Source organism: Ailuropoda melanoleuca, chromosome 2, assembly GCF_002007445.2.
Source record: "Ailuropoda melanoleuca isolate Jingjing chromosome 2, ASM200744v2, whole genome shotgun sequence".
NCBI lineage: Eukaryota > Metazoa > Chordata > Mammalia > Carnivora > Ursidae > Ailuropoda > Ailuropoda melanoleuca.
The window spans coordinates 56,016,534-56,085,498 of record NC_048219.1 but is presented as its reverse complement, the minus strand read 5'-3'; the positions used below and the strand labels follow the sequence as shown (position 1 = coordinate 56,085,498).

The window sequence follows — 68,965 nt, the reverse complement described above, 5'->3', positions numbered from 1 at the left end:
AATCAAAGCCTAATTTTGCCACCATAAAGGGTTATAGAGNCTGTGAATCAAAGCCTGATTTTGCCACCATAAAGGGTTATAGAGGCCCTGAACTTAGCCGTGTTCATAGAACGGGTCTTACACAGCTGGAATGCATTTGCTACTCTCTGGCCTAATGGATAAGACCTGGACTTTGGGTTCAGCCTCATAAATCCAGGTCCTGGCCCTGCTCCTTACCACCTGTGACCTTGGGCAAATTGCTTAAGCTGTCTGAGTCTCACTTCCTTATCTATAAAATTCAGATAACATTAGGAGCTGTTTCACAACCTGAGGTAATCCAGGAGAAGTTCTTGACTAATAATAAATGCTCCATAAATTGTAGTTGGTTTTTTTTTTTATTGTTGTTGCTGTTAATGTTATTGTTATCATGAACTTTGTTAAGAATATAAACCTCAACTGTAATAATATTTCCATGGCCAGATCTTATCCAAATTCTGATTATCTGCTTGGTATCATCATTTTAAAGAATTAACGGACAAAAAAAGTATCATAACAGATGAGAATCGTGGTGAAGGGTGAGGTGAGTGGATGTGGTGGAGGCATCCACTCTTTGCTGATGTGTGGTTCTCCTGTTTCATGGGAATAGGGGAGACTGTACTTCCCAGCCTTTTTGCAGTTAACGCAAGACATCATGACTAGTTCTCGTCAAGGGACCGTGAGTCCAAGTGCTGCATATGACATCTGGTGCAAGGGATTTCCGAGCAGATGTGCATTCTCCCTCATCTCTCTCTTCCTGAAGCCACTGGCTGAGCCAATAGCATCGTACAATGATGGAGCCCCCATCGACCTGGGTCCTTGAATGACTATACGGAGCAGGTCCACTTCTCACCCTCAGCCTATGACTAACTCACATTGGACATGTGGAATAAGAAAGAAACCTTGCTGTGTTGACATTGAATATGCTATCACATTACCTATTTTGTTCTAATATAATGAGTCATGACCAAGTTGCCATAATATCTGGACTACTTAAACCTTTGCATTGAAAGGTCAGAGTGCCCACCATCTGCCAACCGTGATGATCCTTGCTGGAAATTTCCATGATTAAAATACCTAAAGGTGATTTAAAACATAGAAATTTATATTATTTCATTAACAAAAGCATGCCAATGAAATTTCCAGGAGTGATTAATATAGAGGTTCTATGATTAGAGCCCCTAATAGTACAGAGAAAAGCTCTTATCATTTTTTGCTGAGTGTATTAAGATGATTTTTTAAAAAAGATTATTTGTTTGACTGAGAGAGAGTGGGGGCTGGGGGGGCAGAGGAGAGAGACAAGAGGACTCCCCACAAAGCACAGAGCTTGATCCCACTACCCTGAGATCACGACCCCCCCCAGAATCAAGAGTTGGCTGCCCAACCAACCAACTGAGCTACCCAGGCACCCCAAGATGGTTTTTTTAATAGTCTTTTTTAAAAAGATTTTATTTATTTATTTGAAAGAGAGAGAGAGAGAGCACAAGCAGGGGGAGTGGCAGGCTTCCCCGCTGAGCAAGGAGCCTGATGTGGGGCTCAATCCCAGGACCCTGGGATCATGACCTGAGCTGAAGGGAGCTGCTTAACCGACTGAGCCACCCAGGCCCCCGCCACCAGGTGATTTTTTAGTGTATATTTATTGCATAGTTGTTAAGAATGCCCTAACTCTAACTGACTCTAAAGTCAGGCTGCCTAGATTTGAATCTTGACTTCACTTCTTATTTTGAGCAAGTTCCTTAATTTCTCTGACCCACAGTTTCCTCTTGTACCTCACTTATACAGTTGTTATAAGGATTAAATGAGTTAATATATATAAAGTTCTTAGAATGTACATGACACATAGTAAGTCTTATGTAAGTGTTAGCTATCATTATACTGATGATTATTTCTAATAATTCTGATGATTTCTGAAATTAGAAATTATGCCATACAATCTTGTCATAAGACTAGACTGATAAGTCATTGGCACAGAATAGAGACCCCAGAAATAGATTCAAAGCAGGACTGCTATCCACTTGGTTTGCATGTTGTCCCTGCAGCAGTAATTTATAGACAGTATCTGTTCTGGCTAATTTGGACTATACCCTTGGTCCCAGCCCATGGAAATTCAGTACATACAAAATGTGGTGCCTACAGGCATCTAGGTCGCTCTGTCGGTTGAGTGTCTGACTCTTGATTTCCGCTCAGGTCATGATCTTGGGGTCCTGGGATCCAGCCCCACAACAGACTCCATTCTCAGCAGGGAGTCTGCTTGGGATTCTCCCTCTCCCTCTGCCCCTCCCCAAATCAAGCTCTCTCTCTCTCTCTCTTAGTGTCTCTCTCTGTCTCTTTAATTTATTAATTAGAGAGAGAGAGGGAGAGAGAACAGGCAGGGAGAGGGGGAGTGGCAGAAGGACAAGGAGACTCCCTGCTGAGTGCAGAGCTGGACCTGGGACTCAATCCCAGGACCCTGAGATCTTGACCTGAGCTGAAGTCAGATGCCTAATTGAGCCACCCAGGCACCGCAATAAATAATTCTTTTTAAAAATGTGGTGCTTTTGGAGCGCCTGGGTGGCCCAGTGGTTAAGCGTCTGCCTTCGGCTCAGGGCGTGATCCCGGCATTATGGGATCAAGCCCCACGTCAGGCTCNACCTGGGTGGCCCAGTGGTTAAGCGTCTGCCTTCGGCTCAGGGCGTGATCCCGGCATTATGGGATCGAGCCCCACGTCAGGCTCCTCCGCTATGAGCCTGCTTCTTCCTCTCCCACTCCCCCTGCTTGTGTTCCCTCTCTCGCTGGCTGTCTCTATCTCTGTCAAATAAATAAATAAAATCTTTAAAAAAAATTTTAAAAAATGTGGTGCTTTGATTCAATGGTTAAAGATGATTTATTCACATATATTGCTGACAAACACCTTGCTAAACATGTGGTAAATAAAGCGAGACAGTTACCTTATATTATATAGACATAAATTTCAGGTAGATTTGAGTTTTAAATGTAAAAAAATAAAAATAAATAACAATGGAAATTTAGCCCTAAATGTTGGGAAGACTTCTAGCAGGATATCCAGAAGCTGTAAAATAAAGATAGATAACTACTCAAATATGGAAAAAAAAAAAAAAAGCATGAAAAAATTGAAATTTTTTTTTAAAAAAATTTTAAAATATAAGAAAATACAGTGTGGAAAAAATACCACAAATTCAATGGACAATGATAGATTGGGCAAACAATTTCCAACATATGCACAAAATGAAGGGTTAAGGGTTAAGCATTTTACTATACAAAAAGTTAAAAAAAAAAAAAAGAGTAACCTAACAGAAAAAGGACAAAGAATGTAAATAGACAATTCATATAAGATCAAATCCAAGATTTGTGTTTGCCACTAAACACAGAAAAAGATGCCAAGATGCCTGCCTCACAAGGAATCAGGGTATTGCAAATTAAAGCAACAACAAGATATCCCTTTACAGGCACCAGATTAGCAAAAAGAAAAAAAAAAAAAAACTAACAGCTACTGCTTTCAGAAATACGTGGAAAGGGTCACTCTCACACAATGTCACTCTCACACATTGTCAGTGAAAGTGTGAATTACTACAGTATTTTAGAAAGCAGAATTAAAAGTATAAAATATAAAGTGTAAAATATATGTAAAATAAGTATAAAATGTGTATATAGATATATGTCTATATCTATATATGTATATAGATATACCCTCTTCCTAGCAATCTCACTCCTAGGAGGAATTTTCCCATTTAAATAAGAGCACCGGTACAAAAGGATATACGTACAAGGATGCATCCTTGCTTGCCATTGGCAAAAAATCTTAAAAATGAGGCATTAGGTAGAAAAATTATGAATTAAATTATGGTTCATCCACACAATGAAAAAATTACACAGTCATCAAAAAGAGTGAGTTTGGGACTATACCAGTTTTCTCGAAGGGATCTCCATGATACCATTTAGATGAGACAGATGAAATGCAGAGAAGTGTCAATTGTACACACGCACACACACACACAGACACAGACATACACACAGCATGTATATATCTGATGATATGAGTATGGGGGAAGAAAAGCACATATCCATAACATATTTTATTTTGATTCCCGAAGATGAAAAAGCAANGATGAAATGCAGAGAAGTGTCAATTGTACACACGCACACACACACACACAGACATACACACAGCATGTATATATCTGATTATATGAGTATGGGGGAAGAAAAGCACATATCCATAACATATTTTATTTTGATTCCCGAAGATGAAAAAGCAATTAACGAAGCAATATTTTTAAAAAATGTTTTGGGGCACCTGGGTGGCTCAGGGGATTGAGCCTCCGACTCCAGGTTTGGGCTCAGGTTATGATCTCAGAGTTGGCGCTGAGTAGGGAGTCAGCTTGAAGATTCTCTCCCTCTACCCCTTCCCTCATGAGCGCTCTCTCTCTCTCTAAAATAAATCTTTTTAAAAAATGTTTTAAGTGCTGTGGTGCCTAGGTGACTTAGTCGGTTGAGTGTCTGCCTTGGGCTAGGGTCGGGATCTCTGGGTCCTGGGATCCGGTCTGAGCTGGGCTCCCTGCTCAGCGGGGAGTCTGCTTCTCCACCTCCCTCTGCCCCTCCCCCCACAAATAAATAAATAAAATCTTTTTAAAAAAGTTTAAATTCCACAATAAGAATAACACACATGACATTCCATTTACATAAATTTGTATGTAGACATAGAGATACGTGAAAGGATGGGCACCAAAATGTTAACTAACAGTGGTTATCTCAGGCAGAGCAATGAGATTTCGGGGCATTTTAATTTTTTTCCTTATATGTTCATATATTTTTTTTACAATTTTCAAAATGATTATTTTATATAATCAGAAAAACATAAAACTTTTCATTGTAGGAACAATAAATGAATGAAGATCTCAACAAACTTTTAGGTAAGTAGGTATTAATTTTGGGAGGAACTTAAAATGTCGTCATTTTACCTAGACTTAGCTAATATTGAGTAATTCATAGTTTATTTAAATTTGAATTAAAAAGTAAATTTGACTTAAAACAATAAAAATATGTAAGTACCTTCTAAAGATTTTTTTCTAGCTTTCTACCTTAAATAATAAAATGTAGCAAAAACCTCAGTTCACTTAGCTTGAGATTTTGTTATTGGGAGAGAAACTGTTCGCTGTAATTCAAAAGAATAACATTAGTTAAAAGATGTATTTTCTTTTCATGCTTTCAGTACAATCTTTCTTCAACGGCCCACATCCTTATGTCGTCATATTTACCTCCTATTGGAGACCTGCTACTTAGTGGTTTTATTTTCCTGCCCTGGTTCTTTAAATTTGATTGTATTTTGTGGTTAACCAAATTACTGCAACAAACTTACTGCTTAGCACTTTGTTATGACCTCAACACAAAGAAGTCATAGTATTTTCAGTTATTATCTTGTGAGTCCATTCATATATATGTATAACTTCTTTTAAACAAGTCAAAAGCCATTTATAAAAGTTAAATCATAACCCTGAAAAGAACTCTACCCCTTATGCAAAAGTGACATAATAGGGAAAAGACAGTCAACAGTGAAAGCACTCTCAGAACAAACCCGTGAGTGGTTAGATGCAGTGAGATAGGGCACTGTTTCAAATAGCTCAACTAGACACGTATACCACATTTTTTTCTTTTCTGGCTCCCTTGGGCTTCTACATTCCAGCCCTCTTACCATTGTCTACCCACTCAATCTTTCCTTTCTTTAAAAAGTCTTCATGGTTTCTTGAATATTATGTTCTAGTAACTTCTTTCACAAGGAGAGGCTTATTGGTATCTGGTTTTAATAAATGTATTCTCTCTTCAGTGACCATGGTTTTGAAAAGACCCAGCAGAATTTCTGGAACATTCTCTGGTCCTTGAGAGGGACATAGGAGTATGGAACCCTGGTCAGGTCAGTGCTGGACCGCTCTATTCCTACTCCGGTGGGAAGCCTCACTTTACCATGTAGGGCAGTCCCTTTCTCCCTGACCTACCCCCATTCATATTTATTTCATATGAGAAAACTCATACTAAAATAAAAAAATGAGATCTGCAATACTTAGACAATAGGGAAGTTGTGAAACTTCAACCATGTTTTTAGGGCACTTTCCAACCCTTTGCTGAAAGAGCTGCAGAAAAGCAGTGTTAGTCTTGTTTCTGTGGCTATTGTGACTCATTGGCTTCAGTGATGCAACAGGTAAACAACACGCAAGATAAGGTCGAGGTTTGCCTGTGACTTAAAGAAGCAAGGAATTGTCATCTCTCGCTCCTTCACAAAAGTCCTGTCCCAGGGCTCTCTGTAAGGACTGGGTATCAACACTTTCTCAAATCAGAAAGTCTGTTCTGATGTTTTGGAACATTCCAGCTGCTCCCTGTAGTTTCCTTATTGACATGGGCTATCAGGCTTTCCCAGAGGGTCTTATCTGCAAGCCGCAGCAGTGGTTGAGGGAGCTGCCGAACAGGTTCAGTGGGATTGCACAGCTGCCTGGGAGCTGGAGGCCAGGCTGGGTGAGCTCCCTGCTTTCTCCTTCCAAGGCCTGCAGGCTTTGACCTGTAAATAGGCGCCTAAACAGGGTCTAATCTGTCACACAAATATGCCCTCGCCAAAGTGGTCATGCCCCTTATTACCTGGCTTAGCAACAATCCCAAGACATATTTAGAGAAGGGCTTGCATAAATTGCTATACTTGAAGCTATGCCTGGTATTTCTATAAAATCCTCAAGAGATAGTATAATGAATCCAATTTTATTTATAGCAGCCAATGGGAACAAGTCCCTTCCTATGACCCCAGCTCTTAGGAGCAGCCCTAAAATAACAAACCAACACTGTGCCCTCGATGGATGTCCTTTAAGCAGAGCTCACGTATTCTGTTCTTGGGGATTGTGTTTTACTCACTCGAGATGGTTTTTTTTACTAACTCTGCCCACCATGATAGGATCTTAATGCTTAGATTAAAAAACATATTTTAGTTTTTAGGGTTGGTTTTTTTTTTCTTTTGATAATTCAGAGAACTGTTTTTAATTTGTGAGAAAAATGCTCTAAAATTGGAATGATCGTTGATATTCATGGTTGGAAAGTCAACTCTCATGACCCTAAGATCACGACATGAGCCAAAACCAACAGTTGGACACTTAACTGAGTGCGCCGCCCAGGAAAAGCCAGTCTTTTTGAAGATAGTATTTAGAGGTTTTTATTCAAGTTGGAAGACTTTACATTTGCTCTCATTATTAGCTTCGTGATAGAGGGAGGTGGCAAATACTATCAGGTTTTCAGATTTTAAAAAAGTTGTTACAATTTTTAAAATTTTTATTATTTTTTTTATTAAGTAATCTCTGTAACCAATGTAGGCCTGAATTCATGACCCCAGGATCAAGAGAGTGGCATGTTCTATGGACTGAGCCAGCCAGATGCCCTAAAAAGTTGCTACAATTTTAACATTAAATGAACAACTTTGAAGCAGTTTATTTTATAACAACCTGAATCAATAGATACCCTGTTTATTTATCCAGCAACAAGTAACTACAAGATTTACAAAAGACACCACATTATGGACACTATAGATTTCTTAGAGTGGTGTCCCAATTTTAGAAATCCTTTTTTTCTCTGTCTCAGTCTGATTGATTTTTATTTTTTTTAACTGTTCTTTTTTTTTTTTTAAGTTTTTATTCATTTAAGTAATCTCTACACCCAACGTGGGGCTCAAACTCATGACACCGAGATCAAGAGTTGCATGCCCTTCTGACTGAGCCAGCCAGACGCTCCCTGATTTATGTTTCTATGTGAAGACCACTGCCTTTTGCCTCAATCCTTTTCCATTTTTCCTTCCTTTCATTGATACATACATCCACCAACTATTGAGCTGAAGAAGTATTTGAGCTGAAACTTGAAGAATAATTTGAGTTCTAAGCTTGGTCCCTGTCCCCCATGGATCTTACATCTTGGAGGGATAGAAAGTAAACGAGTAAAATACATCAGTAAATAATGATAATTAGAGTCTGTGATATCTGTTATGTCCGGACACATTTGAGCGGAGACCTGAAGGACTGAGCATGAGCCATGCACTCGCTGCAAAGAGGAATTCTTGTGCAAAGTCTGGTGAGGAAGTGCTTTGCAGGTGTGAGAAACAGAAAGGTGACCAGCAGGGATGGAGGGTGAGTGGGAGAGCAGCGCTGTGAGATGAAGATGGAAAGGCAAGCCCAAGCCACATCATGCAGGCCGCTGGAGGCTGAGGAAAGAAGTTTGGAATGTATTCTATGAGCAATAAGCAGTAAGACCTTGAAGGGCTCAAGCAGGGGAGAGTCAGGTGAATATGGATGGAAGAAGTGTTCAGGGTCAAGGGATAGTCACACTATCTGCAGATATGAAAAAAGTGTGGTAAGATTGTTAAAATTCAGGAAAGAGCCCCACATTTCTTGTAGGGAAATGAATATGATGACTAAAGCAGTTTTCTGCACCAACACTCTGTCATTCGTCAAATATGAAAAGCCTCTTAAGTTCAAAGCCCTGGAACGTTGCACTCTGCCAATGAAACCAATCCCGTATTTTTGAAATTGATTTATCGTGCGCAGAGAACATATTAAACGAACCAAGAGACCAACTTTGATCCATTGCTTATCTTTCAAACGAGAACAGTAGGCAATCAGAAGTTATTAGTGATCCTTCTACTTTTTATTGGTTCAGTAATGTCTGCATCTCTAAAGGGTGCAGGAGATAATTTACGGTGAAAGTGTCCTTTTCTGTGTGTCAAAATTGCATTACCAAGATGGAATTTTATATTTCTAGGACATTTAAGTGCTCAGAGAGAAATCCATTACATTTTTCTAAAAACCTTCCATTTATTTATGAGTTCGATTTCAGCCTTGTGCTTACTTACTCGTCACGCTGATGCTGATGAACACCGGTCTGCATCTTCCCAGAGGGAGATGTCTAGTGGGTTCTTCAGCGATTGCCTTTTTAGTTATAGCCCATCGTCCTAATTCCTCTTTGCCTTTCTGTCTTGGCCTATAACTGACTCATTCACCCATTTTCTCAGATCTTTTAGCATACTAACAACCCTGTATTTCTCCAAGAGCAGCTTTGGAATGTTTACAAAGAGAATTAGTTTATAGTTTGGCTCATTCTTTTGTTAACATAATGCTATGGAATGAAATCTTTGCTTCCCTTCAGCCTTGACAGGTCTTGGCAGTAACTGTTACTTACTTCGTTGTGATTTCCATTTGGGGGAAAAGCATTCACTTTTCTTTTCATACACAGCCTTGCCTCAGACATTCCTCTCGCCAGGATGGTACGCCTCTTCTTCTTTTTTGCCCGGGAGCGAACCCTGTATTCTTCTTGAAGCCGACCTTATGCTGTTCTCAAGCACATTCTTTACTTTCCCACCTCTATGCCTTTCCTCATGCACTAGTAGGGATGCCTTTCTCCTCATTTCTGTGGGCCGGCAAATGCTTCCCTCCTCCTTCACCAAGCCTTTTCAGAATGCTTTAATCAAAAATCCTTGTTTGATTTCTCTTTGGACATTTTTCCCAAGACCATGCAATGACTGTTCAGATTTCCTGAAGACAACAACTAAAAGCCAAGAAATCATTTGATAAATAGTTAAGCAGTGATTAGAGGGGGGGGACATGTGACACATAGCCACATACATACATAGTCTGACACAGTCAATCTGCCACCAAGGTGTCAGACAGTTCCCCCCTGGACAGCGGTCATCCTGAGCACTTAGAGCGGACTAGCTCGATAGACTCCCAGCAGTTAGTAACCAGGTCAGCCCTGCTGAGAGGAAAACGTCCACTTCATCCTACCAGGTAATCTCAAGGAAGGAAGGAGGAGCAACAAAAACAGCATATATCAAGGTAAATGTAACAGACTAATCTTTTCCTCTTAAGGTTTTCAAAATATATTTGATGGTTGAAAGTAGAAATTACAACATTTTCTGAGGGAGTTTCAAGGTGGATATAAGAGGTAAGACAATTACAATATAACAAGACAGAGCAAGAGGACCTACGTGTTGGTAGATTTCTACATTCCACTTGAAGTGGTAAAACACTCATTGTAAGTGGACTGTGAAAAGGAAGCATGAATATAGTTTTTCTAGAGAAACTAACAACAAAAGAACTATACAAACACATAGAGTTAAAATCACCATACAGAAGTTAAAATGGAATACTAAAATGTGCTCAGAAACCTGAAATAGAGGAGAAAATGGAAAACAGAGTAACAGTGGGAACACACAGAAAAATAACCAAATGGTAGAACTAAATCCAAACATGTAAGAAATTTTGTTAGATGTAAACGGAGTGTACCCCTTAAATTTCTTTTTTTTTTGAATCCCCTAAATTTCCTTCTGGTATTATTTTTCTTCTGCCTGAATAACTTCTGCACGAGAGAAAGAGAGAGAGAGAGAGAGAGAGAGCGTGTGTGCGAGTGCTCGAGCCGGGGGAGGGGGGACAGAGGCAGAGGGAGAAAGAGAATCCCAAGTAGGCTCCACACCCCACTGAATCCAATCTGAACCGCTCTAAGGGTCAGGCATTCAACCAACTGAGCCACCCAAGGAGCTCTCTGAACAACTTCCTTTAAAAATTATTTTTGAGCTGGTCTACTGGCAATTAATTCTCTTAGTTTTCCTTCATCTGAAAATGTTTTTATTTCACCTTTATTCTTGAAGGACACCCAGGTGGATACATATTCTGAGTTAATAGTCTTTCAACACCTGAAAAATGCCATACCACTTTCTTCTGACCTCCATGGCTCTGATGACAAATCTGCAGTCATGTGAATAATTGTCCAGCTAAAGGTAATACATCATTTTCCTCCGGCTAATTTTAAGGTTTCTTCATAGTTTTCAGTCAGTTGATTATGATGTCTGGGCCTAAATTTCTTTGGCTTTATCCTGTTTAGAGTTAGCTAAATTTCTTAAATGTCTCTGTTTTATCAAATTTGGGAAGTTTCCAGTCATTACATCTTCAAATACTTTTTTCGGCACCACACTCCCCTCCTTCTGGGACTCTGATGATATGAATGTTGGGTTAATGTTATTAACCTACAGAACGCTGAAGCTCTGTTCATTTTTCCAAAAATATTTTTTCTCTGTTCAGATTGGAAATTTTCTATTGACATGTCTTCATGTCCATTGATTCTTTTTCTGTTATCTCTATTCTTTGGATCCCATTCAATGATATTTTTTGTTTGGTCACTGTCTTTTTCTATTCTGATATTTCCATTTGACTTCTTTACTGAGACTTTGTATTTTTCCCTTTGTTTAAAGAGTGCTTGCAATTGTTTGCTGAAGCATTTATATACCAGCTGTTTTAAAGTTTTTGTCCAGTAATTCCAACATCTGTGTCACTCTGGTACTGATGGCTATTCATTGTCTTTTTCCATGCAAACTAAGATTTTCCTGGTTCCTTGTATCCTAAGTAGTTTTGAATTATACTATCCTGGACCTATTGAATATTATGTCAAATTCTAGTTCTAAATGGTTGTTTAAACTCAATAAAGAATGTTGAGTTTTTGGGGCACCTGGGTAGCTCAGTTGGTTAAGCGTCTGCCTCAGGTCATGATCTGACAGTCCTGGGATTGGGTCCCACATTGTTCTCCTTGCTCAGCGAGGAGACTTCTTCTCCCTCTACCCTCCCCTTCTCGTAATCTCTAACTCTCTCTCTCAAATAAATAAAAATCTTTTTAAAAATGTTGATTTTTTGGGGCGCCTGGGTGGCACAGCAGTTGGGCGTGTGCCTTCGGCTCAGGGCGTGATCCCGCCGTTGTGGGATCGAGCCCCACGTCAGGGTCCTCCTCTATGAGCCTGCTTCTCCCTCTCCCACTCCCCCTGCTTGTGTTCTCTCTCTCGCTGGCTGTCTCTATCTCTGTCAAATAAATAAATAAAAAATCTTTTTAAAAAAATGTTGATTTTTTAAAAGATTTACTTATTTTGGAGAGAGAGAGTGTGTGTGCATGCATGCTGAGGGGCAGAGAGAGAGGGAGAAGGAGAGAAGACGACTCCCCTCTGAGTGCAGAACTGATGCGGGGCTTGATGACCCATGAAATCATGATCTGAGCTGAAATCAAGAGACACTTAACCAACTGAGCCACACAGGCGCCCCAATATTTTTTTTTTTTTTTTTAAACAATCGGTCTGGCTAGGTTAAGGGTGCAGGTTTCAGCCCACCTTATGTGGGCTGTGGTGCCAAGATCAGCTCAGCTCTTCTAGCCTTCCAGCACAGTTCAGATCTGTCCCACATATGGGTTGTCTCACGGTCACTTTGGGATCTCCGCGGTGGTGTACCCGTTAGTCCAGTTCTCAGTGTCTTCAGTACGCTGATTAAGATCGGATCCACACACGCATGAAGCTCAGTGGTGAGCCCAGCACACTGACAAATTCTGCCTCGATCCACACAGGCTGCTACAGCAGGCATACCGTAGACTGAGAGACTGGGTGCTTATACCACAACGCTTATTTTTCACAGTTTCTTTATCATAGTTCCGGAGCCTGGGAAGTCCAAGATCAAGGCACCAACAGTTTGGTGGCTCCTAAAGAACCATTCCTGGTCCATAGACGGCCACCTTCTGTGTGCCCTCAAGCGGAAGCGGTAAGGGAGACGGCTGCCGTCTCTTTTACAAGGGCACTCATCCCATTCATGTGGGCTCCGGCCTCCCGACCTAATCACTTCTCAAAAGCCCCTCTCCTAACGCCATCATAATGAGGAGTATATTTCAACATGTGAATTGTGCATCTAGTCTATGGCACAGGCTCTCAGGCCCCTTTTATTTCCTGGGCACTGTCCGTTTTGGTCGTCGGGCCCCCAGACTGAGGCTTCAGGGACCTCGCTCTATTGCACACTACCGTTACTGTGCTTGCATTCGGGGCCAAGCACCAAAAGGATGGAGAGAGAGAAACATGCAATGGCCGTCTGGCCCACCCTCTTTGAGGCCTCAGCACCGCCCATTCAGGCAGGTCTTTTAGACCTCTCCGCCACTGCAGCAGGTGTGCTTGGGCGGTGGAGCGCAAGAGAACAGAGGGGGAAAAGTCCTAGGGATTTTGCACGTTCTCTGAGAATTAGGAGTTCCCTTCCACCTGCATGAGAGACTATAGGGCTTCTCCTGAAACTCTCCCTTTTGGGGCCCCAGGGCCATTTCCAAATGTGAAGCTGCATTGCATGCAGGTCAAGGAATCCTGGCCTGGTTTGGTGGTCCTTTGAACTCTGGTCTTCCCGGTCCATTGGCTGCTGTTTAGTTTTCAGAGTCCTTAAAGGGGTGCTGCACGCATTCTGTCCATGTTCTATAACTAAGAGAGAGAGTGAACATTTTATCCACAACCCTAGTTTGACTTTTTGCTTTGCAGCTTTTTTACTGTACTAGTCACAACTGCATTCTAAGGAGAACTATCTAGATCTGTGGGAATATGTTCAGTTTTCATTAATAAATTTTATCTGAGAAAGAATTCTTTTGTTTCTCTCTGTCTGTAGTATGTAGACCAAATAGAACTGTGATTCATGTGTTAAATATGCATTTATTTAATTTACTCCTGGGTAAACAGAGACATAAAACTTATTATACCTTCAGGCAGTCTTGACATATGCATTGAACTTTGCTTAGGAGCTTTGTTCCCTTTTTATTTGAACAATCTTTGGATGTGTAATTATGAGGTTGCCGACTGGTGTGCATAGTTAAAAAAAAAAGTTTTCAGATAAGTGAACTTCTGCATTTAAAGAAAAACATTTTTTTCCCCCAATGTAATTTCACAGAGATCCTGGTAGAAATTACATTCCTTATTGGGTCGTTTAAAATTCTTGTTGTAAAATAACTTTTTATTTTTTCCCTCCTCAGACATGTTAGATCAAATACACTAGCAAGTACCATGTCGATGTTTATAATAAGACACCACGCTCTGAGATAATTGTTCTGCATGACCAGAATATTATTTTAATACTTCTAATGAGGTTGTTGAAATACTGAAAAGCATGGTTTCCCAGCAGTAACTATCCTTCACGTGAAAACGTGGATATGTATGTTTGGGTGTGGGAAAGTAGATACAGGAGTTCCTTTTCTTAGTTATCTTCGCTTTTCTATATTTTCCAAGTTATTTATGAGTTTAAAGAAAGAATCACTGTCATCAGATTTAAAAAATGCTTTTAAAAGTGAAAGGACTTGGGTGGCTCAGTCGTTTAAGCCTCCGACTCTTGGTTTCGGCTCAGGGCATGATCTCAAGGTTGTGGGATCAAGCCTCGTGTCTGGCTCCACACTCAGCATGGAGTCTGCTTGTCCTCCCTCTGCTCTCCCCCACACCCTGCTCTTAGGTGCTCTTTCTCTCTCCCCCCTCAAATAAATAAATAAATAAACAAACAAACAAATAAACAAATAAATAAAATCTTTAAAAAAAATTAAAGTGAAGAGATCTGTATTAGCAATTTGGAAGACTGAGCTTAGATCGTCCCCAGGCCTGAGTCACCATGATTCAATGGCTTCCTCCCTCTGGGTCTCAGCTACTCATCTGAATGTGGTTATAACCCTCTCTGTTCTCTCTTCTCCTAAGACTTTTGGTGAGCATCAGACTAGGAGGTAAAGTAAAAGCACCTCACTGTTCATAAAACCCATGAGGCTCATGCTGATACTGAGACTGTAATGATGAAAAATAAAGCAAGAAAAGGGAGTTTCATCATCACCATAGACATTGGCCCATTGGGTCATGGGGCTGACAACAGATTATTTAAAATAATGGTCTGAAGCTTCCTGTCCTTCTGGAATGTTTGTGTCGTATTCCCTGAAGGTGAGAGGTCAAAAGCTGGCAACTAGTACATGTATTTGGGTGGCCCACCCAGAGTTAGCCTCCATAGTATTTTTTAAAATGTGAAACTCACTTTCATAGTCAACGGGGTTAAAAGAAAGACGGGGAGACAAGGATGAGGTAGTGGCTCTTTGTCATTCTTCATTCCTTGAGCTGAGAAAGCAGTTGTTGCCTCTTACTGGTCAGGCATGGTTCTTTGTTGCTATACCCGGACTGGTCCACTCATTGCCAGGACCTGCCTAATCCCGGTGGGCTCTGAGTTTGGATCCTGCTGTTGATGTGTGATGTCAAGTTGTCTCTACATGAGGCTCTTTTTTTTTTTTTAAGATTTTATTTATTTATTTGAGAGAGACAGAATGAGAGATAGCATGAGCAAGTGGAGTTGCAGAGGGAGAGGGAGAAACAGGCTCCCTGCCAAGCAAGGAGCCTGATGCGGGACTCCATCCCAGGACCCTGGGATCATGACCTGAACCAGAGGCAGAGGCTTAACCAACTGAGCAACCCAGGCGCCCCAAAACTCTTTCATTCTAAAAGAACCTACTTGTTTTAGCTGCTCACGCTGCTGTGACAAAATACAATAGGCTAGGTGATTTAACCAACAGAGATTAATTTTCCTACAATTCTTGAGGCTGCAAGTCCGAGTTCAGGGTGCCAGAATGGTCAGTTTCTGGAAGGGTTCTCTCCTTGGCTTGTGGAGGACTGCCTGCTCATTGTGTGCTCATCCTATAGACTGGATGTTTGCCCCTAATTCATATGTTAAATCTTAATGCCCAGGGTATTTAGATGGTATTTGGAGGTGGGGCCTCGGGAAGGTGATTAGATCCTGAAGGTGGAATGGAATTAGCGCTCTTACAAAAGAGACTCCAGAGAGCTTCCTTGCCCCTTCCAGCATGTGAGGACATAGAGAAAAGCCAGCCCTATAGGAGCCAGCAAGTGGGCTCTCACCAGACACCAAATCTGTTGGTGCCTTAATCTTGGACTCCCCAGCCTCTAGAACGGGGAGAAATAAATGTGCGTTGTTTATAAGCTGCCCAGTCTATGGTGTTTCTGTGACAGCAGCCCAAATGGACTAAGACAGCTCACATGGACTTTCCTTGGTCTGTCTGCCAGACAGGAATCAAGCTGTCTGTTGTCTCTTCTAATACAGACACAAAACTCATCAGACCAGGGCCCCTCCCTCGCAACCTAATTACCTTCCAAAGGCCCTACCTCCAGATACCACCACATTGAGGGGCCAACATATAAAATTTGGGAAGACACAACTCTTCAGTCCATGACACCCCCTGAAATCTTGGGATCCACCATTTCTACAGGGAATGGACATTTCTGTCCTTGCATATCCTGTGCTCCCCTTTCTTGTATGTGTCATAACTGATATGTTACCACAATTTCAATTAGAAACTGAAAAAAAATTGAGATTTTTCTTAAAAAAACCATGTAGGTATTAATAGTGACATGTGCTGTTATGAAAATCAGCTTGGGAGAAAAATAACTGGTTTTATACAATAAAAAGAACCTAGCATACTTTCTGGATTACCTGAAACAGTTAATAAAATAAGTGCTTACCTGAAGTTTCCTCTTTACATACAACTGAATAATCAGAAGATGATTTTTAATCAGGAGAGACATTATTAGGCAATTTCCGATTTGTTTTTCCCCCAAATTGGTTCCCTGCTATTCCAAAAGTTTAAGTAATATGTAGCTCCTTACTTTGTGCCTTAGAGAAAATCCTCTAGTAAAAGAATACAAAAGGCTAAATATGTGTTTACTTGCTTATCTCTTTTGGAGTAATTATGGTTTTTCTTAGTAGCTTCTTGCCTTTAAGTAATGCTCTTCCGTTTTGTTTACACGAAAGAACTATGAGTTTCCAGTAGGAGATGAAAGGAAGTTATTTCTAAACACTGAAAACGTTTTTGTTTTTGTTTTCTTGGTGGTAGTGAGAGCCTAAGGTGGTTTATTTAATTTTTAAGTCTGGATTTGAACCCATTTGGTAACTGATAGAGAAAAGTACACTTTAAGTAAGAAAGTTTTTATTCATATTTATTTGTTGAACATGTAGAATTGAAAGCTCTATTGAAAAACTAGGATTCAGTACGTGAAAACATTTCTGACGGCGAACACCCAATGAAACGCATTTCAAGCTATTCTTATTTGCATCTACGATCTTCTCTTAATGTTTCCCTTTAAACATTTTCTTTTGAACGGACATTTTCCATGAATATTAGCTGGGAGTATAGTTAAACTTAAAAGGGCAGGGAAATACTGCTCCTTTGTTTAAAGAACAGAGATAGAATTTGATTTTACCATAAAATGCGCCATTTTACGTGTGCACATCCGTGGTTTCTAATATATTTACAAGGTTGTGCAAACATTACTGCCATCTAATTCAAGAACATTCTCATCATCCTAACAAGAAACTCACACTCTTTAGCAATCATTCCTCATTCCCCCTTTCTCCCAGCCCCTGGCAACCACTAATCTACTTTCTGTCTCTATTGATTTGCTTATTCTGGACGGTTCATAGAAATGGAAACTACAATATGTGGTCTTTTGTGGCTGACTTCTTTCACTTGGCATAATGTATTCAAGGTTCATCTATGTTACCTTTTTCATCCTCTTAAAGATACCTCATGGAACAATAGCAATCAGTTTTCCCATGAAGGAGATGGAAACATACGTTAACTTGCTCTTGGGCATGAAAATCACATAATCACTCAACGAATATATATAAATATATATGGAACATCTCCACATGCCAGAAATATTTTACAAAGTGGGGTTGTGGCATTTAGGGGTGGTGGTGGTGGTGTCACATAAATCAATAGATAGCTAATGTAATATTAGATAGAAATAAGTACAATGAAGAAAAATAAAGCAAAATGAATGGATAGGAAGCATCAGGGGTATTGTTTTAGGTAAAGTGGTCAGGAAAGGGCCCTCTGAGCAGGTCACATTTGAGGTGAGACTTGAATGGAGGGAGGAAGTCACACAGAAGGGACAGCAAATGCAAAGGCTCAGAGACAGGAGTGTGTCTGGTGTATTGGAGGAACAAGGAAGGCAGTGTGACCGGAGGGCAATGAGAGGAGGAAGGTGAGCAGCTAAGTAGGAGGGCGGAGAGGGGACCTCGGGTAGGCACGGGCACAGCAGCTCCTCTGTCATAAGGGGACCTGAGGTGGAATATCCGAGTGCGAATGATGGCAGCTGGAAGATCTGGTGGTGGGAGGATGAGGCAGTTCTCTCTTGAATGTTTCTGTTACTTCAGTGTCACAAAAAAGGAAAGTGGTAGCTGACAGTGAGGAGGGGATAGTGGTGTCAAAAAGTTGAGAAAGAGAGAGAATGAATGGACTAAGAATATTTAGTGGGGTCATTTGGCAGCACTGAGGGACCCCTGGAAGGTTGTAATGTGTTTTTCTCCAGCCACTCAAGTCATCCAAGTGTCAGCATGAAGTTTGTGGGAAAGTTAGTTGTCACCAGGGTTGAAGTTTCACCAAGTGTGGAGGACAGTGGGAGAGAGGACAAGAGAGTTGAGGATATATGCAAGGAGGTGATGGTACAGGGACCATGCATGCAGTCTAAGCTGGGAGAAGAAAGGACAGAACCTGAGGAGTGATTGACTGGAGGGATGGTGGGATCAAAATATTGTTGGAGACTGAGTGCTGGAGGGAGTGAGCTAGGAAATAGGAGGTGGCATCTGGAGAGTTTGCAGATATTGCTTATGACAGACTCTACTGTATGACTCAGACTGGGTGGCTGAGGTGGGTGGAGGACAAGATTATTAGAAAAGTTAAAAAAAATAGGTCAGGTTATTGGGTCCTGTTTGTAAATAACAAAATCACCAATAATGATGACAAGAAAAATGGCAGAGAGATAGTGAGGCGGGTGCTAGAATGAAGGAAGGGGAAGCTGGCAGATGATGACAAAAAGCAGAGGCAGCAGGTGGTATAGTTTAATGCCATCTGTTTCAAGAGAGATGTGGATTTTCAGGAAGAAGGAGGATAATGATCTGGAATTGACAACGATGAACAAGAGCTTGCTCACCACGATCAGTGGTTTTTGAGTATATGACTGATCAGCATTAGGATGTGAACTAGTTCTATCTGATTTCAAATAATTTCTATAACCACTTCAGATTTGGATTAGAATGACAGTCCTTAGACCTAGATTTCAATATTCTCTTGCTATCTCTGCAGTGTAAACCACTTGGCCACCCTCAAAATTATGTTGCTTTACATAGTTGCCAAGATCCATTTTGAAAGTTGGATTCCTATTTTTTAAAAAAGTCCCTATCGTGCAATTGGTTAGTAGGTTGCAGAAACTAAATGCTCTGGCCTGTACTTTACCATAGTCTGGATTTTATAATTGCATCCCCCTGGTGTTAAATGCTCCTCTGTTCTCTGCAATTCCTGAAAACTGGTAATCAGATCTTGAGGCTGATCAAACTCAGGCTCATTTCTGGTAAAAATACCCCATAGGTGGTGTTATGTACTTGACTAGAGGCCGTGTAAGTTGGGCTGTCTCTCTTGGTGATGTGAGTAGCCACTTGATTCTTGCAGAGCTCTGTTATTAGATCCAGCTTTTCATCAGAATGAAGGATGTCGGTATTTTACCAGTTCTTTTTATTAGATTAATAGCTTTGGGGGGAAAAAAACACAAACTATTTCCCTCCATCAACTGTGAGTTACCCTGAGATACAAATCACTTAGGAGGAACAGGCTATACCCTCTGCTCACTTCTAAAAGAGGCTTATCTGAGAGCCCCTGTGTTTTTAAGGATGCATATATTTTGCCTTTAAAGTATTTAATTGTAGTTTGTCCTACTTTTAAAATTAAACTACCTTTACAGGATGCAGTTGCACATTGTGGCTTAATATTTGCAGTTTAAGGGGAATATATGACAGGATTTAGTTCTAACACCTTTGAAGAGGACTGCACAGAAAAGCATTCAAATCTTCAACAAGCAGCTTTCCAATGATCTGCTGCATTCACAAAAGCTCATAAAATATTAAACTCTTATGAAAGGTGACCAACTAAATAATTTATGAAAACAAAGTTTCAAGTCAGTGCAAGTACAGTTACAGCAAATGGATATTCTATTTTTCTCTACAGGGAAATGTCCCAGGGCTGGAGGCTATAGTGGCTTTGGAATCAGATAGACGAGGTTTGAATTCTCCTTCGCTTATTACGGTGACTTGGAGGAACTTACTCTACAGATCCTAAATATACCATAAGAAAGTGTGAAATCATGCATATTCTAAAACATTATACATTTCTAAAACATTAGAAAATACATATGTTTTGGCAAAAGCCTCCTTTTTATTCCTTTGGTTCAAGGTAGGGGATGAGGTAAGGAACATGACTAATTGCTAGATGTTGTTAATTATGGAAAAAAATTAACAGTAAAAGATGTTGTATTGAGGACATGCCATCTTTTGTTCTCAGGGCGGTAGCAGCGTGGTCAGTTTTGGGCTGAAACACTTTTTACTCCATGCTGATGTAACAGCATCTGGTCCGCACCACGCAGGTGTGCACCAGTGGATCCCTACAAGACAGCTTAGAGAGGGAACTGGGCAAATGCCAGAGTTAGGTTTGTCTTTGGTTCCACTAAGACTCTAATGGAAGACTGAACAGCAGTGAGACAGAAATGCACTCTAAATTGCTTAGAAAATAACCATAACGTACCTAGACATTTGCTTTGTATTACTGTTAAACTTAGCCCTCTGTCTCAACCTGCCTTGCTTCCCACCCCTTCTCCCAGACTGAGTCAGTACTACTCCATCCCTAGTTTGGCTCCCTGCCTTACTGGAGTCCTATTATCCCATAGTTGTTTCATCTCTTGTGACTGTGCCGACATAGTTGTTAATTCAGAGGGCATCAAAATGATTTCCAAGTCAGTGAGAAACAAGTACAAACACTGGAAAATGTATCCCCACCCCTTAAATTTTCATTCGAATCTGTTGATTAGAATTATATGAAAATTGAGATAACTGAGGGAATGGGGTAAAACTGTTAAAACACAAAAAGGATTTTACAAAGTATTACTTCTGTTCATATCTTTTCACAGTCTTATTATATGTGTAATGTAAATTCTGTGGGTACTGTCTTTGTAGAGTTACATTTTTATAAACTTTTTATTGAAGTGTAATACCCATATAGTGGGATTTGCATTTTTAAGGTTATTATTTAGTGTCATATAGCCTTGACTGCCTTATTAATTTGTTGTGACCCTTTAAAACACTTCTTAAAAATTGTGAATTTATGCGATAGAATATTTTCAGCTTCAAAGTGGCATTAAGTTCAGTTGTGTTCAGACTTAGTTCTGAGTAATGTGGAGAACAATGTGTAGTATTTGATATTGGCCAATGTACTTATAACTCTTGAAATCAACAAGCTGACAAGCTGAATTAAAGAAGTAGTTCAACCTAGACCTTCAAGGTTATATTTTTACATTCACTTTTACACATATATGCAATTTATGGTATACTTAACAACTGTTAACTTAGAAAGAATGAACAGATTTTGCAACCAAGAGTTGGAATGGAAATAATTTCTGAGATAGAGATCAAATTGTGTTTATAGACACCATTATTGGCAGATTTACTATCAGTCATTTCCTGTGGGATATTTCACTGGGACATAATTGTATGCCTTGATTATTCATTAAATAGCCTTTGCTCCATGGAATAAAAATACTATAGGACTATAATAGTAATGCATGCAAATTATAGTTTAACATTTCACAGTATTTTCCACATAAGGATTAAGATTATTTAACAAACAAACAAAAGTATTTCTTATTCGTAACTAAAAGAATTTTAAAACAACACTAATACAATATGGTCTAGTGAAGAGTTAGGCAATAGACTGGAAATTAAAGCTGTTTGTTTCTTCTAAATTAAAACTAATATTCAAAAATATTTATTCATCACGTATATATATAAGATGCTATACTTATACTCTGTAGAGAATACAGAAGTTAATTATAGACAGTCTCTGCCCTTAAGGAATTTATGAATTTTCTTGTAGGATAGATAAGGCATGCTTTGTAGAAAACAAAAACCAATAAATATACTATGAATGGATATGAATAAAGTACTCCTAGAGTTTGGAAGAATGAGAGATCATGTCCATCTGGAATATCAGAGATGACTTCTGAGAGAAGGCAGATGGGTGGAGTCTTAAAAGGATGGATAAGATTTTTGCAAATAGAGATGCAGGTAAAATTATTCCAGGAGGCAGGGACTAGATGCTAAAGAAAGTAGTAAATGGCAAAGCACATTTAGAGATCGGAGTCTTTAACTGGTGGGGAAAAAAGAAACTTACATAAATATATTTGGAAATTGGATAAATTAGGACAAGATTCTTTCTTTCTTCTTTCTTTCTCTCTCTCCCTTTCTTTTCTTTCTTCCTTCTTTCCCTTCCTTCCTTTGTACCTTCTGCCCAACGTGGGGCATGTGGGGCTCGAACCTACCACCCCAAGGTCAAGAGTTGCATGCTTTACTGACTGGGCCAGCCAGGTGCCCCAGGATTAAATTCTTTTATTTAGTTATGCAAACATTCATTTATTCAACAAATATTTCTTTAATTTTTATTATGTGCGAGTACTGCGCTGGGAGTTAGGAGTACATTCATGAGCTACTCAGACAAAGGCCCTTTCTAAAAGTAAACATTTGAAAAAATGTAACTGGGGGCATCTGGATGGCTCAGTCAGTGAAGTGTCTGACTTGGGATGGAGTCCTGCGGGGCATGGGGCTCCGGGCTCAGTGGGAAGTCGGCTTCTCCTTCTCCCTCGCCCCCTCCCCCCGTGCTCTAATAAATACAATCTTTAAAAAAACGTAACTGAAATCAGAGATGACAGCAACGATGATTCTTACCAATCAGGGATAGGCCCATTCACCTGTGACAACTCAAGGTTCTTTGCAACTGTTACAAAGAATACGGGATTTAATGTTTTTGAGAGAATTGGCATTTCCAAATAACACTGTTTCCCAATTTCAACGCAATTGTTTCTCAACCAAGTTTTCATTAAAGTGAAGTGTTAGCGAGATGATTGGGGGGGGCACTATTTCTGCGGCTCCACTTTGCAAGTTTTGGTTGATAATCAGAATTTTGTGTTAGCACGCATTAAGAAAAGAAAAATACGCTTAGAGGGACAAGGGGGTGATTTTTTGGGCAAAAGGATTCTTCCTAACTGAAAAGTAATCGCTGCAAATTTCCTTTAAAAAGCTAGCTCCCCGTGCCAGTAAGATAACTCGGAACGTTTCTAGAACAAATTGCACTAAGTGAGAGACACCTGTACTCATACTGTGTCCGTCAAAACGGTCTTTGTTTTCTCTCAAGCTAGGACTTGCATTAGACACGCTTTGTGCAATGGTGGCAATGGGAAGGGGGTGAAGGAGACCGGGTGGCAGCCAGGAGGGCACTTTCCCTTCTCCAAAACTTTGCAGCCTTCCAGCCGAGACACCTTCCCGCTCATTCTTTTTTCTGCTTCAACTCTCACTGTCCACCTCTCGCCCGCTCCCCACGCCTCACCACGCTCAGGGCGCTCCCTCTCGCCCTCCTCCCTTCCCTGCCCTCCGCCTCGCAGCGCGCCCACCCGGGGAACGCAGCTGGGTCGCCCGCAAACTGCGCGCCCCGTCGCGGCCCGAGGCTCCGGGACATGCGCTTTGCGGCGCCGCCGCCCTCCCCCACCCCTTCCCGCGGCAGAGTTATGCCAAGTATGTGAGGAGCCCGCGAGGGCCAGCGCCGGTCATGGGGAGCCGCCGCCACCGCGAGCGCAGATTTTTCCCGAACTGGGCTCCGTCCTCTTCCCGCAGCAGGGGCGAGCCTGGTTGTTGAGGAGGGGGGGATGGCGGACCCTCTGAGGAGGACGCTGTCCAGGCTCCGGGGGAGGCGGAGTCCCCGCGCCGCCGGGGGGCTCCGGCTCCGGGCTGCGGCTGCAGCTACCGTGGCGGCCTCCGCGGTTGCCGAGGGAGACGCTGGCGGTGCCCTAGACGCCTACCCCTGCGAGCACGCCCGCGGAGCCCGGCCGACCCTGGAGCAGCCCCCGCCGTCGCCGCAGGCGTGGGGTCCCGAGGCGCGGGTCGCGGGAGGGCGCCCGGAGCAGTGGGGAACGCTCGGGCCTCGCCAGCGCGGCGGGAAGGAGGCCCTCTCCTCGGGTCGCGGGCTCACTCGCGCCTGTCTGCACGCCCCGCCGGGCTCCGAAGGCAGCGGAGAGGAGGAGGACGACCAGGAGGACGACGCCGACTACTACGAGAACCTGCCCGGCGGCTCCCAGTCGGCGCCCAAGCCTGAGGGGGCGGAGGCGGAGCGGTGGCCCCCGCCTCCCCCGGGGGCGGAGGGCGGCCGCCTGGAGACAGGCAGGCTGCAGACCCAGTTGCGAGAGGCCTATTATCTGCTGATCCAAGCCATGCACGACCTGCCCCCTGACTCGGGCGCGCGGCAGGGAGACAGGGGTTGGGCGGGTCGCGGCTGCCTTGTGCGAGCCCGGGCTCTGGGCCAGCCGCCTTCCCCCTGCGGCGCTGCGGACCGCCGAGCCCGCCCTCAGGACTGGCAGCGGGGAGGCGGTGGCCGCCCTTGGCAGCAGGTGTCCCCGCCCCGGTCGCCTCCGAGGGAGTCGGGGGAAGGCCGCCCACGGACTCGTCGGATGCGGCTGTCCTGCAGCAGAAGCCTCGAGAGCCTCCGGGTGGGTGCCAAGCCTCCTCCCTTCCAGCGGTGGCCGAGCGACAGCTGGATCAGGTGCGCCGCGCGCGGAGCCCTGGACGAACCGCCGCCACGTGGAGGCGGGATGGACGGCTGGGGCGGAGGCAGCGCCCCAGCCGCGGCGCCCTCCGGCCTCCTGACTCCCGGCTCCAGGGACCCCGGCCGCTCCTCGGGAAGCCCTTTCAGGGATCCTGCGGGGTCCGCTGTGGTACACAGTGGCAAAGGAGACGGCCAGGAGGGGCTGCCCTTCCTCAGGCCTCCCGCGGTGACAGTCAAGAAGCTGCAGAAGTGGATGTACAAAGGACGACTGCTGTCCTTGGGAATGAAGGGTCGCTCCCGGGGGACACCCCCCAAAGTCACGGGAGCGCAGGCATCCTCTCCAAATCTGGGCCCTTTGAAAATGCGTGAGGGCCAAGTCCTCTCCGTGCCTCCAGACCAAAGAATTACGCTAACAGGTAGGTTACTTTGCAATCAAAATGCTAACACTTTGCGTCTTGATGTTTACCAAGGAGGCTTCTGTCTTATGAGCGAAGAATAAGGTATGTTTTTTCAGACAGGTCCGTGCCGGTGCCAAAGTAAGTGTCATGTAAGTGGCAGCTGACTGCGCCGGGTTACTTAGTATAATGCGTTCACTCGTTTTGCCTTTTTCTTTTCTTTCTGTCCCCCCCCCTTTTTTTTTATAAAGACAGTGGCATGAGGAACTTGGGGGTTTTGTTTTTTCTTCTCTAAGAACCAGTGTGCCTACTCTCAGCACAACAGTGAGTAAAGGTTAAGTTCACCACACGCTTTTAGTGTAGAGTTGGGCGGTGCTGCCTTGATTTTTATTCTTTGTGGCTCTAGGCAAATCCATAGACTTTGTGGAGTTTGTGAATTTGAATTTGATCCAAGGTAGACTTTACGGGCTTCATAAACTGTCATTTTACTCATTACACGTTTTTCTTTTTTTCCCTCTCTCCCAGGGGCGCGTGCACACAACATAGACACACACAACCAAAACCCCAAAACAGACCAAACCAAAAAAACTACCAACTAAAATTTCTTTTCAGTCACATAGGATTTCACATACTTCTCCTCTCCACCTTTCCTCCCTCCTCCCTCCCACAAAAAACTAACAAAGTGAGTAATCTTTTTATTGTGGAAAATCAAGGGCACTAGTATTTTAATCAAAATAAGATGTCTCATGTACTTCTAAGAAAGTGCAGACTTTTAAAGTCATTTGTAAACTTAACTATATTTGCCCTTATAAATAGGATTTTGCTCCCAATTTTGTATGTACATGATTTTTAATTTTCACTGAAGGTTTAGAGTACCAATTCTAGAAATCTTTTAATTATGTTGTAAATAGTAAAAATTCTTTCCTGAAAGAATTATAATACCTTCAAACTGAATCCAAAACAACATGATCCTTTGAACTACAATCTTAAATACAAAGACTTCTAGTGAACGTAAGGACTTAGGTGTCATTAATTGTTTAAAAAATATTAGATGGTGAAATGTAAAGCGTAACCAGAGTACTTGGCATTTTCTCTGGTAAGAATTACAAATCCTCTGGGACCAAACATTAACTTTGTTTAACCAATAAATACAAAACAGTGGGGAGAATCAAAGTTCACAAAACGTCTAATCACACGGTGAACACAAATCAAATGATTCATTTAAAGCTTATACAAACTTGGAAAGTTTTTGAACCTGTAAATCTCTAATCCATACCTGTCAATTTTTTTCCTCAAATTTATTCCATTTCACTGAATAAAAGTATAACAGGATGTAAATTTTTTTGTAAAGAGAGGTGTACTTTATGTTAAATTCATATTAAAATATGCATTTGCAGGGTTAGAGTATTTGTAATCATTATATTTGATTGCCACTAAATCTTTACCTCCCATGATCTTGGTTCAGATAACTCTTTGTAAGATCGTTAAATTTCAGCCATAACAAAAATCTGCATTAAACTTTAGTCAAATATTTTTTACCCTTTTGTTGCAAAGGTTAAGCATTTACCATCTTATGCCTTTTAAGGCCCTCAGTTATAGAGTAAATAAACATTCAAGGATTTTAAAAGTAATAATAAATGTAGTAATGCTTAAGAATGCATTCATTGATCTTTTTTCATTGAGAAGCTAATTAAATGGAAGTAACTTTAAAAGAAATTAAAATGAAACATTAGAATTACTATGTGATAGTATTTTAGGTATTTTACAACAAATCTAAGCAAAAGCTTGGGTAATTTCTGGTTTAAACAACTTTCTCAGATGTTATTTAATGTTATTTAATCAGATGTCATTTCCTTTCAGATCTTTTAGGAAAGATAAAAATAATTTGTGTAACGTTTACATATCTAGTGTAGATCTGGAGAGTTAATCTTTTTTTAAAAACTTTTTCATGAAGGGTTAGTTTAACTTATTAAAACAATTCTGTATACTTTATGTGATTCTCGTATTACCCCCTCCCCCCCTAGTTATGACTCTTGTCATTTAACAACAAAAGCAAAAGAAACGGGTTAAGTAATTTGCCCATGGTCACTCAAAAATGGTTTGTATATACTAGTATATGGATTCAAACCATTACACAGATTCAGACTCAAGTCTCTATGACTCCAAAACCTGTATTTATTTAAGGTCAAACAGATGCTGAAGTTCTTTAGAGGTCTGATCCAACAAATTCTATTATGTTGCTTGGATTGAGGAGATGAATGGAATTTCAGCAAGGTTTAGAAGGGTAGGTAACTACCTCAAAGTTGCAAGGATGAAGGAGTTCTCATAGGTTTTAAGACAATTTTTTAATCAATATATGTATTTAAACCTTTACCTTTAAATAACTTTAGTTCAGATTGATGTTTCTTGGATTCTGCTTTTTTCTTTTTTTTTTTTTACACATCTTTTCCAGATTCTGCTTTACAATCATGTTTTCTAAAAATTAATCGGGCAGTCCAAATGATGCAGTACACTGTAGATTGTATAAAGATGTTAAATAGACTAAAAGGTTGATATCACACTTTTCTATACAGCATTATTTGTGAGGATACTTTGTTTCAAAAAAAGTTACAAAATTTATAATATAGAATAAATATATAATGGGATAGAGATACCTAATCTACCTAATATTTAGGTATTTTGGAAATATTTGAGACTGTGTTAACAAATGGAAGCCAAAATGATTTTCTATTTTGATTTCTGGTTCCTACTGAGAACCCCTAAAACTTTAGATAGTATAACAGTGCCAGTGATTTGGTGCATTGGGTATGTAGTGCTCGCAGATTGGCCAATTTGTTCTTAATTGAGATGATTATTTAAGAAATCTAAAGTCATTACACATGGTAAATATTGTCAAGTTTCTGCAAGCCTTAAGATTAAGAAGGAATTTTAATCTATTTGCCAACTATAGTTCATTAAAAGTCTTTATAAATAAGTTTAATCAGCATATGGTACCCAGAAATAAATTCAAAAGCACTAGGTTGAGCTATTTCAGCCTTTAATTGCTTTAAAATTTTTTTTAAAAAAGATTTTATTTCTTCATTTAAGACAGAGAGAGAGAGAGAGAGAGCATGAGCAGGGGGAGGGGCTGAGGGAGAGGGAGAAGCAGGCTTCCTGCTGACCCAGGAGCCTAATGTGGGGCTCAATCCCAGGACCCTGGGATCATGACCTCAGCCGAAGGCAGGCGCTTAACTATATGAGCCACTCAGGAGCCCCTAAAAATAGCCTATTTTTACTCACTTTTGCTGCTACACTATCTGTGAAGGAAAAATTTAGGGCATGTAACTGGTTAATATTTTGTCTAAAAATTTTAGGCATTTTTTAAAAATAGTATTAATTAACGGGTATAATCTCATGTAATATACCTTAAAGTGAAGCTGATGTTTATAATGTGGAGTCCCATCTGTTTCTTCTCTTTTCTTAAGTATTTGTAGCTCTGATTTCTTAGCTTTATGAGTTACATGATCTTTATGGATTTTTTTCCAACAAATTCTTTTATGCATTAGCCCTCTTCACGATTAGCAGCAATATGCATATAATTTTTGATTGTCTTCTAGTTTTATTTTTATTTGTTTTATTTAGTTTTAAAAAATATTTTATTTACTTATTTGACAGAGAGAGAGAGTGAAAGAGAGAGAGCGCGCGTGCATGTGCGCACACGCTTGCACAAGCAGAGGGAGGGGCAGAGGGAGAGGGAAAAGCAGCTCCCGGTTGAGCAGGGAGCCCAATGTGGAGCTTGATCCCAGGACCCATGACCCGAGCCGGAGGCAGAGGCTTAACCGACTGAGTCACCCAGGCACCCCTGTCTTCTAGTTTTAAATCCCCCTCTGAGAAATTCTGCCATTGTGGCCCTAGAAGCAAGTCCAGTCGCTTTTTTTTTTTTTTTTTTTTTGGAGGGGGNGGTGCCATAGAACATTGGAGTTGCTGGTGGCAGGAAAACTCTGAGACTTACAAATTCAGCAGAAAATAGTGTGTTGATTTGAAAGTCCTACATTTCTAAGTGGAGTTTATTTTTTGAGAATTGCCAAGGCTATTTTCTAGGCCATTGCCACTCAAAGTGTGGTTACGGAGCAGTGCTTTTTAGACTTAAAGTACATATGAATTCCCTGGAAATCTTGTTAAAATGCAGATTCATAGGTGTGAGATGGGACCTAAGATTCTGCATTTTAACAAACTACCAGTGTAGATGCTACTGTTTGGTACATACTTTGAGTAGTTAGGTTCTAGAGTTCCCAGTGCCCCCATCACCTATCTTGATACATTTGTTAAAGTTTTGAAAAAGCATTTTACTTTATTCTGATACCTTATTCTTAAACTAATCCCTTTTTAGAACAAAGCAATTGAGCTCTTTCTGCTTCAGTTTTATTATGTATACATTTATACTTACTACTTGCATGTGACAAGTTTCAGCAGTTCTTTCTATATTGGTTTCATCTTGCACCAGTAAATGTGAGACTTTGGAATCTGCCAGAGAGGAGGCCATATAGTAGACTGGTTAACAGAATAGGGCCTCTGGGTTTCTGAACAGACCCCACCACTTACCTTACCACGCTTGTGACCTTGAACAGGTTACTTAACACTGCATAGCCTCAGTGCTCAGGTTGCTGTGAGGATGAAAAAAGATAATCCACTTGGTACCACGCTTGATGCTTAGTTAGGTGTTGGTTGGTTAGCTGTACCAAGAGAAAGGCAAGCAGGCTTTGTGAGAGTACTTCCTTGCCCAGATCATTAGGATTCTGGATGGGGAGTGAAATGGTCAGAAGTTGAGGAGTGCTGCCTTGAAGAGCACTAGGAATTGAGGCAGAATGCACCCCTTGTGGGACACTTATTTATTCTGCTCGTCTTTTCTTTCGTGCATCTTTGTCTTGCTCCCCCCTTTACTTTTGTGGGACTGAAAACAGTCTCAGGGTTTTCTTCTCTACTGTCCCCAAAGCTAGCACACAGCTTTTTTCTTAAGGGTTTTTATTGCTAGTCACAAGGGAGGAAACATAGAAGATAGAAAAATAACTTTCTTCCTTTTCACTGTACCCATCTCCCCATTTAGATTTATCTGGAAAAGAGAAAGGCATGCATATAAATACAGTCATGCATAAACCTAAGGTTTAAATTTACTCTAGTCATTTCTTCTGGGGTCCCGGGTTTGACTCTAAGCAGGGCTGTTTGTATTTATTTAAACTCTAATACAATATTTGTAAGAATACTTTTATTTAGGATTTTTTAAAGAGAAGTAAGCAAAGGGAACAGAGTTTATTTCTGCAGTAGTACTTTTTTTAAATGATGAAAAGACGTCTGTTTATAGGTACATTTTCATTGAGGGTTGAAATACACAATTTCTCAGAAACTTTGCTGATGATTTTGAGCTGGGACTCTAGTTAAATGTTTAGTGATAAGTCATTTAAATTTATTATGAAGTAATTGAGAACACAAAATTGGCTTGAGTAGTTCACTACTATGTAGAGTATTTTTCTGCATGAAAAACTTAATTTCCACTTCTGCATTCTCCTACGGATTTTCAAAGTAAAATGACTTTAATTAGTCATTTAATTAATTACACCACAACATGTATAATTATAAGGGAATAAAGACTTTTTGGCCATGCAACTTTGCATACTTATTTTGATATTTTTTTTTTACTTGTATCTTCTTTCAGTGTGTGTGTATGTGTGTGTGTGTGTGTGCACGCGTGTGTGTATGTTTATGTATGGATATAGCTGTAGGTAAAGATAACAGAAGCTAAAGGTAATTTAAACTTATGCCAGTAGGATTTAACATTAATTTTCACATAAAAGGGAATAAATGGAAGATTACAAATAGCTTTCCATTTCTATGTAATTAACATTCATATGTGTCCCTTTAATGAAGATAAAAATGAAATGTTTTAAGTTCTTTATAAATAATTGCTCAAGTAAAATTTAGTGCCTGCAGGCATTGCTTATATTCAGTTTTAATAAGTGAATAAATTTGACCTTTATCAGAAATCACAATGATGTACCTATTTATCTCTAAAATAGCAATAGCAGCAATAGCAATCAGACTATTTGGTTTCAAGTTTTTGTAGTTTGTAGTTTCATGAAAAGTAGTTGCATTGTATCTCATGTAATTATTCCTTTTAATATTATACATTAAATACTCATGTCAATAGATGTATCAATTTGCATAAATATAGAATGCTAGTAGCTTTGTTTTTGTCGTTGTTCCTTGGAATGCAGTACAAGTAGAAGCATGTTTATTTCATTTTAAAAGTCAAAAACTGTAGGACTCAAAATAATTTATCCAACTATATAAAATTTTGGATCTTTTGAGAGACACCTGAGAAAAAGATAAAATAAGATGGGACTCCTAGCCATTGTGAATTGTATAATTTTATACTTTCAGCTTCAAATTTATAATTGTGTAAAAACTACAAATACTGTCTCGTGAATGTCTGAAACACTATTAAATAATACGGGATTTGGGCTTAACTGTGAAATGGATTTAGTTTTTAGTACACTTGGAAAAAGACGTGGCCATTAAAAACCCAGAAGCCCCAGTGATTCCTGAGAGTATGTGTTGATTTCAGTTTTTAATTTCTTTAATTTTACAGGAGACAGAACCAAGAAAGACTTTTGAATCTTCATGTTTTTCATTAATTAAACTGAATCAATTCAAGATGTTTATTAAAGATCTGACACGTGTTTGCATGTTAAATCTTGGAGGGTGGAGGTGTGTATCTCTTAGTAGTAGCCCAGGTGTCCTGCTACAAACTTTGGGGTCAGAAGAGTTTATTTTGGGTGCTGCCTCTTCGTTTATGAACTAGGTGATCTTCGTCAAGTTACTTGATTTTTCTGAGTAGTACTATATAGTTTTCAAAATATTTTCAACATCATCTCACTTAATTCTTACCAGCAGCCACCCTATAAGGTTAACTGGGTTGGTATTATCACCATGCTCAGAAAGGGCTGCCTATTTCCCTGCTTTTGGTGGGTAGCATGGTATAGGAGAGACAGGTTAAAGAGTGTGAATTTTAGGGTTGGACTGGCTTAAATTTGAATACTACAGCAAGCACCTTAACCATATTCCTCATTTCTTCTGGCTTATGGAAATAATCATACCTGTCTTAGCATTTTTATGGAGGCTAAACGAGGTTAAGGGCTTTCTACTGTTTTCTCTCTCATTGCTGATATACAATAGGCACTCAATAAATAAATAAATGCATAGTAGGCTTGCATTGGAGCGTCCTTCCCTTTTGAGTCCTAGTCTATTCCTGCCTCTGGAACTAGTTGAACTTGAAAACCAGTTTGTGTTTGAGGGTTTCTTTTTTTATTATTAATTTTTTAAAATTAATTGCTTGGGTAAAATTAAGGATTAAAAAAAGATAAGTTTACATTTTTTAAGGGATTTTTGTTCAGTAGAGGGAGGTTACTGAAAGCCTTCATTATGCATGAACCTAATTTTTTGGTTGTTATTAAGCTCTTCATAGTTTAATGTGTTTTTCTCACTCTGTTATTAGGGTATTATATTTTATTTGCTGTAATAGTAAGATGAACCAACCATATATATACTTAAAGTAGCGCAGACTATAATTCCATAATTTATAAACCTGACATGATCTTACAGTTTTAGAAATGTGGTTTGGTCTGTTTTTCTATGTCTAGTGAATTAGTATTATGGTATATATTTAGCTTATTGACTGTCATTGAAGCCTGCCTTATGCAGTTCTTTGGATGTGTTCCTCTTTATATGGAATTAATGTTATGTATCATTTTTAGAGTCTTATCTCATTATATTAACACAAACACATATCAGCTATTTGATGGCCCTCATTGGACTATGAATTCCTTAAGGGTAGGCACTATTTTGTTCATTCTTATGTTCTTGCTCCTTAAGTTTGTGCCCCGTCAGTAATAAGAACTGGTTGTATATACTGCAAGATAAGATACCTGGTTTTAATCTAGAGCCTTCTTAAGGGATTTTTGTTTTTATTTTTCCCCTAGATATTTAGAACTTAAATCCTGCACAAGGTGCTATTGCATAACTATTTGATTAGGATATAGATGTTACACTGAAATTTCAGTAATGAGGAAAGCATTTACTAATAAGTAAGCCACACTTATTTTTAAAGATTTACTCAAAGTTAATCTTTGTTTGAGAAAGTAGAAATATTACTTATGTTTTCTAAAGATTTCTGGTCCTTGTAGTAGTGAATTGGAAATTATTAAAAATATTAATTAAAGGCATACTGTGTACAAGGCATTGTATGTAAGCTTTTTATAAAGTATGTTTTCCTTAGGTAACTTTTGTTAGCCCTATCATGTCAATAAAGGCAATCTCAGAGTCATTTATACTAGTAGTCCAAATAATAGAAATTATTTTTAGGTGAAAAAGCCAAAATTTTTCTTGTTTCATTTTAGTCTCCAAATGTAATACTACTTTTCTTTCTATCTTTTTAAAAATAATATATTTTTAAAGATTTTATTTATTTATTTGACAGAGAGAGACAGCAAGAGAGGGAACACAAGCAGGGGGAGTGGGAGAGGGAGAAGCAGGCTTCCCGTTGAGCAGGGAGCCCGACTCAGGACTCGATCCCAGAACCCTGGGATCATGACCTGAGCCAAAGGCAGACGCTTAATGACTGAGCCACCTAGGCGCCCCTAAAAATAATATTTTAATAACTGATTTCAAGTGACCTGTCTTTCCTGGTATGCTAGGCATTACATCATTACATTTCTACTTTCTTTTTTTCCTTTGAAACAGATTTATTTGAAAATGTCTATGGGTCTTCAGTGAAGAGAAGAGAACTTGAAGACCTGAAGGATAATATTGGATTCAGAGGTCATAAGCCACTTAATAGCATCACTGTGTCAAAGAAACGCAATTGGCTATATCAGAGTACTCTGCGATCTTTTAATTTGGAAGAAGAAAATAAGAAATGCCAAGACATAAGTCACTTATCCATCTCACCCAAACAGCAGCTATCACGACCTTTCTTCAAGTCATCTGAAGGATACTGTACATACATGGTGTGTGATGCTACAAATTCTTCATTATCAAGGAACTGTTTAGACTTTAATGAGGAGAATGATGCAGATGATGAAGGAGAAATATGGTACAACCCCATTCCTGAGGATGACGACTTTGACCCTCCTGTTCTGAAGTTTCCTGCTGTTAGCTTGAGAGTATTATCTGGTAGTGACCTAATGAAAGCAGAGCAGTACACTGAAGACTTGCTGTGCTCTTCAGAACTCAGAGCCACACAGTCCAATGAAACGAATCCTGTAGAGTCCATCCATTCCCCAGAGCTCGTGCAGCAGTTCAAGCAAAGGCTTGGACACAAGACACAAGAAGGTATCATGGTAGAGGACAGTCTCATGTTGAAACCTCCTTTTGCAGGTAAAGATGATCATATGTTTGCCTGTTCTTTTTCCATTTTTCAATTCTTTGACAGCTAAAACTAAATATAGATGTTTATTATAGCTATGTACTTTTTCTTACAGAGTGAGGGTATTTTCATAAAAATAAAACTCAAAAATGTTTACAAACCTTTTTATATAAATGGTGGTTTAATTATTCCTATCACAGACTTGGTTTTGTAAGGGGTGAAGATGCTGGGGTAGTCCTACACCAACTCTTACAATGTCTGTCCTTTGAGATAGTAATCACTTTTCCCTTAGCTGAAAGAATGGAATCACAAGGAGTGGAAGAGAAAAATATATTCTTTATGAAAATCTGATTTTGCTTCATTCATTCATTTACACCTAGCCTGGTTACAGCTGAAAAGTTGTATATTCAGTGTACTGGTAGTTATTACTTTATGGTTTCATGCCTACATTTCCTCATGAACAAAGGAAAGGAAGTAGAGAAAAAGAAATGAGAGGTAGAAGTGAAGACCTTGGAACAGGTGCTACAATACTTATGGAACCTAGAAAGGAAATAATCGAAGTTTGATGCATTTTAGGTTGAACCATATGAGATTGGTGAGATTCAAAAGTTTCTAATCTGCGAAACACGGCATTTCATACAGTTCAACCTGATGGTTTTATTCTTCTTTGATTGCCTTGATTTTTTTATATGTTTCTTTTCAAATTTGGTCCCAGACACACTACACAGGAAACAGCATGAAGCATATTTAGTTGCTGATATCAAATGTTGGAGAGAAAGCAGTTCTGGTTTATATCAAGTCATTTTAATTTATAAAATTTCAAATGAGGGGCACCTGGGTAGTTTAGTCCGTTAAGCATTTGACTTTGGCTCAAGTCATGATCTCAGGGTACTGGAATCGAGCCCTGCATCCAGCCCTGCACTAAGCAGGGAATCCGTTTGTCCCTCTCCCCTTGCACCTCCCCCCACTTGTGCATATGCTCTCTCTCTCTCTCTCTTTCTCTCTCCCTCTTTCATGGATAATTTTAAAAAATCTAAAAAAAAATTCAAATGATACAGAATATTTAAAGATGTGGGGTAGAGCAGATACTGTCAGTACCTCGTCCATATCCCTTGGGTTTTATTAGTTATTTAGAGGGAAGTAGCCTACTTCCAAACATCAGTATCTGCATCTCTGATTGAGGACTCTGACAGAAGGGTTAGGGAACTTCTCTGCAGGGCAGCCTGGGAGTGCCTCTCAACCAGTGACTGACAGGAGTTGGTGTTGGGCTACCTACCTCAGCTTTCTCCCTTCTTGAGTGCCATAATTCTACATTGTTTCCCAGAGTTTTCTCCTGAGGCTAAGCACCAGTTGCCCATAGCAGTAGCAGGCTTGATAATTCTTGGATTTTCCCCTGAAATTTCTCACTTCTTGCTAGAATTTCTGTACTTTACAAATAAACTACTTGCATTTGAATCCTTTCCTCAGGGCTGTAAGGAGGTGAAGTAAATGTTATATTGATAAGGGAAAAAGTGAGTTAAAAAACAGTGTGTACTGTATGATAATAGTTTTTTGAAAGAAACACTGAAAAGTTATACTGGAAATATTAAGTAAACCCCTCCCCCCCTCCACCTCGTGTTGGGATTGAAGGTAATGAAAAATTTTGAGGGTGTGCATTTCTAATTGTAGCCTGACTTTTCAGCATGAATTTGTGTGTGTGCGCGCACGTGTGTGTGTGTGTGTGTGTGTGTGTGTGTGTGTAATCCGATGGAGAGAGAAATAAATGCTATATAATATAATAGTTTGGAACAGAGGTTGCGATTAGGGTGGAATGGTAGGGAAGACTTAAAGGAGTACGGCAGAGAGTGGCAGAAAAGGCAAGAGGCTATAAGAATAACTGCAAAGTTGGAAAGCCAGTATCTGTAAAGTGACACATACTTTAAGTTACCATCTTTAAACTTTATTATTTTATGTTTGGCAAATTGTGAACCTGAAAAGACTAACAAACATTACAAAAACAAAAAACAAGAGCCCCAAAACTTGAAAATATGGTAGGGCTGTCATTTATGTCTCCTTTCTCACTGTTTTTCTTCTCTTTAACATATTATTAAAATATAAGCACAATTAAATATGACCAAAGGACATAAATGTGTATGTATATTTACTTATTTATTTTAGAGAGAGCTCATGCTCAGGTGAGGAGGCGGTAGTGGAGGGAAAGGGCAGAGGGAGAAGAAGACAAGTGACAAGTGAACTTCCCACTGAGTGTGGAACCCAACATGGGCTTGATCCCAGGACCCTGAGATCATGACCTGAGCCAAAATCAAGAGTTGGACACTTAACCAACTGAACCACCCAGGTGCCCACCAAAGGAAATATTTAGACAGTTTATATACATGTCATCTTTTTTTGTTTTAGCTTGATCAGAAAGGTCACCTGAAGTGATGTTTTCTTTAGCAATATTAACAGAGAATTGTTGAGAAATAGCCAAAGAGAATGGTTTAATTTTAAAATAATTTTCTGATCAAGAAATAGGAAAGCTTGAGTATATTTAATATTAATGACAATTTTTTAATCATCCTAACACAATTATGACTTGTTTTTTTTTTTGTCTCCCAAGTTTCATATGTATATGTGTCTTTTATCTAGCTGCAATCATAGCACTCTGCATTTGGTTTTTGATATTTTCACTTGGTATTTTCGTCTTGTATTGTTACACGTAGAATAACATTATTGTTTAGCAATTTCTTAGTATTTAACTGGGTTGATGTGTCCTAATCTATTTGGCTGGTTATGTTGGATGTTAATAGATTGTTTCCACTACTGTTGGAGTTATCTTCATCTTGTTCTATTTTACTTAATTAGGATTAATTACTAGTAGCATTACTGGGTTTTTATGGCTGGTAACTATTACATGTAATTCCTATATTATATTTCCTAAAAGATTTACCAACTTCCAGGCAACTAACAATTGGTTGGTTGATTAATTCACTTATTCAGTAAACACTCAGTTTCTGCTGTGCGCCAGTTACTGTTCTAGGTGCTGAAGCAATGTGCCGGTTTCACTTGATTCTAGCCTGGCCCATGAATTTATAAAGATTTTCATTTTGTACTTTCCCTTTGTAGCTAGTCTGTGATTTGATTAGTTTGATTTTGGTTTAATTTTAAGCAGTTATCGAATGTGGTAATGTTTCAACTCTTGGATTTTATAAAAACAAAGCATTTTTATTTTAATAAATTGTCTTGTCTGAAGTAGAAATTGCTGATTTACACAGTATTTCATTTTAATAATTAGTTAAGGACTTAAGAAATATTTAATGCATGATGTGTAGAAAAAATCAGAATGTTAAATACCTCCTTAATAATGTAAAAAAACCTAGAGCAATTTAATGTACTGGATAGCTTTTTAAACCATGACAAAATAGATTGTAGACTACAGCAGGACTCCAATTACTATAGAATGTTTTAGGCCAGTAAGCCAGTAGAATTGTACTACAATTTACAGTACAAGGGAATGCTTTGTCTAGTTTATCAAACACTCCATTTCTTATTAGTTACTTAGCAGAAAAGCCCAGCAGGCATACTTAAAATAGTCCTTTCTCTATAAAGAAACCACTTCTTTGTCATTAGGACACATAAAGAGGGGCGGAGGGAGATTATATTAATACTTTAAAGAAAGGTCATTTAATCTATTGATTTTTGAAATGAATTAGTACTTTTTGATCATTTTAATTGTGGAATGTATTACATAGAGTAGCCTCTGATATGAAGGTCATTAGAGATCTTTGTAAGGAATAGTTAGATGAAGTATGAAAAATTGATTTAAATTTTAAATAATTTAAGTAATAGATGGTTTCTTTCTTTCTTTTTTTTAAAAAGTAAGCTCTAGGCCCAACCCTGGGATCAAGAGTCCCATGCTCTGCTGACTGAGCCAGCTAGACATCCCTAGATTGTTTCTTTAAAGGAAAAGTTTAAACTTAGATTAGATTTTAGAAGATATTTTCATTTTGCTTCATTAGTTAAAACCCTGAAATAGGAGCAATTTCAAATTTTAAAATAAAATTTATTAGTCCATACATTTTTAAAATTATTTCTTTATCTATCTATCTATTTATTTATTTATTTATTTGAGAGAGAAAAAGAATGAGCAGGGTGAGGAGCAGAGGGGGAGGGAGAAGCAGAGTCCCTGCTGAGCAGGACCCTGAGATAAGAACCTGAGCTAAAGGCAGATGCTTCACTGACTGAGCCACCCAGGCGCCCCAACATTTTTTTTTTTAACTGGGGGATTGAAAGTTTGAGGTTAAATAGAATATTTTAACTTCTTAATAATAGTTGAGAAAAGGTCTTAAAAATCAATTTACTGTGTTTGTATAGACAGAAAAAATGTTTAGAAGGATGGAAGGGCTCTAAAGGATAGTATTTAAGAATATAGGCTTTGAAGGCCTATGCTTAGGTTTGAAACGTGCCTGTTTCTGCCACTTACCTGCTTTGTGATCTTAAACAAATCAGACAGCTTTGTGCATGAGGTTTTTATCTGAAGAATGGGATGCTAGTGGTATCTTAAGTCACAGGGCTATTTCAAATGAGGAGCTTTGCAGAGTAAGTATTAAATTAATTTTTCAGACTTTGTCTAGCTCAATGACTGTTGGCTGGTGTTATAAATATTAACAATTTAATATTAAACAACTTTTAATATTATTTTCACCACAATATTTACAAGGCCTAATCTCTTTTTTTTTTTTAAAGATTTTATTTATTTATTCGACAGAGATAGAGACAGCCAGTGAGAGAGGGAACACAAGCAGGGGGAGTGGGAGAGGAAGAAGCAGGCTCATAGCAGAGGAGACTGATGTGGGGCTCGATCCCATAACGCCAGGATCACGCCCTGAGCCGAAGGCAGGCGCTTAACCGCTGTGCCACCCAGGCGCCCCTACAATGCCTAATCTCTTGATAGTGCAGTTTACGTTATATATTTGTATTTCTTTGTATCTTTTAAAACCATTTTACTTTCACATTCTGAAAAAAATAAAGCTGTTTTTGGGTGGAGAAGAGTTAAGAAGCATTTCAATGCTTTACTCTTCATGAAAACTAAGAATTATAAGAAAACTTATTTATGTCTCTGTACGGTCATTTAATATATTGAAATTGCAAGGAAAGGCCCTAATTTAGCTTTTGAAGTTCTAGGGAGTTACTGTATATAAATAAGAAATGTCTTTCTAGTTTTTAAAATTAATCAATTAGCTTTATTCAGTTGTTCTTAAAATTTATTTTATTATTTCTTAAAGATTTTATTTATTTGAGAGAGAGAGAGCATGCACAAATAGGGGGAGGGAAAGGGACATGCAGACTTGGCATTGAGCACTGAGCTCGATGTGGAGCTCGATCTCGTGACCCTGAGATCATGACCTGAACTGAAATCAGGAGTTGGACACTCAACCAGCTGAGCCACCCAGGCACCCCTCAATATTCAGTTATTCTTGATTGACTAGAGTTCATTTTATATGATCTTCTGTGGAATGTTCAAATAGGACATTAAAATAAAGAAGGGCTCTTAGTCGTCAAAATTATCAATTTTGTTTGGTTTAAAAAATTTTTAAAACAGTCCTGCTACATGATAAAATTTAGTTTTTAGAGGATTGTAAATAGAAGAAATGTTCTTTCGGAGCACCTGGGTGGCTCAGTTGGTTAGGCGGCTGCCTTCTGCTCAGGTCATGATCTTGGAGTCCTGGAATCGAGCCAGCTTTGCATCTAGCTTGCCTGCTTGGCAGGGGAGCCTGCTTCTCCCTCTCCTTCTGCCCCTCCCCCTGCTTGTACTCGCTCTCCCGCTCTCTCAAGTAAATATATAAAAAAAATCTTTAAAAAGAAAGAAGAAATGTTCTTAGAGTAGGATTTCTTTTTTTAATTAGAGTAGAATTTCTAAATAAACATGTTAAAATAGGAACTATGTTAGCATAAACATGTATTAATATGCCAAAATAAACCTATTAAGATAAGAAGCTTTCCTAGTTTCCTCTGGTAGCCGCTGTTTATGGTTATAAAATAACATACTCCCTGAATTATACTGCAGTGGGAAAGATTTAAAAGGAACCTATATTACCCATCCTCCAAACCTTTAGAATAGAAAAGCAAATGATGGGGCGCCTGGGTGGCTCAGTCTGCCTTCAGCTCAGGTCATGATCCCAACATTCTAGGATGGAACCCCCCCCCCCCCCCCCACCCCCGCCCATGGGCTCCCTGCTCAGTGGGAAGCCTGCTTCCTCTCACACTCCCCCTGCTTGTGTTCCCTCTCTCACTGCCTCTCTGTCAAATAAATGAATAAAATCTTTAAAAAAAAAAAAATCGGATGGAGAGGTAGCCATTTGAAAATCCCTTTTTTTTGAAGATTTTATTTTTAAGTAATCTCTACACCCAATATGGGGGCCCAAACTTAACAACACCAAGATCAAGAGTTGCATGCTCAACCAACTGAGTCATCCAGGCACCCCTGGAAATCCTTGATACTCTGTTAGGTAAATGGAGATTTACCTAAACTTGTAATAACTAAATCTCTCCAATGAGATGAAACAAGAGAAAAAATCTGTCCATGTAAGAGTTTTAGTTGATGATTTATAAAGTAGGAATCAGAACATAGCACCTTATAATATCTTTTTTGTTTGTTTGTTTTTTAAGGTCCTGGGATCCTAGCTGCTGCAAATAAGACTGAATTGGGAGTGCCAGAACCATCTTCTCCAAGCCCTAGCCCTGTGAAAAAAAGTAGCTCAATTAATTGGTCTTTCCCAGATAAAATAAAGTCTCCACGAACCGTGAGGAAACTTTCCATGAAAATGAAAAAGTTGCCAGAACTTAGCCGAAAGCTGAGCGTTAAAGGAACTTTGAATCATATGAACAGTTCAGATAATACTCCTTCCTTGTCTAAATGTAACTGTCAGGAAATTCATCATACTGTTATTCTGCCTTCTGGGAACACAACCACAGCTGCTAAGAGGAATGTTATAAGTCGGTACCATCTGGATACCAGTGTATCTTCTCAGCACAACTACCGGAAGAAAACATTCATGAGTTCTAAGTATTCGTGTAAAGGTGGTTACCTCAGTGATGGAGATTCACCTGAGCTTATAACTAAATCTAGCAAACACAGATCTGAAAACAAATTTGGAAAGGGAAAAGAAATAATTCCAAATAGTTGTAGCAAGAGTGAAATAGACATTGATGCTTTTAGACATTATAGTTTTTCTGATCAACCTAAATGTTCACAGTACATATCTGGGCTCATGAGTGTGCATTTCTACGGTGCTGAGGATTTAAAACCACCTCGGATAGATTCAAAAAACGTCTTCTGTGCAATTCAGGTAGATTCAGTAAACAAAGCAAGAACAGCTTTGCTCACATGTCGGACAACATTTTTAGACATGGATCATACTTTCAACATAGAAATTGAAAATGCACAGCATTTGAAATTAGTAGTATTCAGTTGGGAACCGACTCCAAGAAAAAATCGAGTGTGTTGTCATGGAACTGTGGTTCTCCCCACCTTATTCAGAGTGACAAAGACACATCAGTTGGCTGTCAAACTTGAGCCCAGAGGTCTTATTTATGCGAAAGTGACTCTTCTGGAGCAGTGGGAGAATTCTCTTCATGGACTGGATATAAATCGAGAACCAGTAATATTTGGTGTTGATATTCGAAAAGTTGTAGAGAAAGAAAATACAGGACTGATGGTGCCACTCCTGATACAAAAATGTATTACGGAGATTGAAAAGAGAGGCTGTCAGGTATCCATTTCACTATTTCTCTACTACCTCCTTATCTATTTATCTACCTTAATTAATTAATTAAATTTATAGTAGGTCTTAGGGGAAGGAATTCAAGGTAAGGTTAAAAAAATCCAATTGAGACATTTTCTTATTCCTATTTTTTATTTTATTCCATTACCGTACAGGGTATAATTCATACCTTCACCTGTGTTGTCAGTGAGCAATTGAGAGCGTGCTAGCTGGTTCCACGATTTAGGTTGTGAAGCAAAGCTGCATGGGCCTTATACCTACATATCAGGATTGCTTTACAATGGCATTCCTAGGAAAAGCCAGAGCTGATAAGATAGGCAAAGACTAATTCATTTCAGGAATGTTTCTGCATGGTTTGACATTCTTATGGTACAGAATTCCAGCAGTGAATCTTAAAAACCCACTTTACTCCTAAGGCTACTCCCTGCCCTTACCCCCAACTCTCCCTCATCCTACTCTTCAGGAAGCATCAGCTTATCTGTCTCTGAACTTTGGGATGGCTTGGAGGATGAAGAGAGGGCCTACTAGAAACATTTCTCATTCTCTTTTCCTTTTAAATAAGAAGGGTAAATAAATAAATAAGGTAAATGCAGTCCATTAAACAAAAACCCTGTTGTCATATGTAATCAGATACGTAATATTCACCAGTTTATTAGACCTCATCTTTCTTTATTTTCATTAACACGTGTGGACTATGACAATGAGAAATATCACTGAGTATATTATTCTTAGGTACAAGCAATTGTTTCTATTCAAAAATTAAGCCTGCCATCAGTATTTCTGAGATATTTCTGCTTTACTGCTATCAGAATTTATGACACTAATTAAAAACATCAAGGGTAAGTATCCCCATGCCTGAACTATGATTTCTTTATATGTAGAGAAGATTTTAAAATAACTCACCTTGGACCTGATGTGGAAACTACAGAAACAGTGTAAGTAGTTTAGTGGGGTTTTGTATTAAAGATGCAGGAGACAGGTACTGGTTTCTCCTCCATTATTAATTCACTGTGTGATGTTGAACAAGTCACTTCATCTCTTTAGGTCTTTATTTGCTGATATCTATAAAAATAGATGAAGTAGCTTTCTGAAGCTGAGAGATAGGAAGGACATCTGACTTTTAAAACCTCTTCTTAGGTATAGTATTCAGATTGAGTTTATGTTGTCTACATGAGATTGAGGCCTTTGGTTTCCAATCTAACTTTTGGTCTGGTTACTTTATCTCTTAAGGTTCTCTGTTTTTCTGCCCCCACCCCCCACCTTTTTTAAGGCAGCATGTAGAGAAGTCAGAGATTAGGCAGACTATAAAGCTAATTATTAAACAGAAACTTTTACAATTGAATATTAAAATAAGTAACTCAAATAGCACTGTACTTGTATAGTCTCTTTCTGAAATATTTTATAAAGAATGGATATATAAGACTGTTGTAACTTGTTTTAAATACTAAGAAAACATTTTTAGCAGTGCTTTTTATTTCTATACTTAAAGTTTAGAAATAGCTATTTTAATAAAGAATTATTACCTGTGATGGGGCACCTGGTGGGTGGCTCAGTCGGGTAAGCATCTGCCTTCAGCTCAGGTCATGATTCCAGGGCCCTGGGATCCAGTCCTGCATCAGGCTTCCTGCTCCGTGGGGACTCTGCTTCTCCCTCTCCCTCCCCCAGCTTCTGCTCTCTCTCACTCAAATAAATAAACTCTTAAAAAATGGCATATTAAAAATAATTATTTCCTGTGAACTAAAAAGTAAAATTTATAGCAGTACATTTGGAAATGCAGGTTTAAACATTTTTTTTTGGTTTTGGTTTTTTTTGTTGTTGTTTTTGTTTTTTGCTTCACTGCCCCCTGCCCAACACACACACACAGAAAGAGGCTTATTGTGTCTATATTTTACAGACTTGCACACTGCTTAGATTTTGTCTACCTTTTTAGTCAGTAATTATTCTTGCTATTGTTATCATGAACATGAGGCTTTAACAGTCATACAGAAGTAGTTTGTGGCATCTTCCAAATGCTTTGAAGGCTACTACCACCTATCCCATGCTTCTAGTGGGAAAGATGATGGTGGAAATCATACTCATGGTCAATCCAGTACAATTCTGTCTCTGATAGAGGCATTGAGCGTGTACTTCAAGAAGTCAACCTCTGAAGTTAGGGATAATATCCTCAAGTGTCCTTTCCTTGAAATATCTGTATTAGAGCTCTATCTTCCTTTATTCACCTTTTGAGATAGCATGTTCATCAACTTAGTACTTACTACTGAAGTATTCCTTTCTTTAATTTATTCTGGGTTCATCTCCTCAAGTTGAAGGGGATACATCTTTATTAGGGAATTTGTGACCCTTAAGTGTGCCTACACCAGAGCAGTCTACTCGAGTTAGTTTTTTCTCATGTGATAGCATTTTCTTTGATCCTGTTTAACAGTTTAGCTTTATTTTCTGGATCATCTATGGTTCTCCCATGCCTTATGAGACATGACCAGCTGAAGACATGCTATTCTCAGTGTGAATGCACTATGAAGGTGGATCAGAGTAGGAAATTTCCTTCTCAGTATATTCCTTAGTTTCCCATATTATGTTGATCCTTTGGAATGTAGCAGCACCTTGCATTACCTTCTCTTAAAAATAGTTGCAGATTCCTGGGACCCTGGGTGGCCCAATCAGTTAAGCATCTGACTGTTGATTGAGGCTCAGGTCATGATCTCAAGGGTCATGGGTCAAGCTCCACATTGGGCTCTGCACTCAGTGGGGAGTCTGCTTCTCTCCTTCTCCCTCTCCCTCTGCCCCCACCTTGCTCACATGCACACTCTCTCAAATAAATAAATAAATCTTTAAAAAAAAATTGTTGTAGGTTCCTTACTGTCTTCCAATTAATATTTAATAGTTTATCATCTCCAATATTTTGGATAACATTCTCTGTATCTACTAGTGACACTTTCTTGTATCGAGACACCTTCTATATTCTATCAGTTATTTAATGACTTGGAGAGGTTTGTGTCATAAGTACACCTGGAAATTTCATTTGTATACTCTTTCTCCTAGATTGTTTATAAGGTTTTAAAGTGATTCCTAGGGGATCAAATCCTTGGGGATCTTCATTGTTTTTACTTTATTTCTGTCTTGAAATAATTTCTTTATAACTTCCTTCAATTCAAGGTGATTCGGCTTCCTAAATAGTGTTTGATGTGGAAGTATAGTTAATAATCACTTATTTTTCTTGGTTTTCTTGAAGGTTTATTCTTTTTTAAATTCTGATTGCTTAATCAGACATATTTTCTCTTTAATACCGTGTTGATTTCCTCTCAGCAAATTTATAGTGAGCCTCCTAAGACTTAATATTTTATCTCCTGTATGAATTAACAATGTTTAAAAAATAAATCTTTTTAGTGTAGGTTGAGGGGAGGGTGGGTCTTATATATATTTTGAACTAAAGGTTTTATTTTACCTTTAATATATTATTTTAATTGAATTTCCTTTATCAATTTATAATCAATTAATTTAGTAAGTTAAAAAAAAATCCAGGTTTGTTTTATTTCTTCCCTAGAATCTTTTTTTTTTTCCCCTACAAAGATAACTTCGCACAAATAGTATACTGGAATCTTATTTCAAGTATATGCTTTTTAAATGGATAAATAAACCGAGATTTAAAGAGATTAAATAACTTGCCCAAATTCACTAAGCAAGGAGTGATAGAGTGGGGCTTTATGGAATCCAAAATCCTTGTAACCACTGTGCGGCATTTCTTCAGTTTAGAGCAAAAGATGTGAAAGGGCGTGACCTTGGGGCATGGAGATATTAGCTGAGTATATAAAACTAAAGTGAAGGGCTTGTATCTTAAGATAAGAGAGCCAGCACTACAGAAATCATAGTATACTGTTTGAATTTAAATGAAAGAATAGAATGTTTTTATTCAACTGATGAATATAGTCTATGGTGAGATTTCAAAAACTGAGGTATTTTTAATTAAATGTCATCAGAACATATTTGATTACCAATTTCATGTGACTTATACATTATATGCAATTATATTTTCTCTTTATCAAATTTACCATAATATGGCCATAATTTTATTTTTAGGTGGTAGGCCTGTACCGATTATGTGGTTCGGCAGCAGTCAAGAAAGAACTTCGAGAGGCTTTTGAGAGAGATAGCAAAGCTGTTGGTCTGTGTGAAAACCAGTACCCAGATATAAATGTAATAACAGGTAAAAAATGTTTTTTATTCTATGTACGTATTCTGGAAAGGCTACATCTGTAGGAAAAGGAATTGAAATACTATTTGGTAGCCTAAATTGAACTGGTTTTTATCCTGAAGTCTTATTTTCCTTCCTTCACAAACATTACTGTGTTACTTTCTGTGGGGAGGTACCAAGATATGATCCCTGCCCTCAAACAGCCAACAAATGTTGGGGATGGGGTAGGGGTGGGAGTAAGACCTACATTAAATTAGCTATACTAGGTAGCAGAAGGAAAAGAGTGCATTTTCTTCATAGAGTGAAAAATAAAAACACCATTAGAGGTCAGTTTGATTGGAGCTTAGGTCATGTAAAGGGCACTGACTATGTGGTCAGAGAATTCAGATTTATTTAGTAGGCAGAGGGGACCCATTAGAGATTTTTGATCAGGGGAGTGAAATCTTTAGACACAGTCTTCTAATCTGGCAACTCTATGTGACGGATTGGAATTAGAATTCTGAAACCAGAAGACAGAAAAGCAGTTAGGAAGCCTTAGCAGTGGTCCCAGCAAAGAGATAAAGAGAGCTGAAGGAGTCTTGTAGCAGTAACAATAGGAAGAAATAGAATTGAAAGGATATGAAGAAAGAGAGGGCCCAGATAAGCATGACTTGGACACCTGGTTGATTGGGTACCATTTGCAGAAACTAAAAAGCTGAGAGGAGAGCTCCTGCTTTTGGTGGAGAAATGTAAAGAAAGATTATGAATTGGGGTTTTTCCAAACATATTGAATTCGAGTTATTAGTAGAAGATCTATGTGAGTATATGAGGCAAAGTAGAAAGTACAGCTAAGGAGAGGATGTAGTAAAATTTACCAAGTGTGAATATAATCCAATGTATAGGATTGAAAATACACTTCTAGTACTCCTGAGATATGGGGGTGGAAAATGACAATGTGAGGGTCATTGACATGTAGTTGTAATTAACGCCCTGTGATTGTCCATAAAGTTTGAAAAGACAAGGGCTTTGAGGATCTCCAAACTTTGGAGGGATGCAAAGAAAGAAGACCCAGCTAAAGAGATTGAGAAGAAAGGAGTCAGAAAGCTTGGAAAACAAAAGACACAGAGTTTAGGGAAAGGTGTGAGGCAGTGTCATTTGATGGAGAGATCATATAAGATAAGGCCTTTGAATTTGGCCATTATAAGATTGTTCATAACTAATGGATATCTTCAGGGACTATTGGCTTATAATTCCATGTTTGTTTTTGTTGTTGTTTTACTTTTTATGCGCAAAGTTTTGAAGCATATACAAAAGTAGATAGAATACTATGATAAACCCTCCTTATCCATCACCTGGCTTCCATAATCAACACATGACCAAACCTGTCTCTTTTATATCCTTCATTTGATTCTCCCCTAGACATGGATTATTTTGAAGTATATCTTGGATATCATATCCATTCACCTATAGATGCTTTGGTATGTATCTCCAGATCTTCTGTGTTATTTTGATAGTTCTCTCTACTGTTAACTACCATTTTTTTTCATGCTGTAATGTTATTTATTTATCTCTCTAATTTGATTTTTTTATTATACATGCAGTTAATTGCCTAGGAGAGAATTTGAGGAAGGTTCAACTTGCACATATTAAAGAGATTTTTGTTGGTTGGAATCCTTTAAAACTTACTTTTAGGATTGAGGCTTTTCATATAGCTGAGGTTCCCTCTCTGAACTCTGAATGACTATATTTTCAGAGTATTTAGATAAATACTCTTAGATAATCAAAACTTTGATCCCAACCATTTTAAAAGACACAACAAACCAAGGCACTTTTTCTTTCTTATAAATTTTAGCAAATCAGAAATAGTTGGTACTTTTATTTTTGTAAAGGAAGAAAGTTATCCTTTCTACAAAAAAAAATTGATCATGTCTACAAAAAAGTAGAATTTTTCCTTTAATAATATGTAATTAAAATCAGCAAAGGACCCAGTTTATGAATTCATTAATGGGAAATTTTATATGATCTGAGTAACATCTACAGAGTATGACCAAAGTAAGCAGGAAGTTCAGAAAGAGTAAGTAAGTTAGGGTGGGGTAGATTAATGGATTTAAAAAATTAATTTATAGCATTAACTGCAGGAAGTGTCAGTGATTCTATGTTCAAATCTATCCACTCTAATGTATCTTTATTACCTATAAAGGTCTCACCTGAGAAAGAATGATTCTCACAGTCCTGTACTTGTATTTTTGTATTCTGGTTCTGGGGTACAGATAGAGGAAAAGGGCACTTTCTCAGGGGACAGTGTTTCACTCGAAGAATGAGGTTATTTAGTGTATTAATCTTCATAGTCCTGCAGTTGCTGGTAGAAAAATGGTATCCATCCATCTAACTGTCATATATTGAATGCTTACTGTACACTAGACACTTCGCTAAGGCATTTGGAGTACAACGATGTGTAAGAGATAATCTCTCAAGAATACTAGTCTAAGGGGGAAGACAGAGTCAGAGACAACTGATTATAATATATGAGGAGAAGCACCTAGCTTATTGTGGGAAGATTAGGGAAAACTTGCTGGGAAAGGTGACTCCTCAGCTAACTTTTAAAAGGTGGACTGGGCTTAGCCAGAAGGGTTGGAGGAGAGTGCAATCTATTAGCAAACACTTGGAGATGGCAAGCTGCATGACTTACATACTTGCTAGAGAGGAAGGCATCAGGCAGGTGAGTGGTGAGAGATGGCTGGAATGCTCTGTCAGACTGGAACCCAGACCTGGCAATGAGGGTCATTTGGAAACAGCAGAGTTAGAATGTGATCATTTTCATTTTTCTCTCTTTCTTCCTATCTTTCCCTTCCATCCCTCCCTCCCTCCTTTTTCTCCCTCCCTCTGTCCTTTCCTTCCAAGTTAGTTGGATGAGTTTCCATGTACTAGGTTTTATGATAGCACTTCCACATTAAAGCATAGAGGTAGCTGGGAGGGCTAAAAGAAAGGCAAGGAGATGACCTACTGACTCTTTGAGGTGAAGATGTGTAATTCTATAGCGACTTTTATTATTATTATTCCCGTGTATTTAATAAAAAAAACCCTTAAATTGTTTATTTGTGTTGCAGTGCTAAAGCGTAAATACTGAAAGATTATTTGTTTTGGTTTTTTCTCCAAATCAGAACCAGAGTTTTAAACTTAACACTGTATATTCCAGAGGTACTGGTGTGATGATGGCTGTGGAAATCAAAGTAAGAAACCCACAGGAGAAGGGGAGTCTATGCAGAGGAATAATCAGAGTCCATTTAATGACTTATCCTTCCCTATCTAGAAATTCATTGGTTTATTTACTAAAATTTATTGCCTATATGCCAGGCATTCTTCTAGGCACCAGGGGCAAATGAACGAGATGAACAGTATCTCTCAGTCCTTACGTATGTATTCTAGTGGGGGAAGAGAATCAGTAATCCATCCAATGAATAGTGAGATATCGTAACTTATGAGTGATAGGACATTGGGAATAATACTGATTGGAGGTAGTAGTCAGCTTGGTGACTCCCGTGGCTAGGGGGTCAGAGAAGAAAGTTCATCTGAGAAGTGCCTTTCAAGCTAAGATCTGTGTAATACAGAGTTAACCGTTGGAAGATCTGGGGCCAGACTTCTAGGTAGAGAGAACAGAGTGATTTTGCAAAGTGGGAATTAATAAAATACAGGTACTACAAACCAGTTTTTAACAGGTGTGATGATACCTATTATTCTATCGTGGGGATGAGTAGAATTTTCCTGTGTAGTTGGTCCTTGTGCCTGAATGAAGCTGAGAACCATATGGTTTCATAGTATCTAACTATTACAGAGCAGCTTAAGGGATGCAGCCAGAACCAGTTCTTTATTTACCTATAATTGCCTGCATTTTCTTCCAGTACATGAGAAAAGATTTACTGTGTTGCACTAAAATTTCTCTATGTAAATTTTTCCCAAGTTTCCCTTCAGTAGTTCCTGTGGCAGTAAGATTGTCACCACAAACTTATTATCTTAAAGTTTTTATGTCTCCAGAGCGTTTGAAAGATGTTAAGAAGGTAACATGGCTTATGATACTCCAGTCTGTCACTAAGTTTTGAGATAAGGTATATTACCTAATGTCTAGATTGATGGGTCGTCACACAGCATATGTCACAGCATAGTATAAATACCTCTTCTCCATATCATTTTATGAAATCTTTTGGTTATTTTTCCAGTGAATTCTTTGCATATAGAAAAGGAGCTATAGCTTTTACTTCATTGAATGTAATGTACCTTGAGCATTCTTTAAGTGCTTAGTATTTGTGAGTAATAGTTCTCCCTTATTTGCCCTCAAATTATAGTGAAGTAATCTTGAACTTGGATTAATTTAAAATTCCATTTATATTAATGGTTGTTTAGTATATTAATTATATAAAGGATAATGATATTTGAAATATGTGTTTTACTGAGCTATAAGGTTATCTTTTCTGGAGATCTTTTAGGTTTTAATTTAATTTAATTGCTCTATAGGGCGAGTCTCAAACTACCAGGGCATATTAAATTTTGTTAGAACTAACAAGTCTTGCTTTGTTAAGGAATACATATGGAATCTCTTTTTTTTTTTTTTAATCATGCCCTAGAGGGTTAGTAGCGTCTTTATTTGGCAACTACAGGCAATTGCATTTTCACTTTCTAACTGTAACTCAGTTGTCCTCTTTATACCATATGTTGCTATTCATTGTAGATAGGTTTAGACTGCAAAACTAATGATGGTAGGAAAAAAAATCACATGATATAACTTAAGAAATGGGAATAAACAAGTGTTCATGTCTACTGTGTATAAAATGCCTTATTATTATCATCAGTGTACATCTAACATGCATTGATTGTTATGATATACCAAGCTCTTTATATATATATCATATTTCTTTATGTATGTCAAGGAAGAAGTTTGGTCAATATTCTCTTGGTTTACTAATGCTATTTCCAGATTGTTATCTTTTCACTGTTGAGTAGAAACTTATTCTGTGCTGAGGAATAAAGCTCTCTTGAAGCTCATGACACCACCTCCTCTATCTTTCCTATTTAACATCATCTGCAGAACTCTTGGTCATTCCCGTTTATTCAGTGAACACTTTGATATCTCACCAATGGTTATATTTCCAACTGAAGTCCTGCCTTTGTCCTAAGTGATTTTAATATGCAAATGACCCATCCAGAATCTATTTGTTAAAAGATGATTTTCTTTCCATTGGATTGTATAGAAATACAGTTGATTTTTGCACATTGATCTTCTACTTTGCTAAACTCATTTATTAGTTCTATTAGTTTTTTAGTGGATTCCTTAGGATTTTCTATATATAAGATTATGTCATCTGTAAATACAGGTACTTTTACTTCTCTCTTTCCAAGATGGATCCCTCTTATTTCTTTTTCTTGCCTAGTTGCCCTGACTAGAATCTCTAATATATGTTGAACAGCAAGAGTGAACATCATTATCTTGTTCTTGATTTTGGGAGGAAAGCTTTCAGTTTTTGACCATTAGTTATGATGTTAACTGCATTTTTCATAGATCCCCTTGAGCAAGTTGAGGAAGTTCCCTCCTATTCCAAGTTTGGTGTTTTTATCAAGAAATTGTGTTGGATTTTGTTCAATGACTTTTATGAGTCTATTGAAATGATCATGTGGTTTATGTCCTTTATTTTATTGATATTAGTATATTACATTAATTGGTTTTCAGACCAATTGCAAGCCAACCCTGGCATTCCTGAGATTAATCCCACTTAGTCATGATGTTTCTTCTTCTCCTCCTCCTTCTTCTCCTCCTCCCTCCCCTCCTCCTCTTGCCCCCTCCTCCTTCCCCTCCTCCTTCTTTTTCTTCTTTCTCTTCTTCTTCTTCATCTTCGTCTTCTAATATATTGCTGGATTTAGTGTGCTGGCATTTTGTTGAGGATTTTTGTGTCTGTATTCCTAAAAGATATTGGTCTGTAGATATTGGTCTAGTTTCCTTTCTTCTACTCACTTTGAGTATATTTGCTCCTTTTTTTTTTTCTTGTTTTCTTAAGATAGAAACTGATGCCATTGATTTGGGACCTTCCTTCTTTTCTGATGTAGACACTTAGTGCTATAGATTTCCCTCTAAACTCTGCTTTAACCTCATCCCACAAATTTTGATGTGTTGTGTTTTCATTTTCACTTAGTTCAAACTAAGTGATTTCTGATTTTTCTTTTTCTCATTTGATTCATGGGTTATTTAGAAGTATGTTAGTTTGTGTCAAAATATTTAGGGAGTTTTGCAGATATTTAAAATTATTAATTTCTAATTTAATTCCATTATAATCATAGCACATACTTCATGTGACTTGAGTCTTTTTTTTTTTTTTAAGATTTTATTTATTTATTTTGAGAGAGAGAGAGAGCGAGCGAGAGAGAACATGAAAGGGGGTGGGGGCAGATGGAGAGGGATAAGCAGACTGCCTGCTGAGCAGGGAACCTGATGTGGGGCTTGATCCCAGAAACCTGGGGATCATGACCTAAGCTGAAGGCAGATACTTAACCAACTGAGCCACCCAGGCCGCCCCATCTTTTTGTATTTATTTAAACTTACTTACTTTAACATCAAGGACATGCTCTTCTGTGGTGAATGTTTTCATTTGTACCCTTGAGAAGAATGTGTGTTCTGGTGTTTTGGAATGTAATATGCTATAATTATCAATGCAGTCAAGTTGATTAATACTGTTGTTCCAATCCTCCATGTCTCTATGTGTTTTCTTTCTTCTTGTTAAGAGAGGCATGTTGAAATCCTCAACTATGATTGTGGTTTTGACTCACCCATCTTCTACCTCCCCCTTTCCTTTAAAGACTTCAATTACACATGTATTAGGTCACTTGTGTTTGTTTTACAGCTCACCTATATTCTGTTCATTTTTTCCAGTCTTTTTTTTAAATCTCTTTGTTTAATTTTAGATTATTTCTATTGCTGTGTCTTCAAGTCATTAGTCTTCTCTGCTAATATTAATTTCATCCATTGTATTTTTAATCTCTCATATTTTAGTTTTCACTGTTAGAAGTTTGACCTTTTTTTTCATACCTTCTCTGTCTCTACTTAGCATGTTCGGTCTTTCTTCTAGCTTCTTGAATATGTGAAGTACCATATAATAACTTTTTCAGTGTCCTATCATCTGTGTCATTCCTGGGTTGGTTCATGATTGATTTTTCTCCTCATTATAGATCATATTTGCCTGCTTCTTTATATACATTGTAATTTTTTGTTAGATGTCAGGTATTGTTAATTTTATCTTCTTGGGTGCTAGGGTTTTTTTTTTATCCTTTAGACACTTCTGGGCTTTGTTCTGGTATACAATTAGGTTACTTGGGAACAGTTTGATTCTTTTTAGTTATGCTTGTAAGTAGAATGAGAGCAGCTTTTAAATAAGGCATCTCTTTTTCTATTTCTTTGATCCACTACTGAAGCAAATCCCTACTGTGTACTCATACTGGTTTCCTATGGCTGCTGTTACAAAGTGCCACAAGCTAGGTGGTTAAAACAACGGAAATTTATTTCCTCATTATTCTGAAGGCTGGAAGTCTGAAATCAAGATGTCAGCAGGGCCTTGCTCCCTCTGAAAACTGTAGAGAAATTCTTCCTTGCTTCATCATAGCTTTTGGTGATTTGCTGGCAATCTTTGGCATTCCTTAAGTTTATAGATGCATCACTCCAATGCTCTGTCTTCACAAGGTGTTCTCTCATGCTTCTTCAAGTCCTCTTCCATCTATGTATATCTGTCTCTGTGTCCAAATTCCCGTTTTATAAGAACACCAGTCATATTATATTAAGACCCACCCTAATGACCTCATTTTAATTTGATTATCTCTGTAAAGATCCAAACAAGACCACATTCTGAGGTACTGGGTACTAAGACTTAAATATATTTTCGTTGTGGGAGAGATAATTCAACCTATAACAGTACTGCACCCAAATCTTATGAGTTATGAAGTTTTTCACTTTGGTTGCTCAGAACAGGTGCTGTTGCCTGCCAGTGTAAGCTCCTGAAGTTGTTCCCTCTAATCTTTTTGGGCGGTTCTGTCTCCAGCTTTGGTTAGTTTCGTCACCGGCACGTGCTGATCAGTACTCAGATAGAAACTCGGGGATTTGGAAATATCCAGTCTTTTTTCTGGACAGCTGTCTACTCTCTAATACTCTTTCAAGCTCTAGCTGCTTTGATCTCCTTAGACTTCTAGCTTCCTCTCCTCAACTTAGCTAGACCTACTACCTACCTGTGTTCGTGCCTCCTCAGTGTGACCTGGAAAGGCTTTCCAGGCAGTAAGCTGAGGCAGTTATGGGCACGCTTCATTAGTTTCCCATCCCTTAGGGATCATATCCTTTTTTGCCCAATGTCCAATGTGTTGAACATAGTTTTGTTTTGTTTCTAGATATTTTATCTGGTGTTCCCAGTTGTTTCAGGCAGGAAGTTAAATCTGGTTTGCATTGCTCCATGTTGGCTGGAACAACTGGTCTGTTTTTCTAGCCTGTATCTGAGTTATGATTGCTACTAGAAAAAAAATCACACAAGGGTATATCTTGGTACTAGTATAAATCCTTGGACTTCAAAATTAACTGGGCTTTCAGTGGTATCTGCTAATAAATATGTATTCTTATCTCTCCAAGCCCCCTTCTCTCCTCCAGAGTGTCTGTTTAATATTTTCTCACTCCCCAAATCTCACTTCACCTGTGTCACTCTTAGCAGACGACCCTGCCTCCTAACTTCTTGGAGAAAATAGAAGCCACCAGAGAGGAACCTCCTCTACTTGTTGTGACCCAGTCTGCCAACATGCCTTCTTTGGCATACATCCTTTCCACTTTTCCACTGCCTTTTCTGTAACAGTAGAGATATGGTCTTCCTCACATTTTGGACTAATTTTAACTCCTTCATGTGTTCTCAGGAGTCTCTTCTTTCCTCTTTGGGGATTTTGCTCAACTTATTCCTCTCTCTTGGGCCTTGAAAACCATTTTCATATCTTCTTTATATTAGCATTTAGATGTTCAAGTTTCTTTCATCTTATATATATAAAAAAAAATCCCTACTTTGATCCTGCTTCTCCGTTTCCCACTCATCTGTGGTTTTCACCTTCTCTCAAAGCCAGATTTCTGGAGCAGATTGCCTATCTTTCTTTCTCTTTCTCTATTTCTTTAACATCCACTTACTTCCTAACCAAATGCAACCTGACTTCTGTGTCCTTTATTCCCATGAAGCTGTGCTTACCAAGGTTGCTGACTTCTTTGTCTGGTGGACATTTTTTGATCCTTGTCTTAAATTGTCTCATGTTTCTTATACCTAGTTACAAAAACTGACACCTTAGAATCACAGCAGGAATTGTTGAAAATACAAGGACATGAGCCCTGACCCCTGGAGATTATGGTTTAGTAGGGCTGGCAGGGGGCTCTGGAATGTATTTTTTTTAAGTTCTTCAGGTTATTTCAGTGTGCAGCGAAGTTTGAGAAACACTGTTCTCCATAGTACTTAATATGGTTCTTACCTAACCTGCCTGTTGTTGGCTATCAGTTAATACCATAGACTCTTTCTTGAAACATTCTTTTCTTGCCTTCCTTGGCAGCATACTTGCCAGTCTCCCCTTAGCTCTTCTTACCACCTCTTCTTACCACCCATACTTCTTTAGTCCCCTTTGGAAAATCCTCTTCCTGATGACCCCGTAAAAGCTGGTATTCTTCGGGGCCTTCTCACATCACTTGTGCCTTCCTGATCATCTCAGCTATTCCCAAGCTACGTTAGCATCCTTAAGTTGCTCATTCTCAGGGTCTCCAGCTCTCTCTTTCCTGAGCCTCAGATGTTTGTATCCAGCAGCCTCGAATGTCCCATAGATACTTTATGCTGAACATATTCAAAATCAAACTCGTTTCTATCCCCTTCCCCCTGTTTAAAGTATAGCACTGCTATCCACCTAGATGCTCAAGCTCCAAACCTAGGAAACGTCCTTAACCACTCCTTTCCCTCAAAGTCACAAATGCATTTTTGATTTAGTGATCCCGTTTTGGGGGTTTATCCTGTAGACATATCTGCGAACATACAAGTAATGACGTGCAAGGTTATTCATTGTAGCATGTTTGGAATAACAAAAGATTAGAAACAACTCAAGTATTCCCTCTGTAGTGACTGACTAGATAAAATTCTGGAACATCCGTACTTTGGGATACCGTGAGGTGGCTATAAAACCCCACTTTTACAAATCTTACGGCATAGCAGGAGGATGTGGTTCCAGTTTATTCAAGCAGATATTTTGATCCAGCCTTCTCTTTGGATACAACACTCAAAATCTACAAAGCAATGTAAGAAAGAATACTCTGTTTCTCGTTAGTTAGTAAATAAATAGATAAATAAGACAAAACAAGGTCTACTCTCTTAGCAAATTCCAGATACACAATACAGTATTATTAATTATACTCACCGTGCTGTACATGGACCGTTGGTATTCTTTAACTCTCAAAAGTCTAGAAACTCAAAATTCATGAAATTGGAGTAATTTCCAATTAATATTAGTATGCCTTGATTTCTCACCTTTTGTTTCACATGTATTTATAGAGGGCCAGAATTAATAGAGTGTATGTACCGTGAATTGCTTACTTTATGAATAAGAAACCTAATATGTACGATTGTTGGAAATTATGTGTGTACATTTTTAGCATGCTTTCAAAACAAGAAGTCAATTACTGAGGCAATTTATAAGGTTACAAAATGCTAGTGTTTTGTTATAATAGGTTTTTGTTGTTGTTTTTATTTTCAGAATATTAAAGATTGGCTATAACAATACATAAAAAAATTCACAGTTTTTAAAAATTTTGTTCTGAAGACCAATTGCTGTCACTCTGTCTTTGTTTTCTAAAGGTGTTCTTAAGGACTATCTAAGAGAACTTCCTTCTGCTCTGATAGCAAAGCAGCTTTATGAGGCTGTATTAGATGCAATGGCAAAAAATCCTTTGAAAATGTCATCAAGCGGATGTGAGAATGACCCAAGTGACTCTAAGTACACTGTCGACCTGCTTGATTGTCTTCCTGATGTTGAGAAGGTAAACATATGTGGTATACCTTTTTCTCTAAAAGCCAGCTAGTGAATTTATACTTAGCTCCAGGGCTACAAATAATTTTTCAGGTATTTCATATTTGTAGCACTATGACTTTAAGCTCTGTCTTTACTAAACACTCCTTAACATAAACCTAAAAAGTGCTTCTTAAGCAGAGTAAATCTAGATAACAATCTGTTTTCTGTATGTAATTTTAGTTTAGGCACAGGTACTTCCTATACATTTTTTAAAAGTGTGATTACCTTATTATTAAAATAATATGTTTATTATAGAAAAATTGGGAAGATATAGAAAAGAATGGAAAATTGCAGTTACTAGTATCCAAAGGCAACTATAATTAACATATTAGTTTATTTCCTTTTAGTATTTAAAAAAATATGGTAACTGTTTTATGTACATCACTTAGCCTGGAGATTTAGCAACCCTCACCACCACCATTTCTTTCCTTCTTGCCTCTCCCCATTTGCTGCCTCCTGACAATCTAAATCTTGAGGTCGGTATCTTCAGGCATGCCTGCAGAGTAGATAGAAGGATAGCCCGGTCTGCAAAACCAGTCTTAGCCTAACTTAAGCTGTTGTTCCTTAGTACAAAAGGGAAAATAAGAGAGATATGGCTGGGCTTGTCCAGATGAGGCCAACTTTACCTATATTTGTTATCGGTGAGGGTAGAAAGGGCAAGAATGAGTATATAGAAATTTTTTTAAAAAATATTTATTTGAGAGAGAGGGAGAGCACAAGCAGGAGGGGAGTTGGCAGAGGGAGAGGGAGAAGCAGGTTCCCTGCTGAGCAGGGATCCCAACTTGGGGCTTGATCCCAGGACTGTGGGATCATGACCTGAGCTGAGAGCAGATGCTTGATTGACTGAGCCATCCAGGTGCCCAAGCAGATAGAAATGTTAAGCCCCAAAACTTCATTCACCAGTTCACTGTAGTCTTCTGAACATTCTGTGCTCACTCCAATTAGATGAACAATTACTATTCCTTTGGGTGGGAAGAGGGGAACAGCTACAAAGAGGTGGGCAGCAGCAGAAGTGTGGGGTGAAGGGATAGAGATATTCCTTCTTTGATATAAGGTAAAGTTGTGTCATTTTACTTATAAGTGAAGAAATGAGTGTCCAGGTATTTAAACACTTCTCCAAGAGATATAGTCTTTATGAGTGTTGTATCTTTCACCTGAATTTAGGCCTTTAGGCCCTAAAGCTCGTACTTAGCATCCTTTCTAAAAGGCTTCACAATATTCCATTGAGTGGACTTGACATAATTTGTCACTGTTCTCTTTTGTATAATATTTAGGTTTTGAACCTATTTGTATATATTTGCAGAGATTTCTTTTCAGTTAGAATTATGTATTTGGAATAGAATCTCTGAGTGGAATTGTTGATTTAAATGATATGATCATTTAAAGGCCCTTAATACATTTTCATATTACTTTTCAAGAGGGACACAACAATTACATTGTTTGGCTCGTCTTACTTAGTAGACAAAAAGTATTTTTTTTAAGTTGTATTTCTTGGTTTGCCGTTGAGAGTAAACCTAATATATTTAACCAGAGGTGGTTGTGTGTGTGTGTGTGTGTGTGTGTGTGTTGTTCACAGCACAATATGCTGAAACTAGCTTCTAAATGTCAAAGAATGTAGAGTCCCACTTGTGTTAGGAAATGTATAGTGAATGGAGAAGAGGAACAGATACTTTTTATTTACATTGTTTTTATGATTCATATATTTGATTTGTTTTGATTTCAAAATGTCAGTTATAGGGGCGCCTGGGTGGCACAGCGGTTAAGCGTCTGCCTTCGGCTCAGGGCGTGATCCCGGCGTTCTGGGATCGAGCCCCACATCAGGCTCCTCCGCTATGAGCCTGCTTCTTCCTCTCCCACTCCCCCTGCTTGTGTTCCCTCTCTCGCTGGCTGTCTCTATCTCTGTCGAATAAATAAATAAAATCTTAAAAAAAAAATGTCAGTTATAGTCTCCTCTGGCTTTCATTCTCTCTTCATAACTTTTTTTTCACAGCCAGACATTGAAAGAATGTTTATTTCGGCTGTCCTTACTTCTTCACCACCCTTGACTACTCAACACATTGTAATCTGGCTTCCTACCCTATCTCTCTGGACTTGTTTTTGCCAAGGTTACTAATGACCTTCTGCTCACTGAAATCAGATGTCACTTTTGGCCCTAGAAATACGTCGTTTTGATTTTTTTTCCTTTTTAAAAAAACTTTTATAATTACAGTTTTATTTGTCATTCATTTCTTTAATATAATTATTAAGAAGAAATCATATACTCATTTTATTTGTTAAATGATTAATCATATGCCAGGACTTCAAAAACATCATTTCTTTCCATAATTGCTTAAACCTAAATAACCTTCCATTTCTTGAGCAAACTCCCCTTACTAGCTCTTCAAATATTAAAAAGTATTCTTTTTAAACAAATTTTTCTGTTATTTCTAGCAATACTATTCATGGTTTGTCTATTTAAAGCATTTATTAGTTAAGCGCATTGGCCTTTTTCCGAATCTGAATCATGCGAGACCAGGTGATGCTTGAAATCGTTGCCTTCCTAGATTTAAAGATGGTAGTACCCTGCTTATTACTACAGGATTTATCTGTGCTTAAAGATGAAAACTCTTACCTTATTCCTCTTTCATCACAGCCTTTGCTGTTGTCATTTTAGAGGAGGAAAGAGAGGAAAATGTCGATGTATATTTTCTCAGGGACTCCAGTTGAAATTTGGAATGCATTCATGAGCCTTTTATAAAGAGTATATATTTTAACCATTTAATGGATCAGATTATGTCATTGGAACCTAAGGATCCTATGTAATTTTTTTTAAGAAAATAAGTTTCAAAGTTCCAAATATTCCAACTTAGAAGCAAATCTTTGAAACAACCATTTAAAAAGTGACAGGAAGCCTATCTGTATTTTCTGCTATAAATTGTGTCCTTGAATTTGCCCCTATGTGTAACTCTATTAAGTGAAATGTAATTTAATTTAATTTAGGCAACCCTAAAGATGTTGCTGGATCATTTGAAATTGGTGGCTTCTTATCATGAAGTGAATAAGATGACTTGCCAGAATTTGGCCGTGTGCTTTGGACCGGTATTGTTAAGTCAGAGGCAAGAGACTTCCACCCATAACAACAGAGTCTTTACTGATTCAGAAGAACTTGCAAGTGCTTTGGATTTTAAAAAACATATTGAAGTTCTTCATTACTTACTTCAACTCTGGCCAGGTAAATGATTCTATAGAAATATGTTTCTCTTTCAATGATAGGGGGTTTGAAGTAGCTAATCAATAAATACGCCCATATATGATTCAAGAAAATCTTTTCTAGATTTTGCTTTTTCAAATAGTTATGAATTGATACCTTTAAATTTCTCCATTTACATTTTTAGCTTTTGCTGATAATGTTGTAGACATATAGATTGATGTACACATTTTGGTCAGACCTGGATTTGTGTCCTGGTTGTGTTACTTCTTAGCAGTCTGATCTTGGGCAAGTTCTTTAACATCTTAGAGCCTCAATGTCATCTTTTGTCATATGGATTTAGTAATATGTTTATAGAGTTTATAGGAGAATTAAATAAAAAGTTATGTTCGTAAGGTGCTCAGCACAGCTCTTGTCACAAAATAGGTACTCCATAAATGTTAATTTCTTCACTCTTCTCATTTTAAGTTCAACAGGTATGAAGTAGAATTCATTTTTCTCCTTCATTCAGTTCTTCTTCCTGACATCTTTACTGTATTCATGGTTGTTCTCCAAATTATCCAGGCTTAACTTGACAATCATCTTTGATCTTTCCATCTTACTTATCCATCCCTTGTTCTAGTCAATAACAAAAGTTGACAGTTATTTTCCTAATACCTCTCTTATATAGTTTCAGAGCTAAAAGGCATATGTATTTAACTAGATGTTCTATATAGGATGCTGTATTTAAGTTCCCCCCAAAAAAAAGTTCCCAAATGTTCTTATCCTTTGTAACTCCCACTCCCCTTCCCCACCCTGCATAATACCAAACATGGAAGTACTTAGAAGCTGTGTGTAGCACACAGTGATAAAAGTGCTTGGGCCCTGGAGTCAGGCTTGGATTCGGATCCAGATTGTAGCTCAGGCACATACTTAATTCCCCTAAGCCTCAGTATGCTTCTCTATAAATAGCGCCTACCTCCTGGTCGTGAAGATTCTGTAGACAAGGCATCTACGGCATGAGCCAAGTGTTTTGCATAAAGTTAGTTCTTTTTTACTCTTTTAATGGTACATATGAGGATAGACTAAAGTACAAAGAAATGCTTGATTTCGTCTTTTAAAATACATCTAATTAATTATAGAAAGTGAATAAAAAGTTTCAACTTTTAAATTTATAAAGTTAAAATTTTTGCTTTCTTTCAAACACAGGCTTAAAAATTATTTCTAATCTATATTTTAACTGAGGTGGTATATATTATTAATTATTTAAAAATCCTGAATCAAAATGCTCTGGATAATTGGTTTGATTTCTGCATTTGGTACCCAACATAAGGGAGATCTCAGGTTAAAGTTTTAAATGTGTGTTTCCTATAGTTTTTCCTACACCTGCTTTAATTCTAATAAGCACCAGGAATTGGGAAAGGAGCCATCTTAATCATTCGAATCAAGATGAAAACTTGCTTACCTGGAGTTTACTATCAGTACCTGATTTCTTTGTCATTAATTCTGTATCAGAGGTTAATGTTATTTAAAAATAACTGCCCCGGAGGACTTGAATAGACATTTTTCCGAAGAAGACATCCAGATGGCCAATAAGACACATGAAAAGATGCTCAGCATCACTGATCATCAGGGAAATACAAATCAAACCACAGTGATATATCACTTCATACCTGTCAGAATGACTAATACCAAAAGACAAGAAATAACAAGCGTTGTTGAGGATGTGGGAAAAAGAGAACCCTTGTGCTGTGTTGGTGGGAATGTAAATGGTGCAGCCACTATGGAAAACAGTATGAGGATCCTCAAAAAATTAGAAATAGCATACAATCCCGTAATTCTGTGGAGTATTTACCCAAAGAAAATGAAAACACAAACTTGAAAAGATATATGCACCCCTGTGTTTACTGCAGCTTTACATCAGCCTAGATATGGAAGCAGCCTCAGTGCCATCAGTAGATGAAAGGATAAAGAAGATGTGATACACACACACACACACACACACATACACACTGTGGAATATTACTCAGCTATTTAAAAAAAAGAGATCTTGCCATTCACAACAACATGGATGGACCAAGAGGGTATCGTGTGAAGTGAAATAAGTCAGACAGAGAAAGACAAATACCATATGATTTTACTTACATATGGAATCTAAAAAACAAAACAAATCAAGATTCAAACCAAAAAAAAACCTGGAAATGCACTCATTAGCACAGAGAACAAACTGGTGGTTGCCAGAGAGGAGGTGGGTGGAGGGAGGAGTGAAATACGTGGAGAGGACTAAGAAATACAGACTTCCAGTTATCAGATCACATCAAGTCCAGGAGATGAAAAGGACAGCATGGGGACTATAGTCAATGTCATAGTAATAACGTTGGTGACAGATGGTAACCACACCTATGGTGGTGAGCGTTGTGTAATGTGTAGAGTTGTTGATTCACTGTGTTTACACCTGAAAGTGATATAACCATATGTCAGCTGTACTTCAATAAAAAACAACAACAACAAACCTGGCCCCTTTTCTATAACCTGTACTTTTATTTAGTTATAGTATCTCAGATAAAGGGCAGAAAGATGAGAATAAATACCAGTTAATTTGGCCCTCTAAATCATTTGCTTTTGGATTCAAGGAAAGGCAGACATTAAGTAGAAGCAGTGCAGTTACTGTGCCTGAGAAAATCGATAGTGATACAGAGAATGGACCATAGCATACGAACTTGGTGAATGCCCATCTCTATGCATCAAACCCTATGGAAGGGTTTGACCCTCCTTGCTACGCATGTCTTACTTATTTTTCTTTTTTGGAATTTCCCCTACTCTGGAGGTAAACAGTTGCTTCCATCCTCCCCCATCGACCTTCGTTTTTACTCTTTTTGTTTATTTTTTGTTTCTTAATTTGGGGCAGTATTAAAATTTGCTTTAAGCTTTCCATTTGAAAAATCTTATCTGCAAAGTGATCAGTTAGAATCCTGGCAGATGGGCACTGGAAGGTAAAAATCATCGTGCCAGTGGCATTTCAGATTGTCTCCTGCCAAGCCCTCAGGTTCTTCGGAAGCAGCTTTGGAGCCAGATTGGCAACAGGTGAGGGAACAACATGTAAACACACTTCCCTTTTGATCAAAATAGTCTTCTTTTCATCTTTTTTATGTACTGCAGTTTTACAAAATTGTTGCTTTTTAAAAATGGTTTTGCTGTTTGAAGAAGGATATTGAAATTTACTTTGTCTTTACAGATGGGAAAATAGTTTTAGAGTGAGTGTAACTCCTAGACCAGCTATTTGCTGTATCACATTTTCTATGATGAGTAAATTTGGGGCAGGTTTTTGAAGAAAAGCTATAATATTTTCCTATTCCTTTTTGTTTCATTTTTCTCATTAGACTAAGCTTTATGAAGTCAGGGATTAGATTTTGCTTACCTTTATGCACCCAAGTTCTAAGACAGTGCTTGACATTAACTAGGCACTTAATATATTCTGTTAAATAAGGCAATTATACTGTAGATAAAAGGCTAATAAAACTGGTGATTAAAAATATAAATCTATCAGTAGAACAAGATAAGAAAATTAAGTTTCTCAGTACTTATCTTTACATTTTGAAACATTTTCAGCAACTTTACAGATTGCATTTTAAATTTTATTCTGTTGAAGATGGGCAGTCATAGTGCTGGGGAAACCAGAACTTTCCTTTTGGGGTTAAAATTAACCATTTTCTCTGCACTTTTTAATAGGAAACCACTCCAACATCAGTAGTTTAAAAAGTCAGTGAAGTTGATTTTTCACAAACTGAATTTTTAGCTTAAAAGATATAAAATATTATTATAATTGCTTTATTAAATATTTTCTAAGAAAATATACAAGAAACATGTTTGAATAGGGATTAGTTAAACAACTTTAAGTAACTGGCAACAAAATAAATCTGGGTTTTGCAGATGAATGTCAAAGATAGGGGCACAACAAGATAAGCTCAACCTACAGTCAAAAATGTTTTACTTTGGGGCACCCGACTGTCTCAGTTGGTGAAACATGCGACTCTTGATCTTGGGATTATGAGTTCAAGTCCCATGTTGCCAAGGCGTAGAGCTTACTTAAAAAATAAAAGGTTTACTTTGGTTGGATCACAAATCAGATGACTTCAGGGTTAGCAAAGTACTGTAATGAAAAAAACAGTCATGACACTTAAGCATTAAGAACAGGAATAGCACAGAAAAGGAGGGAGAAAGGCAAGGAGACTTGGTGGACATTAGCAGCTAGAGGAGAAAAAGGAATATGAATAATTAAACAGTGGAAAAAATTCAAATATTCATTCTGCAATTGCATCAATTAATGGCATGGGGCATTCGATATTAATGCTGTTATTAAAGATCAACTTAAAGTAAATATCAGACCTTTACTTTCCAGAAAATTTTTGATCAAGAGATTTTAGCTATTTGTAATTACACATACTGGCCATCATAAAAATATAGACAAATGGAAATGTTAAAAACATGCCTATAGATAGTTATCAAGTATTTTAATAAAATCTAAGTTAACAAAATTATGTGATCTGAAAAATGTTAAGATCACTGTAAGTCTGGAAAACTAGAACGATGTACATGTTTATATTACTTTTCAATTATCTTATTTTCTACAGTAGGAAACAAGCGTTCATTATCTGCTGGAGTGTGAAAAGTAGGTGTGTTACTACTGATAACATATTCACACTGATGATATGTATCTTAGTGAAAGAAAGTGTAAATGGGGAGGCATTTATTAATGGAGAATAAATAAGCAGAAAGAGAAAGATATTACGGACAGTTTTTAAAAGCTATGCCTCAACATTTAAGTCCATTTTATATACAGAAGAACCTTAGACAAATGTTTGTCCAATATTCACAGAAAGGGTAAGCAGTAAAGCCTTGGTTTGTCATGATGTGTATATCTAGTAATCCGTATGGCCAGCACGATGTATACTTTTAGGAGAAATGAATCTTAATATGAAGAATGCTATTTGAGATTGTTAGATACCTAAGCAGAATGGGAAAATAAAATATCTGTACTGTTTTCAGGCAATAAATGAAGACTATTAGTAGCTAATGCTGTGTAATCAAACTCAGGTAACAAGTGGTCAAGTCTAGTATTTGTGCATTTTATCAAAGTGAAATTTGGGCTGCTTTGTGAAGTAAATTATAACCCTGCTGCTAATAGAATTGCAAAAAAGCACAAAGGTTAGAGTGAGCACTTTAGATGTCTTTGCCTCATTTAGATGTTTGCAGAAGAAGGACCTTTTTGTTTTCTCTTGTTTGTACACCAACATGGCTTGCCTGCTTTTTAGTGTAGCTTTTAATTTAGAAGAAGCTACCAGCTTAGCTACTGTTTGGATTATAGCTAGATAATAATTAACTTGCACCGAAAGTTAATCAATATCGGAAATTTGTTTGGGGATGTTATGATATGGCATGAATTAGCACCATTGAACATTCTACTAGCTTCTGTCCCTAATATTGATTGTTTCTGGTGATAGAAAAAAGTAATTATGGAATGCCTTTTTTTTTTTAATAGTGTGCATGTTTTGTTTTAATGCATGTTTGCAGTTGATTATTGAACGGCTTATCTTTGCTGGGTTTTTTTAAGGCCAGTCAGATGGCTGTGACTAAGCAAGTTTATTGTTTGTTTCTAGTGCAACATTTAACTGTCAAAGAATCAACAGACAATTTGTTTCCAGAGCAGAAGTCTTCTCTAAATTATTTGAGGAGCAAGAAAGAGCAACCTTGCATGTTAAATTTGAGCAGTACTGATTCATCAAAAATACTTAGACCAAGGCAAACCAGATTAGACAGTCCAGTTAGCAATCGTTATGCAGGAGACTGGAGCAGCTGTGGAGAAAACTACTTTCTAAATACAAAAGAAAATTTAAATGATACAGATTATGATGATATCTCTTCAGAAGATAGAGAAAATGGAGAAAATTGTAGCAAAATGTATGGACCAGATATAATGATTGAACAGCCAGTACCTGTGTCCAAAGAGTACACATTTCAGACATACTTGACAATGCAGACAATTGAGTCTACAGTGGATCGAAAAGTCAATCTTAAAGACCTACAAGAAAGTATTGATACTTTGATTGGAAATCTGGAGCGTGAACTCAACAAAAACAAGCTTAATATGAGTGTTTGAGATGGAGAGTTTTAACTTGCTTTTTTGTAACGTTTTAAATTTCAAATCAGTCTTTCTCACTTTCTTATACCTCTTACAGTGATGGCTTTATTTTTTTACTCTTGAAAAGTCCGTTAATTTCTAGTAAATTCATGTGATTCAATTAAAAACACTTCATTAATATCATTTGTACTTATCTCATTAGAAAATATTTTGGGGGCAAAGATAACTTGGTCTTGTGGATATTTTTAACAAATATGGCCAATTCTATGGAGATAACTTTTAAATGCACTTATAAGGTTCAGGTAAGTTGTTAGCCCCTCATGGTTTTTGTACTTTGTAGGAACTGCTCTTTTGTAGCTGAGACAAATGTTTCTTTTAGAGGAACGTGGCAGCTGCTTCTTCTGGTTTGCAGTGTGAGTCCATGTACACTGCAACATCATTTGATCGTATTTCATTTGCAATGCAAATGCTGCTATAAAAAACCTTTTTATAAATAAAAGTAAAATTATACAAATATTAATGTATTCTGCATTAACATTCAGTAATTATTTAAGCTTATAAAAATTATTTTTATAATCCTGAAAATGTATCTATTTATAAGTGCATATATGGATAGATATTAGAATGGGGGAGGCATTGGCTGCAGAATCACATGTATCTTTAAAGTATATATGTCATGAGGCCAAAATTACTAGCTTAAAATGTCTTTTTCAGGGAAAGAACATTTAAGTTAAAGGAGTTCCATAGAAACACTGGAACCAAAACACTAGAAGCATCTGAATAGAAATCATAGACTTTCTTTTTTTTGATTCAGTCACAATATCCCTAGTGAGAAGTCATCTTTTAAATTGATAGCCTCTAATTTCTTAAGGGATTAAGAGCCCAGGTTTCTGCACTAGTGATTTACATTAAAAAATATCTTCACCTGTTCTATGCATTTTTATGTTCTGCTTTTTAAAACAAAGTGATTATACTTTAAATGTATTTATTTGTAGTAGTACATTGATAACGTTGACTTTATAATTACCCTCATTTGTTTTTAAAGAAATCTTGCCCAGCATCCTCCATGTTACTGATTTTGAAAAATTAACTTATTTTGGCTAAGTATATCTATAAGATAGTCACTATAGCAATTACAGCAGTGTTTGAAAATGTAAATTTAGTAGTCTTTTTTATTAAATTGGAATGTACTTTTTAAAACTTTTATACCCACAGAACATGTAATTTTAAAATTATAAATAAAATTTGAATCACCAACAGATGTAGCAGCCGTTAGAAAACTGACTTCTTGGTGTTTTTCTAAATATTAAAGTATTTAACTTTCTATGTAACATACATTGGTAAACAGAATACCTTATTATTTAATTTGAAAACTCAATTGTTAAAAAGCCAGATAAATAACTATTTTTATACAAAAATTTCATTTTTTAAAGCTTTGTATAACAATTCTGAAGAATACCAAAAGAATATGTGACAGGTATATATATTGAGTAAACAGTCAAAAGAAATGTGCTTTAAATGTTTTTGTTTGCTGTATCATGTATATTGTATGAATTGAATAAGTTGTTCCAGAAATGTAAACATTTTATTAAAGTATTATAACCTTGGTGTCATGCTATTAATTATTAATAATGATTTTAAGGATTACTTATTTTGATGTCATTCTTTTTAAACAAATGTGTTAGAGCATTGGACAATCAAATGTTATCCGTAAATACATGTAACAATATTTTTTGGTCCAGAATTGAATTTTCCAGAATCTGAAATACTTTCAAGGCCAGATGTGTTTTGTTATATAATTTTGGATGGGAATAGTTTAATCTCTGCCATCTTAAATAGAAAATACTAAACATCTGTGTTGTCTAAATCACTGAGTCCTAACTACAAATCTCTTTTATTGACTCTGCTGTGTTTAGTAGTTCTCAGTAAGTTGATGCTTTTACTTTAAATGACCTGTAACTTCAAACCTTTTTTGAGTTTTTTATAACTGCTTTTTCTGCACTATTAGACTGTCAGCTACCATTTCCTTCTAAGTCTACCAGCCCCAGTGTTTTATAGGATTAAAAACAATCTTAATTTCAGTGCATGTACCTGAATAAGGTTTCAAGCAATTCAGACGGGCAGAGAGTAAAAAGTAAAAGTATGCCTCCCTGCCATTCACACCAGCCCTGCTTCTCAGAGGTGACAGCTGGTTTTCATTCTTCAGATGGGTACTACCTCCATCACTGGGTCTAGGTTTACTGCTGCTGTTTCTTGATTTGTCATTTAAGTAGTATCTGTTGATTGTCCAGTATGAATGATAAGGAATATCCATT

The 68,965-nt window shown here is 37.9% G+C and overlaps 1 protein-coding gene across 2 annotated transcripts; it reads left to right on the top strand.

Moving 5' to 3' along the window:
- Nucleotides 1-23,416: 23,416 nt before the first annotated feature.
- SYDE2 (synapse defective Rho GTPase homolog 2) lies at nt 23,417-68,579 on the top strand. Of its 2 annotated transcripts, XM_034653810.1 has the most exons (8): nt 23,417-24,944; nt 33,696-34,331; nt 40,969-42,071; nt 46,158-46,284; nt 57,132-57,313; nt 60,325-60,556; nt 65,558-65,605; nt 66,169-66,288. In XM_034653810.1, exons 1-7 carry the CDS (start codon nt 23,636-23,638, stop codon nt 65,566-65,568), a joined length of 3,600 nt encoding a protein of 1,199 aa, XP_034509701.1. In that variant the 5' UTR covers nt 23,417-23,635; the 3' UTR covers nt 65,569-65,605; nt 66,169-66,288. The 2 variants fall into 2 exon arrangements, with proteins under 2 accessions (XP_034509701.1, XP_002919443.2); XM_002919397.4 differs by lacking the exon at nt 65,558-65,605 and having other exon boundaries at nt 23,418-24,944; nt 66,169-68,579.
- The last annotated feature ends 386 nt before the right edge of the window (nt 68,580-68,965 follow it).

Bases quoted from the DNA above. Each gene is read 5' to 3' on its own strand.
- SYDE2 (XM_002919397.4), top strand. From the start codon at position 23,636: ATGGCGGACCCTCTGAGGAGGACGCTGTCCAGGCTCCGGGGGAGGCGG. The intron at 34,332-40,968 runs GTAAAGATGATC...TTGTTTTTTAAG, and splicing joins GTTGAAACCTCCTTTTGCAG to GTCCTGGGATCCTAGCTGCT. The intron at 60,557-66,168 runs GTAAATGATTCT...GTTTGTTTCTAG, and splicing joins CTTACTTCAACTCTGGCCAG to TGCAACATTTAACTGTCAAA.